General features: G+C 39.7%; 1 protein-coding gene, 1 long non-coding RNA gene and 1 pseudogene across 4 annotated transcripts; 1 reads left to right on the top strand and 2 right to left on the bottom strand.

The window, feature by feature from the left end:
- The first annotated feature begins 3,570 nt into the window (after window positions 1-3,570).
- Window positions 3,571-19,977, top strand: LOC116271903. 2 transcript variants are annotated; one of them, XR_004180644.1, is made up of 5 exons: window positions 3,571-4,703; window positions 4,837-7,065; window positions 7,437-8,635; window positions 14,453-14,631; window positions 18,989-19,977. It is a non-coding gene; the product is annotated as an uncharacterized LOC116271903 (long non-coding RNA). The 2 variants fall into 2 exon arrangements; XR_004180645.1 differs by having other exon boundaries at window positions 3,571-4,994; window positions 6,944-7,065.
- On the bottom strand, window positions 16,777-18,992 carry LOC116271900 (ras-related protein Rab-40A-like). The gene has a single exon (XM_031660654.1). The coding sequence runs from the start codon at window positions 17,880-17,882 to the stop codon at window positions 16,950-16,952; it is 933 nt and encodes a 310-aa protein (XP_031516514.1). The 5' UTR covers window positions 17,883-18,992; the 3' UTR covers window positions 16,777-16,949.
- A 24,698-nt stretch (window positions 19,978-44,675) lies between the features above and the next one.
- LOC110742096 lies at window positions 44,676-46,680 on the bottom strand (annotated as a pseudogene). Its single transcript, XR_002519427.2, has one exon. The product of XR_002519427.2 is annotated as a prohibitin-2 pseudogene (transcript).
- Window positions 46,681-62,079: the final 15,399 nt, after the last annotated feature.

The raw sequence follows: 62,079 nt of genomic DNA, 5'->3' as shown, positions 1-62,079 counted from the left end.
GGAGTGCAGTGGTGTGATCCTGGCTCACTGCAACCTCCGTCTCCCAGATTCAAGCAATTCTCCTGCCTCAGCCTCCCAAGTAGCTGGGACTACAGGCACCCGCCACTACGCCCGGCTAATTTTTTTTGTTTGTTTGTTTTTGTATTTTTAGTAGAGACGGGGTTTCACCGTGTTAGCCAGGATAGTCTCAATCTCCTGACTTTGTGGTCCGCCCGCCTCGGCCTCCCAAAGTGCTGGGATTACAGGCTTGAGCCACAGCGCCCGGCCTCCTTTTTTTTGTTGAGATACTTTCTTGCTCTGTCGCCCAGACTGGAGTGCAGTGGCCTGATCTTGGCTCACAACAGGCTCTACCCCCCAGGCTCAAGCGATCCTCCGGCCTCAGCCTCCTCAGTATCTGGAAATACAGGCATGCACCACCACACTCAGCTAGTTTGTTTGTTTGTTTGTGTACTTATGTATGTATGTATGTATGTATGTATGTATGTATGTAGAGACCAGGGCTCATTATATTGCCCAAGCTGGTCTCAAATTCCTGGGCTCAATGGATCCTCCCACCTCGGCCTGTTCTGGGATTACAGGCATGAGCGACCATGCCTGGCCATTTGCTTTCTTTATATCTTTATTCTATATACTTTTTGCTATTAATTTTTTAAAACTTTTTTTGTTAGAAACTAAGACACAAACACACACATGAACCTAGGCCTACACAGGGTCAGGATCATCAATATCACTATCTTCCATCTCCATATCTTGTCTCACCAGAAGGTCTTTGGGAGCAAAGTAACATGCATGGGGCTGTCATCTCCTATGATAGCAATGCCTTCTTCTTGAATACCTCCTGAAGGACCTGCCTAGGCTGTTTTACAGTTAACTTTTTTAATATGTAGAAGAGTATGCTCTAACATAATGATAAAATGTGTAGTATAATAAACACATAAACCAGCAACATAGTCATTTATTATCATTATCAAGTATTATGTATTGTACACAATTGTATGTGCTATACTTTTATAGAACTGGCAGCACAGTAGGTTTGTGTACATGGGCATCACCACAAACACGTGAGGAATGCATTGAACTACGACAGTTACAACAAGAATTTACATGCAACAAGAATTTTTCAGCTCCATTGTAATCTTGGACTGCTGTTGAATATGTGGTCCTTCATCATTTGAAATGTTGTTATGTGGTGCGTGACTATATATTTTTTTCATAAATTCTATTATGCAAATATAACAATGCATATTTAGGAATGCCGTGAGATGATATCCTACTTACAGCTGTGCAAATGGCTTTTTTTTTTTTTAGCAGACATCGTAATATGAATGGCAATCTATGCCAATCAATAAAAATTCACATAATAATATAAATGGCAATACGTTAACACTGATTTTTTAAAAGGTTAATATTTATTATTGACATCCTCAGTTCCTGACACTGTTGTAAGAGCTAAACCTATAGTTATTTAATCCTCAGCATCATCTGTAAGGAGAAGCTATTGTTGCCTGCCTTTAAACATAAGGGAACTGAGGCACTGTGAAGGCAGGGCTAGCAAGTGTCAAGACTTAGATTTGAACATTGGCTGTGTGGCTCTCAAGCCCCTACATCTAACCAGTATGAGCAGCTGCCTTTCATCCAATAAGATCAGGGCATAGCAGCACAACTAAACAAATTAAGGTTTCCTGTTTTTTCTCAGTTAAGTAGGCAGACCTTTAATTAATTAATTAATTAATTTATAGACCAAGTTTTACTCTTATTGCCCAGGCTGGAGTGCAATGGCGCAATCTTGGCTCACTGCAACCTCCGCCTCCTAGATTCAAGCAATTCTCCTGCCTCAGCCTGCCAAGTAGCTGGGATTACAGGCATGCACCACCACGCCCAGCTAATTTTGTATTTTTAGTGGACATGGGGTTTCACCATGTTGGTCAGGCTGGTCTCGAACTCCTGACCTTAGGTAATCCACTCACTTCTGCCTCCCAAAGTGCTGGGATTACAGGCGTGAGCCACCGTGCCCAGCCGACAATTAAATATTGATAGTATTCTGTGTAGTGTTGAATTTGGAAAAAATATGTTCAGTAATACTGTGGAAATACCTTGTCTCCCTTCCTGCCTTAGGGATATTCCTGTTCTGAAGTAAATAGTTTTCTTGTGGTTGGGAACACAGAATGGTTATGTTTTCCAGACATTTTAATATTTGTGTAATTGCAAGAGGAATAGTGCTTATTATAGGTAAAAATAGAAGATACAGAAAAGAAAAAATAGCTGGGCATGGTGGCTCACGCCTGTAATCCCAGCACTTTGGGAGGCCAACAACGGCAGATCACCTAAGATCAGAAGTTCGAGACCAGCCTGACCAACATGGTAAAACCCCGTCTCTACTAAAAATACAAAACAATTAGCTGGGTATGGTGGCAGGCACCTATAATCCCAGCTACTGAGGAGGCTGAGGCAGGAGAATTGCTTGAACCCGGGAGGGTGACGTTGCAGGGAGCCGAGATCGCACCACTGCACTTCAGCCTGGGTGACAAGAGCAAAACTCCATCTCAAAAAAGAAAAAAAAAGAAAAAAAATAATACCCCAAATCCTGCCACCCCAAGATAAGCCCTTGTAGTTATTTCACCTACATTATATTCTTCCAGAAGTTTTCTTTTGCAGGTAAATATATATGTACATATGTAAGTATGGGTGCATTTATATATTTACATACAAAAGATACTTCATCTTACATTTAGTTTTGTAACTTGCTTGCCTCACTGTAATGGGTTGAATTGTGTCTCCTCAAAAATATGTCCTAATTCTAACACCCACTATACCTTATTTGGAAATAGAATCTTTGCAAATCTAATCAAGCTAAAGACCTAAAGATATGATCATCCAATTGCCAGCATCATTATAAAAGAAAGGAGAGGCATATTTGACACAGACAGGGAGAAAGGCCATGTAAAGATGGAGGAAGAGATTGGAACTATAAAGCAGGAACCACCAAAAGATGGAAGAGGAAAGGAAGGATTCTCCCCTGAGTCTTCAGAAAGAGTTGGCCCTGTCTAGACTTTGGTTTTGTACTTTTGAACTCTGAAATAATAAATTTATGTAATTTGATATGGCAGTCCTAGAAAATTTATACACTCACTAACAAACCACAAATGGCATTCCTTGTGAATAAACTTTATATTCTATTTTTATGACTACAGTGATACTAATGCCAATAAAATATATAAAGAGAAATGACTACATTTCTTATATACCATATGCATTTATGTATTGAGTCATCAAATTTTCACAGCACCCTTACAAGGTAGAAACTGTGGCTAATCTCTGTTTTATAGATGAAAAACTGATGACAGAGAGAATATGGACTCTGTCTGAGACTGTACAGTTAGGGAGTGAGACAGCTTATATTTGTGTCCAGTACATCATGCTCCAGAGCCTGGGAAACTGTGAAAGCTCTGTTGATAGGTGGAAGAAGTAGTCTGTACAAGCATGCATGTTTTAGGAGATTACTTTTAAAAAGGAATACTAATTATGATAATATATTTTCACACACACACACACACACACACACACAAAAAAAAAAAAAACTGAACCTAGTGACCAAAAGGTGAATTTTAACCTTGGTGAGATCATGTTTGTTGCAATCCTGGAAACAGACATCACAGTGCGATGGGATAAGGACCATGGGAAGTGAAGAATGTTAACAGAGAATGCAGAAAATTCTTTCAGTACTTTGAATTTGAAAGAGAAGACAGAGACCTAGAGATACAGACAGATACATTTATAGAGAGAAAGATTCTGTGACTGGATAGGAATGAAGGGTTTAATGAGAGACTTTTAAAAATCTTCAATTCCATGAAACTTCAGCAAGTTTTCAAATTAATGTGAAGAAGCTGTCTTATCTCAGGTTTATCCCTCGAAGTTGTCCATATATTTATTTCCCTTCTTACATTCTTATTTCCACTTTGGAGAACACGAGACCCTTCCAATGAACTAATAGGGGTTTTGAGCTCAATATATATTTACTTGTTAGTAAATGAAAGAATGGACATTGTATGAAAGAAATGCTAGTAACTCTTGGATTTTTGTCCTTCAAGGGAGGCAGCAGGTGGCTGAAATCCTGGTGTGATATGGCTGGATCATGCATGATCTGAGGACTCCTGCACAGCTGACTGTAGGATGAGTACAGAATTTTTCTATAAATATACTAAAATACCAAGTAAGCCAGGAGCAGCCACTAGGCAAACACCAAACCTTGCATTCCTGGCCAGACCTATCACAGAGCTCATCAGGTAAGTTCAAAGACACACCTGTCTTCCCAGCATTGGGAACTGGATTGGGTTCTGCTCAGAGGCATGATGTTGACCAGATTTTATGAAACACCCAAGAATGTAGAGAACATTCTGTTTCTAAAACTTTGAATTCGAATCATATCAAAGAGATTTGCTTTCCTTATATGGATGTCTGTGTTCTCATTAGGAGAGAAACAATGAAAAATGACTTTTTACAATGCCTGCCTTAGCCCTGAGGCTCAGCCAGCCCCTACTTCTATGTCTCAGCATTTAAAGGGCCATTGAAGTCCCACTCCATGCTATATATTCTCAAGAGGTTTTCTCATTTACCCCTCAGGACAGCTCTGTAAAGATGGTATGGTCAGTCCCATTTCACAGATGACTAAGTTCAGGCTCACAGAGTCTAGGTCACCTCTCCAGGTAAGTGGCAAGGTTGGAATGAGATTCCATCCCTCACCCTCCCTAGAGAACCCTGAGCAACTTCCATTTTAGAAGATGGACTTCCAGGGCTTGAGAAATGGTCAGATTCCCCCCTGATATTGTGGCCCCACAGGTCCTCACTCCACAACTCCTCTGGGTGATAAGGAAGACAGAAGAGGTGAAATCCTGCACTTTGTGCCATGAGATCTGTGTGTAGGGCCACATGAGTTGGCTAATCCTTGAAGTGGTGAGTGGGCTCAGGCAGAAGCTCAGGTATTGGCCTTCGGACAGGTAAGCTGGAGAGAAGGAAAGTAACATGCACTGAACTACTGTAAGCAAATGCAATTTATAGCTCATCTCCTTTAATCCTAACAACCATTTAAAATACTCATCATTCTGACCATTATTCAGATCAGTGTGCTGTCTTTAGGGGAGTTTATGTAAGTCAGGGAAACAACCTAGTTGTCCTGTGATCATTAGCTAACTCTGGAATACTCCAAAGTTGTATCATTTTCTCTTGATATCTCCAGGGCTCTGAATATTGTAATCTCCCTGCAGGCTGATAGCGTCTTCTCCTCATGGTGTTGTTCAACATTTTTTCTTTTTAAATTATGACCTGTATGTTTTTTGTCACATTATTGACATTTAAAACACTTTCTCAATAAAAATAAAGCTAAGCATTTTTTAACATAAGAGAGAAAACATTTGCAAACTACACCTCAGATACTGGGTTAGTATCTATGATTTGTGAACCACATTCTGTAACAAAATGACTGGCAACTATTTTCAACAGAACATTCTCATTAAAATATACATGAACAATAAACATGTTAAAATTTGTCAAAACTGAAAGTACTAATAAGATGCAAATATAAATCTTCAAAAGAATATTATGTGGAAGAAACAAGTTGCAAAAAAAATTAGTACTGTGATTCACTTTTGGAACAGATTGTGTGTGAGTGAACATGTTTGTGTGTACCTCACCTACAGGGACACATCTGGAGAGTATGCACCATTCTGTTGACAACAGACCCTTTGGGTCAGAGGGTAGATGCAGAGTCATTTCAATTTATAAATATACTTTTATATATTGTTTGAAATTTTGTATTTAGGGAAAAAAGCATTTCAATAAATACTTTTGAATAGATTGGGAAAAGTAATTGTAATGTATTTCATTAATTTGAAAGTACATTCGTTGTATTCAATTTTATATTGAGACAAAGTAGATAAAAATGGAATTGATAATGTCTGTGTGTGTATGTGTGTGTGTGTGTGTGTGTGTGTGTGTCTTTTGCTCTATCACCCAAATAAACATAGGTGCAGATTTACCTTCAGTTCAGACAGGGGATGGAACCAGTATCAGTTTTAGATATCCCAGAAAATAGTGGATACAGAGAGACAGCTACCATGAGCTGAATAATTCCGGAAAACTCCAGCTTCTTGGAGCCAAGTTCCCAAACTCCATCATCCCTCTTTCCCTCTTACCGAGGCCCTTGTCTGACAGAGATGCAATCCTGTTTCTGGCCACCAGATGGCATCCATCTTTTTTTTAATAAAAAGGAGTACATTTTGTAAAGAGTAACGAAGGACTTAAAATGGTTTGTTTACCATGATCATAATTCTGTGTGCAAAAATTCATATATTTTTATTTATTTAATTTATATAAAATATATTTATGGATTTATACAAAATATATTTATGAATTTTTATTTTATTTACATTATATATATTATATATTGTGTATATATAATATATATTTTAAAGCAGTTGCATTATGGTGACCCAAGAATCTATATCGCATTCACTGATTTATCTTTTCCTTCCTCAGGGTAGGTTGAGGTTTCCACACTATAGAGGGGTCCCTCCCTCCCAGAGAGCAGGCAGTTCGCCCTCCATTACCCAACTCCTGTACAGGCTTCCCAGACCCTCTCCCACCCACTCTTAGTCATACCCTCTCTGGGACACTGTGGACACAGCCACCCAGACTCAGTTCCACCTCCCTCATCATTTCTCAGTCACCTTAGCCTGCCCCTGTGCTGTCCTATGCCGGCCGGTGGCTCCCAATGTGTGCTAGAGCTACCTGGTGTTTCATCGTATGGATGCCCCAGAGTATATTTATTTAGTCTTGTTTTGCATCTGTCAGTTTTTTCAGACAGACTAATTCTGAACATAGTTTCACAAGCTGTGTTTTAAGGGAGGTATCGTATTTCTTTTTGCTCATTGTATATATTGCTTTGCAGTCTGATAATGGTGCTACGTTAGTGCCCCCTCGTGACAGAAGCCTAAACTGCAGCTGGAACATCCGGGAGCAGGAAAGTGGGAGGAAGGGGCTGTGGCCCAAGCCCACCCCACAGAGCTTTCCGTAAGTCTGGGTGGAAAAGGAGGTATATCCAGTGTTCAGGGATACTGATGGCCAAACAGAAAGTCCAGCCTCTTACTATGCTAAAGAGAAAGCTATATTTGAGAGGAATTTTAAAAATCATTTTCATTTTTATGCTTTCAGACCTATAGATATATAGCAATAGACCTATACAAGCAAAAATAGATATAGAACTACTTATGACTTTTGTGGGGTTTTTCTCTTGTCACCCAGGCTGGAGTGCAGTGGTGCAATCGCAGCTCACTGCAACCTCTGCCTCCCAGGCTCAAGCAATCCACCAGCCACAGCCTCCCAAGTAGCTGGGACTATAGGTGTGAGCCACCACCCCTGACTAATTTTTGTATTTTTTGTAGAGATGGTATTTCACCATGTTACCCAAGCTGGTCTCGAACTCCTGAGCTCAAGGGAACTGCCCACCTCTGTCTTCCAAAGTGCTAGGATTACAGACGTAAGCCACTGCACTCGGCCGTACTACTTAGGACTTTTGTAACCTGTGTTTGCCCTTATTATAACCATCTTTCAAATTCAATTTCAATTTTTTGTATGGAGTTGGTGTTTCATCATATGATGCCCTAAACTTTATTTTCCCAGTACTCTAGTGGTAAAAATTTAATTCCTTTTAATATAGTTTCTATTACAGACAATAGTATACTTAACACCAGCTTTTATATATGCAAATATCTTTCAAAGCATTTCTTTATAAGCTCCTGAAGAGTCCTTTCAAAACTCTGGAAATTAGAACATTTTATTTTAACATAATGGTTCAAAATACTACTACTAATTTACATTCCTAATGTAACCACAGAACCGTTCAATATGCTTTGACTTTGTAACAAAGTGATGAGTTGTTTTTTAGATGCAGTGGATACCCAGGTTGCAAGTCATATAACCTGAGCATGCCCAAATGAACCACGTATGCCTGATTGGTGAACCTGGAGCTGGCCAGAACAGAAAATGTCAACCACATGTGGAACCTAAGTATTCAGATCGAGAAATGAGGACCAAAATGAGAAGTGAGAGGTTCCCTGGTTTTTTCCCAGTATAAACTTAAAAGCCAAGGACTCGGCACCACTTCTTTGCATGATCCAATCAGATCATGTGTCGTTGCATTTCCCTATGTCCCTCATAGTTACTCTCTGCCTCCAGACCCCAGCTCGAGGAAACAGATTTGAGTGTTGCAATAAAGCCTTTTCTTTCCTCAAGTGCTAGTGCCATAGTATTGGCTTCTGTGTGCATTGGTGAGCAAGCCCATTGCTCAGTAACACTAACATCACAGTATGAAAGTGCCTGTTTCTACACACATTGAAATAGTGGGCATGGTAGCTAATCTGATAGGCAGAAAATTATCTCTCATCATTGTCTTGATTATAACTCATTTTATTGCCTACCTAGAATTTCATCCTGTGGATATAACATAATTTTCAGAACTCCATGTTATTCAGAGTGTTCTGATACTCCCTATTGTCAACACTGTGTCGATGGCATCTTTTCAAAGTCTGTGCTCCGCTGAAGGGCACAGTTCCAGGCACAGTTCCTGTGGCTGTTTGGACTGGTGAGCCAAATGTGTCCCCTTGGAACCCACCAAACTGTCATAGAAGAATACTAGTATTGTGATAAAAAGAACCTGGTCCATGTATAAATGTGTGTGCGCGTGATTGTGTATGTGCTGGCGTGATTGTGTGTGCTGACAACCACATTTTCCTCTGCTTCCTTCTTTTCCTTCATGGCTTTGCATCTCATTTGGTCTCCCTTCCTAAATTCAGGTTGAGAACAAAAGTTCTCTGAAAAGGAATTTAGAGGGAAGAGACTTTATTCCAGTGAATAGTTTGCAAATTGGGGAGATGTAGCCTTCAGTATAAAATGAAGGTGTGTTCCAGAGAACAAAGGGAAGGTGTGTCTTTTTTTTTTTTGAGACGGAGTCTCACTCTGTCACCCAGGCTGGAGTGCAGTGGCTCGATCTCCGCTCACTGCGAGCTCTGCCTCCCGGGTTCACGCCATTCTCCTGCCTCAGCCTCCCAAGTAGCTGGGACTACAGGCGCCCGCCACCACGCCTGGCTAATTTTTTTGTATTTTTAGTAGAGACGGGGTTTCACCATGTTAGCCAGGATGGTCTCGAGCTCCTGACCTCGTGATCCGCCCGCCTTGGCCTCCCAAAGTGCTGGGATTACAGGCGTGAGCCACCGTGCCCGGCCAGGTTTGTCTTTTATGAAGAAAATTCCCACCCAGGGTCCCACTCAGATCAACTTATGCAAATGAAGGATTCCAACTTGCTTAGTTCCGATTGGTTGACATAGGTGAAAGCTTATGGGTTGGTTTAAGCACCATAAAAAGGAACAGGCAGCTATGAAAGTCCCAAAGTTAAGCAGACTTGCAGGTTTTCTGGAAACTCAAAGTAATGTGTGACCTTTAGTCAGCAAATGGCCACTTGGCTCTAATTTGAATTTAGGCCCGGTTAAACACCCAGGATTCATCTTGAAGGACTGGTTCCTTCAGGCTACACAAGGCCCAGAAGTAAAGGAAGGGAATTCTCAGAATGGCAGTTATTTTTACCATATCCTTATCCACATCCTTCCCTACGTTCTGAAGATAAACTTGTACATGGTTAATTGTTGGTGCAAACAGTGTGTACATATGTAGGTTTTTGATAAATATTGCCACACTGACACCCATAAAGGTAGTGCTATGTAGACTCCCTAAGTGAAGTCATGCAAGAAAACACACAGGGGAGTGAAGAAAGTAATAGTAATGACATCCTGTTAGACAGTAAATGCCCTACACTTTGTTGTGGATCCACTCTCAAGGCACTGCCACAGTTGGAACATGTGGAAGTGATCAGATGAAAATCAAATTTTACATGCAAGTAAAACCTGAAGTAACATGTGGGATGGTGTTAGGAGGGGAAAATCCTTGGAGGAACATATGACAAGCAGTCACCAGGGCTGGGATACAGCTACCGTTTTACATGCATTCACGTTTATATAAAACATGTGCATCATGGCCTTTGTATGAAAAAGTTTGGTCACTACTGTGGTACAACAGAAGACCAGGGCAATATCATATTTTTAAACAGCTTTCTTGTAGTATAGTTTATGGACAATAAAATGCATGTATTTGAAGATAGAATTTTGTGATTTTTAGTAAATGTATATAGAGTTGTGCAATGATCTTCATAATTGAGGGCTTAAAAATCTTTTATTTTTGATTTTTGTGGGTACATAATAGGCATATATATTTTGGAGGATACGTGAGATATTTTGGTACAGGTAGGGAATGTGTAATAACCACATCATTAAAAATTAGGTATCCATCCCCTCAAGCATTTATCCTTTGTGTTACAAACAATTCAATTATACTTTTTTGGTTATTTTGAAATGCACACTTAAATTATTATTGACTATTGTCCCCCTGTTGTGCTACCAAGTACTAGGTCTTACTCATTCTTTCCAATTTTTTTGTACTCGTTAACCATACCCACCTCCCCGCCAGCCTGCCACCACCCTTCCCAGCCTCTAGTAACCATCCTTCTATTCTCTATCTCCATGAGTTCAATTGCGTTCATTTTTATCTCCCAGAAATAAGTGAGAACATGCAATGTTTGTCTTTCTGTGCCTGGCTTATTTTACTTAATTAACATAATGGCTTCTGGCTTATTTTACTTAACATAATGGCTTCCAGTTCCATCCATATTTTTGCAAATGACTGAATCACTTTCTTCTTGATGGCTGACTAGTACTCCATTGTGTATATGTACCACATTTTCTTTATCCATTCACCTCTTGATGGACACTTAGGTTGCTTCCAAATGTTAGCTAAAGTGAATAGCGCGGCAGCAAACATGAGAGTGCAGATGTGTCTTCAATATACTGATTTCCTTTCTTTTGGGTATATACCCAGCAGTGGATTGCGGGTCATATGGAAGTTCAATTTTTAGTTTTTTTGAGGAACTTTCAAACTGTTCTACATAGTGGTTTTACTAACTTACTTTCCTACCAACAGTGTACAAGGGTTCCCTTTTCTCCACATCCTTGCCAGCATTTGTTATTGCCTGTCTTTTGCATATAAGCCATTTTAACTGGGGTGAGATGATATTTTGTTGTAGTTTGGATTGGCATTTCTCTGATGATCAATGAAGTTGAGCACCTTTTCATATGCCTGTTTGCCATTTGTATGTCTTCTTTTGAGAAATGTCTATTCAAATCTTTTGCCCACTTTTTAATCAGTTTAGTTATTTTTTGCTATAGAGTTGTTTGAGCTCCTTATACATTCTGGTTATTAATCCCTTGTCAAATGGGTAGTCTGCAAATATTTTCTCCCATTCTGTGGGTTGTCTCTTCACTTTGTTGATTGTTTCCTTAGCTGTGCAAAAGCTTTTTAACTTGATGTGATCCCATTTGTCCATTTTTGCTTTGGTTGCCTGTATTGGGGTATTACTCTAGAAATCCTTGCCCAGACCAATGTCCTGGAGAGTTTCCCCAAAGTCTTGTAGTTACATAGTTTGAGGTCTTAGATTTATGCCTTTAACCAATATTAATTTTTGTATATGGCAAGAAGTAGAAGGTCTATTTTCATTCTTCTGCATATGGATTTCCAGATTTCCCAGCACCACTTATTGAAGAGACTGTCTTTTCCTCAGTGTAGGTTCTTTGTTGAAAATGGGTTCACTGTAGGTGTGTGGATTTGTTTCTGGGTTCTTTATTCTATTCTACTGGTCTATGTGTCTGTTTTTATGCCAGTACCATGCTGTTTTGGTGATATAGCTCTGTGGCATAATTTGAAGTCAGGTATTGTGATTCTTCCAGTTTTGTTCATTTTGCTCAAGATAGCTTTGGGTATTCTGGGTCTTTTGTGATTTTATATGAATTTTAGGATTTTTTTTCTGTTTCTGTGGAGAATGTCATTGGTATTTTGATAGGGATTGTATTGAATCTGTAGATTGCTTTGAGTAGAATGGACATTTTAACAATATTGATTCTTCCAATCAATGAACATGAAATACTTTTCCATTTTTTGGTGTCATCTTTAATTTCTGTCATCAGTGTTTTATAGTTTTCATTACAGAGGTCTTTCACTTCTTTGGTTAATTCCTGTGTATTTAATTTTATTTATGGCTATTGTAAATGGGATTACTTTTAAATTTATTTTTTAGATTGTTCACTGTTAACTGGCCTATAGAAATGCTACTGATTTTTGTATGTTGATTTTGTATCCTGCAACTATACTGAATTTGTTTATGAGTTCTAATCATTTTTTGATAGAGTCTAGGTTTTTCCAAATATAAGATCATGTCATCTGCAAACAAGGATAATTTGACTTCTTTTCCAATTTGGATGTCCTTTGTTTCTTTCTCTTGTCTGATTGCTGTAGCTGGGACTTCATAGTTAAGTTTCAGATGTTTTAATCATCCTAAGATTACCCATCCTGCTTGAATGCAGTTAACCCTGTGCCCACCCCCAACCCTAGGCAATCACAGATATGCTTTGTTTCTCCGTGGATTTGCCTGTTTTTGACATTTTACATAAATGAAATCAAACAATATTGGGTCTTTTGCATCTGGCTTCTTTCACTTTACATAACGTTTTCAGAATCTGTGTTGCAGCATATATCAACACCTCATCCATATTTATTGCTGAATATACCCCATTTTATCCATGTATCAATTGATGAGCATTTGGGTTCTTTCCACTCTTTAGCTATTTTGAATGATGATCCTGCATACATTCAGGTACAAGTTTTTATGTAGACATATTTCTTTTGGCTATGTACCTAGGGGTGGAATTGCTGTGTCATATGGTAACTCCCTGTTAACCATTTGAGGTATGGCCAGAGTATTTTCATAAGCCTGATTTCATGAGAAGTACAGGCTTAACTTGTTTTTCTCATTATTAGACTGAGGTTGTGGGTTTTCAGAAGGAATACCACAGAGATGAATTACCCTTTTTATCACACCATATATGGGTTTACATGCTACCCATATGATATCAATGGTGATGTTAAACTTCATCACTTGGTTAAGGTACTGTTTGCCAAATTTCTCCAGTGTGTGGTAACTATTCACATTCCTATACTCTTTTCTGTAGAAGTAAGTCACTAAGTCAGCCCTGTTCTTAGGAGGTAGAGAACAGAATTAAACTTCACCTCATGAACTGTGGGGTAGCCATATATATATTATTTAGAATTATTTGATTGAGACAATTTGTCTTCTCTGATCCATTTCTTTTTCAATTGAAACACTTATTTATATCAGTATGGAATCATGTACACTTATCATATAGTTGGGATAGTTTACCAAATGGAAACATTCCAAAAGGAATTCCAGCATTATGATTTGTGTGGTGCAGTAGAATTCTGACCTAATCAGGAGATTGCAGAAGTTCCCTCTCTCTACTATTATATTTCACCACCATTATATTACCTAATTATGGCATATTAAACAATCAGACAATGCTTTTAGGCAATATATTTAACCATGACAAATTTTGAAACAACATTTTAATTTCAGGTGATTACATTGTATACTTAGTAATTCCTTCAGAAAGAAATAAAACAATAAACAGAATTTATTTAAGTGATCATAAAAATATTGCTAACATGCAGTAAATCTATTTGCAACATTCCTTTTATTGAAGTAATATTATGGGATATGTTGGGGAAATGTTGTACTTCAATTGATAGCACAGTTCCTGTAGCACAGCCTTCACATTATCTGACTGACTCTATGGAAGCTATTTTACAATGCTAGCTTTTAGGTAAATATAGCATTGCCATAAAATCTTTGTCTATACAAAAGCAACTGAATTTTGTCATTGCAGGTGAAGCTTTGTCTCCAGATAGATGTTCATTTCAACAGTCTTGATCTATAAATGGGACAAAGGCGTGGCTGTTGGTTTTGATGGGGTTCATTTCAGTGGAGGGATGCGGTAACAAAGCACCATTAGATGAGGAATGAGGACTGAGGTGGAGGGAGGTATAAAGGGATGAGTTGAGTATTGAGAATTCTTCATAGAACTTTGGTTGCAATGGGAGAATATATGTAAAGAGAACAGTAACTAGGGTTGTGGAGAGGGGTCCAGGGTTTTTAAATTATGTTTTGAAATTATCAATGATAAGAGGCTCTCTCAGGATGGAAATATTAATGAGAAGGAGCCATCTCTTCTTAGGTCTAGAAACTGAGTTCACCACAACCCCCTTACTTCCTTGTTTCTATTCTGGGGAAGTCTAAAGCTTCCCAGAAGGATGGTGTCATTTGACCTTAATGCCTGTTAACTATGGGGATGGATGGATGGATGGATGGACAGACGGATGAATGGATGGACAGATGAATGGATAGATGCACGATGTGTCAAACAGGTACTGGTATTTTATCTTCTAGCACCAAGCTCCTCACACAGGTGACTGAACCCATGGTTTTGGTGTCTGAGAAGATGCAGCTTCTCCAGTCTCTGTAACTGATGTCAGGAAGATGGGAGCACTCAGCTTCAGTGTTCAGAAGCAGATTTAGGCCGACTGCCATACCTTACATCCTGGAGGGATCCACCCTGACTTGAGCAGGTGAGATCACAGAAAGGCTTGCTTTCCATCACAGGGACAGTATTACAGCCTGCTCAGAAGCATGTTGTGGTCCAGCTCTTGTGTCATTTAAAAAGACTCCAGCTCTTCTCTAATACTGAATTCAACTAATATCACAGAGAGATGTTCTTAATCTTCTAGACAAACACACTGCCATCAGTATCCCCCAGAGGCCACAAACACACCCTGGAACCATAATGCCACCAGTAGCTCTAGGAGAACTTGCAGGCTAATGTGCCTGTTGCTCATTGTTTTTAGGCTACATATGAAAATGGACCAGTTTGCAATAAAAATATAATGCAATGATGATTATCAGAGCATTTTGTATACTGGGGAATTTTTTAAGTTATCTGAACACCAAATTAAATATAATGACAATGAAAGAATTTCCACCTGTCATATCATCAAAGTATAAAAAGAAACCATTCAGGATTCCAGTAAGGTGGGCATGCAGGGAAGTCTACCCTGTTTCATATTGGTGTTGGGGATGTCACTTAGTACAACCTCTTTCCAGGTTGATTTGGTAATTTCTATTAAAGACTGTATGTATCCCCCATCTGCATGTGTTTAGGGCCTGCTCCTTCAAGTATTCACCCTCAGCATGACCCCTGTCCCTCTGAGAGTGCATATTCTTCTTGACATCAGAACTGTCTGGAGACTCTAGTTTCTAAAGTACTGGCCCAGACACACTCCCTTGTCTACAGAGTAGGAAATTTAGGTCTGACAAGGTTCTCTATCTTTCAGAAGAGAGACAGAACTGGCAGACTGGCTTCAGAGCTGAAGATACAGATTTCAGTAGTGACCTGCGTCAGCAGGAAAGCAAGATTTACTTGGTTATGGTGTGATGTGCAGCTCAGCATCACAGTCTGCCTGGGGGTGTATAGGGTGCAGGTCTCTGCTTTTCCACTTAGTGGCAGGATGCTCCCCAGCCAGGCTGCTTAACCTGCAAACATCACTGTTTCTTCAGCTACAGGATGGTGTAGAGATTATATCCTCTACCTCCCAGGAATGTTGTGGGAAATTCATGAGACAGAAAAGTGCCAGCGTTCAGGAAGGGTGAGTCCCCAAGGCTTCCTGAGGCCAGAGATACTGCTCTTCTGCGGTACTTTATGTTATAATCACCCTATGACAATGCACAAATAAATAGTCATTCAGTTACAAGAGTGCAAGGACTTATATTTACTCAGTTCATCCAATATAGATTATTATAATATTCACAATGTAAATTGGAAAGTAACTACGTGGAAATCAGTTCTTCTTCCTTCCCATCTAAGGTCTCAGAAGTGCTTTCCCAGATGTGATCTCATTAACCTCTATATTGATCTGAGATTTGTTAACCAAAACTGGCCAGCACAGGGGAAATGACTCACCTAAAGTCTTATAATGGGCCTGCCCCGCCATGTTCTATTGCAATGTTTTTCTGCAAAGCCTCATCTTGCGGGGTTACATTATGTATATTTTTCTTTTTCTTTTCATTTTACCAAAAGAGAAAAATATATACCTTTTTATTGTTAAGAAACGTTTTCTCAAATAAGTACTTATTTCATTCCTTACTGAAATGATTTTTTCTTACTGATCCATTGAAACCATGTTGGCTATGTTCAACATAACTAGAGATATCTTTGGCGTTTTCCTCCCTTAGCTTCATATCTTGTAGAACATCTTGTACAAAAAAAGTAGATTTATAGAAAAACATACATATAAATCACGAATTAATCCTCAAATGTAGTAAAATAACATAGCAAAAACTTTATCAAATCCATTTCATGCACAAACTGGACAGATCTGTTATATACAATCTCTATATGCATCTGCAGTGTTTTATAAATTGGTGCTTTGACTTTAAATGGAGGTTTACAAAAAGGCCCCTCTTGTAATATCAATGACTAAATTATCTCACTATCATTGATTCTCAAATTTACTTGAATTTATACTCATCACTGCCATATCACCATTCTTACAAAGGCAGTAATTTTAAGGAAAAAGTTGCAGTGTGATTATGATATAAGTAACATTCAAAATTTCATGTTACCAAGAGTTGAGCAGAGTACTAATTTCCCGTTTATAAACACACGTCTAAAACGAGAGCTTCATGCACATCCACATAGAAATTCAAAGTCAAACTGCGTAATGTGTTTTTATTGACAGAAGGCATCACACCATTCCCAAGCAGCATGATTCCCTTGAGAAACTGAAAACTAATTTCTTGAATCTAGAATGCGACTTCCGACTTCCGTCTTCCAGGTGTAACCAGAGTTCTTCCTGGAGCGATTCCAGCTTGTTTCCTTTTGGTGCCTTCCTTAAGAAATTTTGCAGTTGTTTCTGGTGCAGTTTTTGGGTGGGCTCTGGGGTGGGCAGACGATCTCCACTTTGCAGAGGCTGCTCCTTTTGTGGGTGGAGCTGGTGGTGAGGGAGTAGGAGAGGCCTTGCATCATCCTGGCATTCAGGCCCTTAGCCATGGGGAAGGACTTGAGGTGGCTTCTTAAGGCATTGGGGAGCGGGAGCTTGTCCACCAGGTATACGGGTGTGCAGGACACGATGGTGCGGGAGCAGAGGTCTTGCAAGCTCAGTACCTTGCTCGGCCTCCCAAAACAATTCATCCTGTGCCGCAGCAGCACAATCCTGGCCAGCTCCGTGAAAGACTCTATGATGTTGAAATTGCACAGAGGGCTGACCTCAAAGAAGGTTATGCCCAGGCGCTCAGCGTAGGCCTGGGCCTGCTCCCTGGGCACCTGCCTCTTGAATGCCAGATGTAGGCGATTCCCCACCAGGATTTTAGGGACACCAGGGGCATGCTCATCGATCTTCTTAATCCATCGATCCATACCCTCGAAAGACCAGCGGTTTGCAATGTCGTAGACCAGAATCACTCCTTGTGCACCACGAGAGTAGGAGCGGAATATGGTACAAAATCTTCCCTGCCCCGACGTATCCCAGAGCTTCAGCTTCACCCGCTGACCGTCCAGCAGGATGGTGGTCGTCTTGTAGTCGATCCCCCTCAGGTGACTGTATGGGGACTCGGCCACGCCATCCTGCAGGCTCTCCAGGATCTCACTCTTGCCTACGTCGCTGTCGCCCACCAGCAGGAACTTGAGCAGGAAGTCATAGGCCTGGTCGGGGCTGTCCAGGGTGCTCATGTTGCTGGCCCCGCACTCCCGCCTGAGCCAGGCCCACAGGGTTGTGCGCAGAGGTAATGCCGGGCCTGTTTTTCTTGAGAAATTAACATAGAACATAAAAAATGAGATGGGGAAGTCTATGAAATAAAGCGAAATGAGGTGGTGGCTTTGATGGACTTCTTTTACAAACCCAGGAAATTGGTTCAGTGATTGTTTTCCTTTTCCTTACCCAGCACAGAGTAGTGACACAGCAGTTAATTAATCATGGAAACCTATACATTTCCCTTAAAATTTTCATATAATCATTATGGAACCATGCCTTTTGGATTATGTCAAAGGAATCTCCTTTAACGGAAGGATGGGTATGGGATAGGAAAGGGACTAAGATGTGTTGAGTACCGTATGTACCCTACACTGTGTATGACACTTAAAATATTTTGTTCTTTTGCTTTCAGAACAGCTGTCTTTGTTAGCTATGATTGTTTCCATTTTACAAATCAGAAAAGGCAAACTCAGAAATGTTATGTAATTTAAAAAAATATTGCCATTATTATAGAGATCACAGAAATCACAATCCTGAGCCAGGGCTCTCCTCATATAATGCACCACACATCCTTTTTACTCTGTGGCCATGCAGGGTTTAGGAGTAAGTGTGAATTGTCTGTGCATGTGATCCTTGACAAGCCACGCATGTTTGCATGGGCACTAATACTTTTCTTGCTGCAGGTGGACATCTCCCATAAATATAAGAGCCAAGATCTCAGAAGAGACATCTAGGACATAGATTTTGCTAGAGTGTCTCATAAATAATATTCACCCAACAAAGATGTGTTGAAATAATGCATGCATCCATCAGTGAAGGGTTTTAGGTTTAACACATGTACAGCTCCTATAACAAAACAGCAAAACTGACAAAATATGTAAATGGTTCACAGGCAAAGAAACGCAAATGGCCAGTAATCACAAGAAAAAGCATTCTAGCTCACTAATACATTAAGGAATGCAAATGAAACCATCTAAATATCCTTTTATCACCTATCATCTGACAAAATTTAAATGTGGAAAAAAAAGCAAAAAAGAATTTTTTAAAAATTTGAAAAACGAAAAGGTAAAAAGTGGTTCTGTGTGTGTCTGGGTATGGGGGCGGCATGAGGGACCAAATACATCACGGAAATGGAAACACACTTATCAGTTATAAATACATTTAAATATTGTAACAACAGGTACAAAGATGGTTAAAGAAATGAGAATGCTCAGACACATATAAGGAAGTTTAAATTATTGAAATCAAGCCCCAAGGGATGGATGTTTACACATGTAATGGAGGAAAAAATGTTCACATGTCCAAAATAGCCAGGTAAGTGGTTATTTGAAATAGCATTGCTGAAATCTTTTTAAAAAGGAAAAAATGAGAAACATTCTAAATACTCATCAATACAGGACAAACATGTGAATAAAGGATAAGAAAAACATTTCTATTTCTCTGTGGGCTTCAGGGCAAATAGAGAAAAAAAAAAAGCCTTTAGATTAATTCCAGAGTTAGCTGACAATAAGGAGATAATAAAGTTGTCTCCCTGATTTACATAAACTTCCTTAAAGACAGCACCCTGATTGGAATAATGATCATAATCATTGGTACCTTGAACAGCCGTTAGGGTAAAGGAGATGAAATATAGAGTGTATTTGCTTAAAGTAGTTCAGTGCAGGTTACTTTCCTTCTCTTCAGCTCACCCGTCGCAAGGCCAACACCTAAGCTTCTGCTTGAGCCCACTCACCACTTAAGGGATCAGCCAACTCATGCGGTCCTATACCCAGTCTCTTGGCATAAAGTGCAGGATTTCACCTCCTCTGTCTTCCTCATCACCCAGAGGGGTTGTGGAGTGGGGGACCCTTGGGGCCGCAATAGCAGGGTAGTGGAATCTGACCATTTCTCAAGCCCTGGAAGCCCATCTTCTAAAAGGGGGTGCTTGGGGTCGTTTAGGGAGGGTGAGGGATGAAACCTCATTCCAATCCTGCCACTTACCTGGGAAGGTGACTTAGGCTGTGAAAGCCTGAGCTTGATTATCTGTGAGATAGAACTGACTGTATCATCCTTACAGAGCTGTCCCAAGGAGCAAATGAGAAAACCTGTTGAGAGTATATGGCATGAAGTGGGACTTCAATGGCCCTTTAAATGCTGAGACACAGAAGTGGGGGCTGACCGAGCCTCTGGGCTAAGGCATTGTGAAAAGTCATTTTTCACTGTTTCTACTAATGAGAACACAGACATCCATATAAAGAAAGCAAATCTCTCTCTGATATGCCTTGAGTTCAAAGTTTTAGAGACAGAATGTTCTCTACATTCTTGGATGTTTCATAATCTAATAAAAGCTGTTCAACATCATGCCTCTGAGCAGACCCAAATCCACTTCCCATGTTAGAAAGAAAAAAATGATAGATGTAAAACAAGACTATAAAAACATATGCTCCAGGACATGAAACACCAAGTAGCACTTACAGGGCTGAAGAAAGGTGACAGAGAGGATAGAGGTCACAGGAGCAGGGTCTGGGCAACTGTGTCCATAGGATCCTAGAGAAGGGAGGACTGAAAGGGAATGGGAGGAGGTCTGGGAAGCCTATACAGGGGCAATGGAGGCTAAATGCCCCACTCTCTGTGAGGGACCTCTCTATAGTGTGCACGGGACAACGTATACTGAGGAGGGAAGAGATAAATCAGTGAATGCCATGTAGATTTGGAGTCCACAGCCAATGGACCAGCTTTAATACACATATATTTTTCAAACAGAACTGGCATCATAGTTTGTCACTCTTTGCAAAATGTCCTCATTAAAAAAAAAAAAAAAAAAAAAAATGGAGATAGCTGTGATGCCTCCTGATGGCCAGAACCCGGATCACAGCTTTGAAAGTCTCAGACAAGGGGCCCAGGGAAAGGGAGAGGGATGTTGGAGGTGAGCTACAAAGATATCAGCCAGAGTTTTCTGGAATTATTCACCTAACGATAGCAATCTCCGTGTATCAGTCATGTTCTGGCATATATGAAACTGAGATTGGTTCCAGCCCCTGTATGAATTAAAGATAAAACTGCATCTGTGAGTGTGTATTTGAAGTGATACAGCTAGACCTAGACACGCACACAAATGTGCACACACACACACACGCAAATACCCTGTCGATTAAATTCTTTTATTTTCTGTTTTCACCATAAAATAGAATACAATGAATGTTTTTTCAAATTAATAAACATATACACAGTACCTTTGACAATCTGTTCAAAAGTATTTTATCATAGCCATAAAAAAAAAAAAAATCATGTCCCTTGTAGCAACATAGATGCATCTGGAGGCCATTGTCCTAAGTGAATTAACACAGGAACAGAAAACCAAATACCACATGTTCTCACTTATAAATGGAAACTAAACATTGGGGACTCATGGACATAAAGATAGCAACAACAAGCCCTGGGGACTACTGGGGGAGGGGGGAGAGGTGGGGCAAAGGTTGAAAAACTATTGGGTACTATGCTCACTACCTAGGTGATGAGATCATTCATATCCCAAACCTTAGCATCCCACAATATACCTATGTAACAAACCTGCACGTGTACCCCCTGGATCTAAAACAAAAACTGAAATTTAAAAGAGAAGAACATTCTGCCTCCTATAATGAAGAAACATCTCAACTAACTTATTTTTTGGAAAACAGCAACATTTTTTCAAAGTTTGGGTACATTTTTAAAATTCACTATGGCTCTTTCTTTCAGGTCCATTTCATTGACTACAGAAAGGCATCAGAATTTTTTTCTTTTTCTTTTTCTTTTTTTTGGACAGAGTCTCGCTGTGACGTCCAGGCTAGAGTGCAGTGGTGCAATCTCAGCTCACTGCAACCTCCACCTCCCAGGTTCAAGCGATTCTCGTGCCTCAGCGTACTGAGTACCTGGGATTATAGGCATGCGCCACCACACCCGGCTAATTACTGTATTTTTAGTAGAGATGGGGTTTCACCATGTTGGCCAGGCTGGTCTTGAACTCCTGGCCTCATGTGATCCACCCACCTCAGCCTCCCAAAGTGCTGGGATTCCAGGTGTGAGCCACTGCACCCAGCCAGGCATTAGAATTTAACTTTATTGCCTTGAATATTTTAATTAATGTTTTATATTTAATCTTAAAGAAGGGGAAATTTTATATCATTGAAGAGACACTTATGCTTACAAGAACTCCTTTTAATAATAAAAGCAGAATTTATTAGTAAAAAAGGGAAAGAAATAGAACATTATCTTCACTTCAGGAGCTTCCTTTATGACCTTACAAGTCATTATTCCCCCAAAAGTAAACTACACTAACTTCTAACACTAGAGATTTGCCTGTTTATGAACTTTTCATATTTTATATACCTGAAATTATACTTTTTTGTTTCTGCTTTCTTTTGCTTAATATTATCCTTGTGAGATATATCCATGATTTTGCATATGGCAACATTAAAATGAGCATTCTAATTGTGGTAGAGTATTTCATTTTATGAATACTACAAGTTATCTGTTGGATGATATTTGGGTTATGCCCACAGTTTGACTAATATTATAGTACTACTACATACAGATTTGTGGCTGTCTTTAGTGGATATATGTACATGATTCTGTTGAGTATATCAAAGATTGGAACTGCTGGCTCATAGGTATGCATGTAGTTAGCTTTAGTAGATATTGCCAAATGATTTCCCAAAGTGTTTTCACCAATTTACTTTCAGTAATAGTACATAATGGTTCTACTTGCCCTTTATTCTTTTTTTTTCAGTTCATGGGGTTACTGTAGTATCTCATGACAAGTTTAATTTGCATTGTCCTAAAAACTAAAAACGTTAAGCACCTTTTTATTTTTTTTTATTTATTTTTATTTTTATTTTTTTTTTTTTGAGACGGAGTCTCGCTCTGTAGCCCGGGCTGGAGTGCAGTGGCCGGATCTCAGCTCACTGCAAGCTCCGCCTCCCGGGTTCACGCCATTCTCCTGCCTCAGCCTCCCGAGTAGCTGGGACTACAGGCGCCCGCCACCTCGCCCGGCTAGTTTTTTGTATTTTTTAGTAGAGATGGGGTTTCACGGTGTTCGCCAGGATGGTCTCGATCTCCTGACCTCGTGATCCGCCCATCTCGGCCTCCCAAAGTGCTGGGATTACAGGCTTGAGCCACCGCGCCCGGCTAAGCACCTTTTTATACATGCAGTTGTTGTATGGGATTCTTATATTGTAAAGTGCCTGTTTACTTCTTTTGCTCATTTTCTACTTTTCTCCTTGTTTCCAAAAAATCAAATCACTGTATATATAAAATCTTTCACTCTGTATTTCAATATTTTCTTTCTTAAGAGTATGTTTTGAAAGACAGAGTCTTTAATTATAATGTAGCTCAATTTATTATTTTTTTTCCTTTGGGATTAACAGTTTTTTTGTCTAGTGATTAAGAAATATTTGCCACCCCAACTACATAAAAATATTTTCCTACATTGTTATAGGTTATTCTTTTACTTTTGCATTTAGACTGACAATCTACCTGAAATCAATTTTTGTACGTATCTAATTCAGCTAGCATACTTAAAATATCATCCTTCTCCTTTCACTGCACTGTCACCTGTGTCATAAGTGAAAATGACCACATATGGATTGGGTCTATTTCTTGACTCTATTAAGTCCATTGGCCTGTTTTTTTCTATCCTTACACCAATTCTACATTCTCTTAAGTACAATAGCTTGTTTTTTTAGATCTCAATTTTTAATTTTTTTTCTTTGAATAGCTTCAGGAGTACAAGTGGTTTTGGTTATAAGGATCAATTGTACAGTGGTGAAGTCTGGACTTTCAGTGTACCCTTCACCCAAAATAGTTTACATTGTACCCAGTAGGTGATTTTTCATCCCTTACTCCCTTCCCTCCCTTACTCCCACCTCCACTTTCTGAGTTTCCAGTGTTCATTATTAATTATAATAGCTTTATATTTTAATCTTAGTTTGTGATAAAATGTTTGAACTTTGTCCTTTTCAACAAAGGTTTTAAAAAACTGACATGCTTTTAAAATATATATATATATGTTTTAAGTCCTTGGGGCATAAAATTCAAATCCAAACAGATCTAATTAAAACATAATCCAGGCCGGGCGCGGTGGCTCAAGCCTGTAATCCCAGCACTTTGGGAGGCCGAGGCGGGTGGATCACGAGGTCAGGAGATCGAGACCATCCTGGCTAACATGGTGAAACCCCGTCTCTACCAAAAAAACAAAAAACTAGCCGGGCGTGGTGGCGGGCGCCTGTAGTCCCAGCTACTCGGAGGCTGAGGCAGGAGAATGGCGTGAACCCGGGAGGCGGAGCTTGCAGTGAGCCGAGATCGCGCCACTGCACTCCAGCCTGGGTGACAGAGCGAGACTCCGTCTCAAAAAAAAAAAAAAAAAAAAAAAAAAAACATAATCCAACATATTTTACGACAAATGAATAGATCATTGCCAATTCTTTACTTGCCAGTTAAATTTTTAAAAACTGTGCATTCAAATATTCACTAAAATACTTTTATTCTCAAATATGAAACTTCAAAAACTATATAAGAGTATATTCACAAATCCAATTTAAACTGCACCTCTCACTGGCCCAACTCCCACCCCTTGACCCCAAGGGGTCTGTTGTCCCTAGAATAGTGCACATTCTCCAGAAGTGCCCCTGTAGGTGAGGTGCACATCAACACATTCACCTTCACACACAGTCTTCTCCAAAAGTACAATCATAGTCCTCATTTTTTGCATCTTGCATTATAAATTCTCAGGATTTAAAATCATTTGCGTCTTGTTAGTTCTTGTGGTTTTTGTATTTATTTTATTTCTTCTAAAAAAATGGGATACATGTGCAGAACGTGCAGGTTTGTTACATAGATATACGTGTGCCACGGTGGTTTGCTGCACCTATTGACCTGTCCTCTAAGTTCCCTCCCCTTACCCCCACCCCCAACAAGCCCTGGTGTGTGATGTTCCTCTCTCTGTCCATGTGTTCTCAGTGTTCAGCTCCCACTTATGAGTGAGAACATGTGGTGTTTGGTTTCCTGTTCCTGTGTTAGTTTGCTGAGGATGATGGCTTCCAGCTTCATCCATGTTCCTGCAAAGGACATAATCTCATTCCTTTTTATGGCTGCAGGTTTTTGTATTTTTAAATGTTTATTATTCATGTATATACTTATTTAAATTTTCTGTTGAAATCATTGCCAATTGTTTTGTTACCAAGTATGTTTCACAAATCATGGCTACTAACCCAGTGTCTGAGATGTAGTTTACAAATGTTTTCTCCTTTGTTTTAATACAGTCTTTAGTGTTTTTTTTCTTCCTTTGGAAAGTGTTTTAAATTTTATTAATGGGACCTAAACATTATAGAGGTCATATTTAAAAAGAAAAAAACATTAAAAACCACCTGTGGAGCAGATACTGCCAGCGTTGAAGGAGATTAGAGCACTCAGAGTTCTGGAGGCATCAAGACAAAATGAAAATAACAACCGAAAAAAAAACCTTAAGTAATTCCAAAGTTAGCTGCTGATCAGGAGATTAAAAAGTTTTCTCTCTGAATTACATAAATTCTCCTTAAGCTTAGTTTCCTGATTTGAATAATTATCAGAATGACTGGTTAAATGTTGTTAGGGTAAAAGCAGATGAAATACAAAGTGCATTTGCTTACAGTAGTTCAGGGCATGTTACTTTCCTTCTCTCCAGCTTGCCTGTCCCAAGGCCAACACCTGAGCTTCTGCCTGAGCCCACTCACCAAAAATCAAATTTAAAGTGCACCTCTCACTGGCCCAACTCCCACCCCTTGACCCCAAGGGGTCTGTTGTCTGTAGAATAGTGCACACTCAGGTCTACAGGTTTTTGTATTTTTTAAATGTTTATTGTTTATGTATATACTTATTTGAATTTTCTGTTGAAATCATTGCCAATTGTTTTGTTACCAAGTATGTTTCACAAATCAGGGATACTAACCCAATATCTGAGATGTAGTTTACAAATGTTTTCTCCCTTGTTTTTAATACAGCCCTTAGTGGGGTTTTTACACACTAGGTCTACACCCAGGTCTCTTGGCACAAAGCGCAGGATTTCACCTCCTCTGTCTTCCTCATCACCCAGAGGAGTTATGGAGTAAGGACCTGTGGGGCCACAATAGCAGGGGAGTGGAATCTGACCATTTCTCAAGCCCTGGAAGCCCATCTTCTAAAAGGGAGGCTACTCAGGGTCCCCTAGGGAGGGTGAAGGATGGAACCTCATTCCAATCCTGCCACTTACCTGGGGAGGTGACTCAGGCTCTGAAAGCCTGAGGTTGGTCATCTGTGAAATGGGACTGACCATACCATCCTTACAGAGCTGTATGAGGGGTTAATAAGACAACCCTCCCAGAGAATATGACATGAAGTGGGACTTCAATGTCCTTTAAATGTTGGAACACAGCAGTAGGGGCTGGCTGAGCCTCAGGGCTTAGGTAGTCATTATGAAAAATCATTTCTCATTGCTTCTCCAGACGAGAACACAGACATCCAGATAAAAGAAGCGAATCTCTCGGATATGCCTTCAGTTCAAAGTTTTAGAAACAGAATGCTCTCCACATTCTTTAGTGTTTCATAATTCATAAATACTGTTCAATATCATGCCTGTAAGGAGACCCAAATCCACTTCCCCATGGTGGTAAGACAGGCGTGTGTGAACTCACCTGGTGAGCTCCATGACAGATCTCATCAGGGACACAAGGGGCAGTGATTGTCTAATGAGTGCTCCAGCACTGCTTAGTGTGTGTGTGTGTGTGTGTGTGTGTGTGTGTGTGTAGATATATAGATATAGATATGAGTATTCTGAACATATCCTGCAGTCACCTGTGCAGGGTTCTCAGATCATGCATAATTCAGCCACATCACATCAAAATTTCAGCGGCTTGCTGCCTTCCTGAGAGACAAAAATCCAGGAATTACTAGCATTTCTGTAACACACAATTGTCCATTCTGTTATTGGGTAATAACTAAATATGTATTGAGCTTGAAAAACATACTAGTTCATTGGAGGTATCTCATTAACTCAAAACTGGAAATAAGAGAGCAAGAAGGGAAATGAATATATGGGCAACTTCATAGGTTAAATCTGAGATGAGACGGCTTCTTCACATCAACTTTTAAACTTGCTCAAAATTTCAAGGAATTGAAGTTTTTAAAAAATCTCTTTGGATCCCTCATCACCCAATCAGTCACAGGATCTCTCTCTCTCTCTCTCTCTCTCTCTCTCTCTCTCTCTCTCTATCTCTTCTTTCCCCTCCCCTCTCCCCTATCCCCTCCATTCTTTCTCCTCTCCCCTTTCCTTCCCTCCCCTCTCCTCCCCTCTCCCTCTCCCTGTCCATCCCCCTCTTCCTCTCCCTCCCTCCTTCCCTTCCCTCCTTCCTTCCCTTCTTCTCTCTTTTCCCCTTCAAAGTCAAGAACCAAAAAGAGTTTTCCGCATTTTCTGTTAACATTCTTCACTTCCCACTGACTCCTTATCCCACTGCACTATGGTTTCTGTCCCCAGAATTGCAATGAAGATGCTCTCCAAGGTCACATTCCACCTGTTTTCATTATGACCAGTTTTTTTCATCATGAGCAGTTTTTTTGTATAAATGTATTAACATACAAAATATTTCTTTTTTTTTTTTTTTTTTTAGATGGAGTCTTGCTCTGTCGCCCAGGCTGGAATGCAGTGGCACAATCTCAGCTCACTGCCTTCCTGGGTTCAAGCGATTCTCCTGCCTCAGCCTCCTGAGTAGCTGGGATTACAGGCATGCGCCACCACGCCTGGCTAATTTTTGTATTTTTAGCAGAGACAGGGTTTCACCATGTTGGTCAGGCTGGTCTCAAACTCCTGACCTCCTTATCCGCCCACCTCAACCTCCCAAAATGCTGGGATGCCTGGCCGAAATACTCCTTTTAATGAGCTCCTAAAATATCCTTGCTTGTGCAGTTGCATCTTTCACCTAACAACAGAGATTTCACTGTTTCTCAGACTCCGGAGCATGATGTACTGGACATAAATCCAATTGTCCCACTCCCTAACTGTGTGGTCTCAGGCAAAGTCCTTATTCTCTCTGTCCCTCAGTTTTTCATCTATGAAATGGAGATTAGCCACAGTATCTACTTTGTGAGGGAACTATAAGCACCAAATGACTCAATACCTAAAAATCACTCGGATCATAACATATTTTAGCCATTTTTATTTCTTTTTCTCTATCTTTATGGGCCATTAGTATCTCTGTTATCCCTATGGTGCAGTCTGATATTTACTCACAACCTTTCATGTATATTGTTTGTTAGACAAGCAGGTTACAAAAGTAAATAGGATGAAAGTAAGTAGAATGAAACTTTATCTTTCATGAATAAATATATAAATGCATGTAGTTCTGCTTAAATATATAAATACCTGAATAAGGAAACTTCTAAAAGAATTTATACAGATAAACTCATTACCAGGGCTTGTCTTTGAGTGTTCTGTTTGGGATTAATGTTATTTATTTCCTCTCCTATGCTATCTATTTTTAACTATAATAAATAGCTACTGCTTTTACAATTTTACAAAATAATAAAATGGTGGTGAAACGTAAGCATTCTCAGCCCTAAGCACAGGAAAGACACTGATATTTAGAATGAGGAATGTTCCTGAGACTCAGAAAGGGAGAGAAGATTTTGTGGGAACCTCATCTACATTATAACAGGGTATATTTTCCCCAAATTCCCAGTCACACTGATAATTATCAATACTTTAATTTTTGCCTAGTTCACTGGGAAAAATCAAGGTATTATTGTTTGGTTGCATTTTGTTCCCCCAAAAGATACATTGATGTACTAACCCCAGATACCTGTGAATGTGACCTTATTTTAAAAATAGAGTCTTTGACATGCACACATATGTTTACTGCGGCACTATCCACAATAGCAAAGACTTGGAACCAACCCAAATGCCCATCAGTGATAGTCTGGATAAAGAAAATGTGGCACATATACACCATGGAATACTATGCAGCCATAAAAAAGGATGAGTTTGGCCAGGAACGGTGGCTCATGCCTGTAATCCCAGCACTTTGGGAGGCTGAGGTGGGTGGATCACAAGGTCAGGAGATCGAGACTATCCTGGCTAACACAGTGAAACTCCATCTCTACTAAAAAAAATACAAAAAAAAAATTAGCCGGGTGTGATGGTGGGCGCCTGTAGTCTCAGCTACTTGGGAGGCTGAGGCAGGAGAATGGCATGAACCCAGGAGGCGGAGCTTGCAGTGAGCTGAGATTGCACCACTGCACTCCAGCCTGGGTGACAGAGCGAGACTCCGTCTCAAAAATAAATAAATAAATAAATAAATAAATAAATAAATAAATAAATGATGAGTTCATGTCATTTGCAGGGACATGGATAAAGCTGGAAACCATCATTCTCAGCAAACTAACACAAGAACAGAAAACCAAACACTGCATGTTCTCATTCATAAGTGGGAGCTGAACAATGGGAACACATGGACACAGGGAGGGGAACATCACACACCAGGGCCTATCGGGGGCGGGGGGGGGGGGGCTAGGGGAGGGATATCATTGGGAGAAATACCTAATGTAAATGATGGGTTGATGGGTGCAGCAAACCACCATGGCACGTGTATATGTAACAAATCTGCATGTTCTGTACATGTACCCAAGAACTTAAAGTATAGTAATAATATAAAAAAAGAGTCTTTGCAGATGTAATCAAGTTAAGATAAGACTATTAGGGTGAGCTCTAATCCAATATGACTTGTGGTCATATAAGATAATGAAAATGCCACTAAAGACAGAGACACACAGGGAGAGCAACATGTGGTGACAGAGGAAGAGACTGGAGTGATGTCCCTGCAAGCAAGCAATATCAAGGATCTATGGCCATCACCAGATACTAGGAACAGGAAAGGAAAGATTCTTCTCATAGATTCAAAAGGAGCAAGGCCCCATCGACACCTGGACTTCAGACTGATATTCCTTGAGTTCCATGTTTTGTAGACAGAAGGTTATTGACATTCTTGGGTGTTTCAAAAGTGTTGCATCCAGAACTGTGAGAGACTAAATTTCTGTTGTTTTAAGCCACAAGTGTTTGGTACTATGTACAGCAGTCATAGGAAACTAATACAAAGCCTTAGTTTTGGTTAGCTTTTCTTTTGTTTGTTTGTTTTTTTGTTTTGTTTTGTTTTGTTTTGCTGTGCCCTGATCAACAGTAAGGCTGGAGATCTAATGAGCAGGAGTAGCACATGCTGGTTAGATAAATTTACTCAGGAACCACAGAGCCTGTGTTCAAATCTCAGCCTCACAACTTGCTAGCCCTGCCCTTGTTGTACCCCAGTTCTCTGATGTTTAAAGTTGGAAACAACTGCTCCTCTTTATAAATGGTGGTGAGGATTAAATGAAGTATGGGTTTAGAATTACAGCAGTGTCAGGAACTGAGAAAAATCACAATAAATATTAACCATTTCTATCATTATTTCATACCCGGATTGACTAGTACTGTTTCTACTGCCATTTTTTATTATAATGTGGATTTTGTTAGTGTGGGTTGACCTTCACAATATATGTCATTAAAAAGCAGTTTACAAAGCTAAAAGTAGGATACTATTTTATTTCTATTCTTAAATATATAGTTACATTTGCATAATATAATTTCTGAAAAAACATTCAAATGTTGACAGTGCTTATCCTTGCATAACAAAATTTTAAGGTTTTTTAAAGATTGTATTCCTTTCAGGTATTTTCCGTTTTTATCCATAAGAAAGGTGTCTTGGTTTTGGAAGCAAGAAAAACAATAAAAACAAAATAGCCCTGCCCTTTTCATAGGAAAGTTGCTCAACGTTAGGAATGATAACATGTCTAAGCCAAGACAATTAGGTACTAGGGTGGTCCTAGAATTAAAGTATGAATCTATCTACATGACATCCTCAGTTGGGCAGGTTTAGAGAAATTATAGACACCCGGGGGAAGGGCAAGCACGTCTCTCAGATGAACCTTACATTCAACAGCCAGATGACATTTCTACTTTTCAAGATTTTAGGGAAGGTCATGAGATGAAAGTGGTTTCATAACATGCTTCTTTCTGCAGTAGCACAAATAAAGTCCCTTGAATTGACAGCAGACTCCTCTTTTTACCCACCTAGTTGGCCAAGCAGTGACTGCCACAGGGGAGGGAAAGGGGAGGGACTGCATGAAACCACTAGGGCTCAGCACCACAGCTTCCAGAGGAGAGAATCCTAACACAGCAGGATTCAGGGTAAAAGTAGAGTCACAGTCTCACTCGGCCCTGGGCCCCAGGAGTAATCAACACACGTATGAAGTACCTTGCTCATACAATTAAAAATATTAAGCAGAAAGGAAAATATACACATGCCAATCACATGTAATACCAAATCATATCAAGTTCTAAATGGGATGCATACCTAAACTAACCAAGGGATTTGGATAGTAGATTGGACACATAAAAACCAACTCCTGGAAATCACTGACTTTTTTTCACCAAGATTGCCCAGATTAGTTCCAGATTTACAGACATAGATGTGTAATCACGTGAATAAAAGTGGGAAATTATGCCTGGACAATGGGAAGATATTTCACATTCAAGATAAACTGTAAATCCCAGCTACTTGGGAGGCTGAAGTGAGAGGAACAATTGAGCCCAGGAGTTCTAGGTTGTAGTGTGCTGTGATTGTGCCTGTTAATAACCACTGCACTCCAGCCTGAACAACATAAGGAGGCTGAAGAGATCCTGTCTCAAGGGAAAAAAAAAAAAAAAAAAAAAACCACAAAGATACACTGTAACATTGTTTTGGGCTGGCTGTCACCTGGGAAACTCTTAAGACTTTAAACACATCACATTTTTTTAAATCACTGAAAAGTGATATGTACCAATTCTGTTAGTGCTCTCTATAGCACGTAAACTGGAAAAGTGGGTGTGTCTGGTTTAGTAGCTCTGAAAGACAGTACACATGTAAAGAGGCATATATGGCAGGTCACAGTGTTGAGATATGAATGGGTATTTGTTCTTCTCATGTTTCTTCCTTTCTCCTTTCCGTCAGATAGCCAGACAACTACAGATAAAACACAAAATCACACTATATTTCGTGCAGAAATATATACATATGTAATGAAGAATAAATAATGAAAAGTCTAAATGCTTGTTACTGATTACTCCTTTGTAAGAAGGAGGCTAATGCAAGCAGAAGAAACTTTGATTTTCTTTCTTTTCTTTTTTTTTAAAGACAGGGTCTTACTCTGTCACCCAGGCTGGAGTGTAGTGGTACAATTATGGCTCAGCACAGCCTTGACCTCCCTGGCTCAGGTGATCCTCCCATCTCAGCCTCCCAAGTAACTGGGACTACAGTCCTGCGCCACCATGCTCAACTAATTTTTGTATTTTTTTATAGAGATGTGGTTTCACCATGTTGCCCAGGCTGGTCTCAAACTCCTGGTCTCAAGCAATCCGCCCGTCTCAACCTCCCAGAGTACAAGGATTATAGGTGTGAGCCACTGCACCCAGCCCAGACTTTGAGTGAATTTCGATTGTACATATAATGGTTTATTTCTTTTTTTTTTTTTTTTTCTCAATCTTCTTGTTTTCTCTTTAATTCTCTTTAAAGGAATGAAAAAAAATCTGTATGTCCTATTCAAATGCCATACATTGGTCTTAGGGACTGGAACTGAAAAATTTTTTTTTCTATTATTATACTTTAAGTTCTAGGGTACATGTGAACAACATGCAGGTTTGTTACATATATATACATGTGCCATGTTGGTGTGCTGCACCCATTGACTCATCATTTACATTAGGTATATCTCCTAATGCTATCCCTCCCCCCTACCCCCTCCCCACAATAGGACCCAGTGTGTGATGCTCCCCTTCCTGTGTCCAAGTGATCTCATTGTTCAATTCCCATCTATGAGTGAGAACATGAGGTATTTGGTTTTCTGTTCTTGTGATAGTTTGCTGAGAACGATGGTTTCCAGCTGCATCCATGTCCCTACAAAGGACACGAACTCATCCTTTCTGATGGCTCCATAGTATTCCATGGTGTATATGTGCCACATTTTCTTAATCCAGTCTGTCACTGATGGACATTTGGGTTGATTCCAAGTCTTTGCTATTGTGAATAGTGCCGCAATAAACATACGTGTGCATGTGTCTTTATAGCAGCATGACTTATAATCCTTTGGGTATATCCCCAGTAATGGGATGGCTGGGTCAAATGGTATTTCTAGTTCTAGATCCTTGAGGAATTGCCACACTCTTTTCCACAATGGTTGAACTAGTTTACAGTCCCATCAACAGTGTAAAAGTGTTCCTATTTCTCCACATCCTCTCCAGCACCTGTTGTTTCCTGATTTTTTAATGATTGCCATTCTAACTGGTGTGAGATGGTATCTCATTGTGGTTTTGATTTGCATTTCTCTGATGGTGAGTGATGATGAGCATTTTTTCATGTGTCTGTTGGCTGCACAAATGTCTTCTTTTGAAAAGTGTCTATTCATATCCTTTGCCCACATTTTGATGGGGTTGTTTGTTTTTTTCTTGTAAATTTGATTGAGTTCTTTATAGGTTCTGGATATTAGCCCTTTGTCAGATGAGTAGATTGTAAAAACTTTCTCCCATTCTGTAGGTTGCCTGTTCACTCTGATGGTAGTTTCTTTTGCTGTGCAGAAGCTCTTTAGTTTAATTAGATCCCATTTGTCAATTTTGGCTTTTATTGCCATTGCTTTTGGTGTTTTAGACATGAAGTCCTTGCCCATGCCTATGTCCTGAATGGTATTACCTAGGTTTTCTTCTAGGGTTTTTATGGTTTTAGGTCTAACATTTAAGTCTCTAATCCATCTTGCATTAATTTTCGTATAAGGAGTAAGGAAAGGATCCAGTTTCAGCTTTCTACTTATGGCTAGCCAATTTTCCCAGCACCCTGTATTAAATAGGAAATCCTTTCCCCATTTCTTGTTTTTGTCAGGTTTGTCAAAGATAGGATGGCTGTAGATGTATGGTATTATTTCTGAGGGCTCTGTTCTGTTCCATTGGTCTATATCTCTGTTTTGGTACCAGTACCATGCTGTTTTGGTTACTGTAGCCTTGTAGTATAGTTTGAAGTCAGGTAGCGTGATGCCTCCAGCTTTGTTCTTTTGGCTTAGGATTGTCTTGGCAATGCGGGGTCTTTTTGGTTTATTTCTTAATGTGAGTATATACAGTATATTCTTTTTGTAAGTTTCTTTATGTCTAAAATATTTCAGAACCATAAATGTTTCTATGACTAGTTCTGATTATAAAAATGATTTGTATCAATTAAGAGGTTGTGAAAAATATAGTTATGTCCAGAAATAAATATATAATTAATCAAGTAATCCTACTACTCATTAACTTAAAAAAAGGTATTGTGTTTGTATATTACCCCCATTATTCTCTGTATGCATGCATCATAATGTACATTCATTGCATGTGTATATTACCCCCATTATTCTCTGTATGCATGCATCATAATGTACATTCATTGCATGTGAGTCTAATATATTGAGACATTCAAGATTTGCCAGACAGCATGAATTGAGTTATTAAATGATTCCAAGTTCAAACTAAACTCTGACTCTCAAGTCACCATCCCTAACCATTGGGATATACAATCTTTTTCTCAATAAGTGCTGTGTTCAGCTCAGGGAAAGTATCTTCTAGACAAGGTCAAATCTGGCATTCAGTCCCCAGGTCTCCTGATTTCAGTCTGTTGTACAGAATACTCATCTTTATGCTTTTTTATTCTGTACTGTCTCCTTTCTGGGGTTCAAACAAAGGTTCCTATTCTAGTGTCACAATGGAAGGTAAAAAGGAAGAGAAGAACACATCAAATAAAAAGTAACAAAGTGATTATTTGATCCCAAACTTCCACCATTCTCAGGTATCTCATCCACAAAAAAATGTCACCAAAGGTGTTCTATAACATATAAGTATGTATGTTTCCTTTCCCAATGTTTCAAATTTAAATGATCTCTGTAGGAGGTTCATGTTTAAGTCTTTTGAGGAAGGTAAAACCAAGGGGAGACCAAATATATATTTATTGAAGTATTATGTATCAGATGGTTTCTTTAGTTTTGCTCATTTCTCCTTATAACACTCCTGTGAGGTAAATATCAATATGCTAGTTTTATTGATGAGCAAGGTAAGGTTCACTAAGTGTAACTCACTACCATAGCATCATACAATAGAAAAGAGTGAGTATTCTTCCCTCATCCCAACTTCATCACATTGCATAGCACAGAGATGGCATCTAACTTCCTACATAATATAGATGAGTGTGTGTGGTTCCCTCACATTCCCAAATACTCACTAAAATATAGTGATGCTATCCAGATTATGAAACAACATCCCTGTTAAAGATCAGAAGAGTTAAGATGGGAAGGAAGCAAACACTGGCACTGTCCATGACGTACCAAATACCGTGCCAGCATCTTGACAAAGATCTCCCCTTGAACACGTCATAATGCCATCTTGAGTGTAAGGATCAGGTATATGTGTGTTTGTGGTGAAACATGCAAAACAATACTATGTTTTGTTTAGGGAAGCTTTCATATGGAATAAAAGGATAAAGTCACATTTGCGAATTATAATCATTGCTTTCTGGATGCTGATCATCTATAGCAGAGAAGGAAGGAGATACAATTAGGGAGGAGTAAAGTTTTTCCTAAGCTGGACTGATTTCATAGTTCTCTCTGTTTTCTTATTGAAACATTTCACAAGTAGCAGATGTTTTAGGGGATATAGTTTTTATTATAAATACAGATATTCCCTGTTGATGTTTTGACTTATAATTTTTCAATTTTATGATAGTGTGAAAGTGGTACACATTCAATAGAAACTATACTTCAAGTTTTAAATTTTGATCTTTTCCTGGGCTAGAAAAATGCAGTATTATACTCTCTTGTGATGCTGGTTAGGGAGCAGCAGTGAGCTACAGCTCCCAGTCAGCCATGCAATCATGAGGATAAACAACTGAGACTCTACAGTGTACAGTGTTGCCAGCATTTTTTAATATTGTTTTGTGTTTTCACATCCCATCTTGTCTACAAATGCCCATTTTTGACCTACAATTATTTTCAACTTACAATGAGTTTATCAGGATGTAACTCCCATAGTAAGTCAAGCATGGGGTATGGAATATGTATAATCCATACTCTCACCTTAGCAAATGTTTAATATTGAGCCAAATGCAGAGGTTAAAAATATCAAGAGCCAGCAATCCCATCATAATAAAAATTAACATGGTACTAGATCTTTCTAATGATTTTTTTATACATGGATATATGCACATGTACTGTACATGCATTACAAATGCAATCATAAAGCTATTATAATTACATTACAGTACAGTATCCTGAGTTTTTTGTTGTTATTTTCAGTTTTGCTTTTATCTTAAGTACTAACATGTGGATGAAACATTCTGTGTACATGACAAAGTTAGATATAATCTAACTTTGCTTTTTAATGAACACTTTACAGCTGGCCCAGACCCAATTCCTTAACAATGCATTTGATTAGAAATGCCATACTTGTAGCATCTTAAATGATGTTATATGCCTGGGTCTACTCCAGAGCTTTCTTTAAACTTCTTTAACCTGCATGTCAACCACTCTGTCCAAAACTTATGAAATGATACGCTCAGAGAACATTGTACTACCTGGCAAAGTAATCCCCACTTTTTCATTCAGTCTTTGTATGCGTGACAGGAATAATAATAAAAGACATAAATGGTTACAGGGCACACAGTAGATGAATTGGTTGATATAGATCATGCAACCAGCAAGTAATGGTTCCCAGGGTCAAATCCCAGTCCTTCTCACTAATCACTGTTTCTATACTGAATGTCCTTCTGTGTTAGAACAGAGGCCAGCAGAGGGAAGAGACTCACCCCAAAAAACACAGTCAATTGATGGGTCAAGTAACTGGGGTACAAATCTGATGACTACTGTCTTCTGTCTAGCTGACTCATTATTATTCTTTGCTCTTCTGTACTATTTCTTCCTCCCATGGCTCAATAAGAACTCCTTCACCCACGTCACACTAGAAAGAAAATAAGAGAGCAGAAAGTACATGGAATCAAAGGAATGATAAGATAAAACCAGCATTCATTTATTGCTACTATATTTCTAAATGCTCTCTGTTTCAAATCTTCTATTTCATAGGGCACAATTATTTTCTCTTGGAACCAACAATCTTTCTTTGGAGAATGTACCCCAAAGATACAATTCGAAAAGACAAAAAGGCAGAAGCACAAGGTCATTCTTGGCAGAACAAACTGTAACAGAAGAAGACGAGAAATAAGACAGACGTCCACCAATAAAAGATTGATTGAATAATCTAAGGTGCATCTACATCCTAGGTTTCGATGCCAGTATAAACAAGCAAGGAAGATTCCCTCTCTCTACTGCTATGTAGTTATTTCCAGGATATACCATTAAGTGAACAAAGCAAAGTGCAGAAAAATGTGTAGAGCTGCTGTTGTCCCATACCATAGCCACTGGCCACTCATGGCTATTTAACTAAATTTAAATGGAATTTTAAATTCACTTCCACAGTCACACTTACCACATTTTAGGTGTTTAATAGTCACAAGTATCTAGTGGCTACTATGTTGGACAGTTTAGACATAGAATATTTTCACCTTTGTGAAATTCTATTGGACTCCACCAGTGTAGAATATGCCACCTTATATGTATGAAATAGGAGAAAACTAATAGAAACATTCTATTTGCTTATATTTTAAAAATTGGAAAATTTTAATGAAAATTGATTTAAAAAATCATTACCTATAAAGAGAAGGAAAAACAGCCCAGGATGGAAGCCAATAATGTCTTTTCTCTTAAAAATATAATATATATACACTGGCTCCATGCACTGGAAAGGTGAGAAACATGATAGACCCAGTAGCAATGAGCAACTCTAGTACCCGTATTGAATCCACTTAAAACATATCACACTGAAAGGAACTAGGTTATCTTAGACAAATGGCTGAGTCTAGGTCTGTGTAGCCATTCTACTAGATGAATCTGGACCAAACTATCATACCAGAGTACGTCAAAAAAGGCTCAGAAGCCAAGCTTAAGGGGCTCTCGCTGGACAAAGATGAAGCTATTTGAACATTAAATAAAATAATGACTACTATAGATTAAAACACGTTAAATATAAAAACTTCTACAGCTCATGATGACACTCTAAAAGAAAAATAAAATAAAACAAACAATATCAACTCATTGCTTGCCTTTGGAGAACCCTAGGGAAACAACTCATTGTTTTGAAAAGTGGAAATATTGCAAAAGAATTAGGCACTCATCCAACCCTTTCTATACATACTACCCCTCAGTGTAACCTAATGGTTTATGAAAGGAAGTTTAGTTAATAGAATAATTCCAGCTAATAAAGTAGAAAAAATTATAGAATTAGAATATCATCCTTTTATGACGTTTAATGATACAGAACCAAGCAACAATCCTTAGAAGCTGCAGAAAAATCGAGGTGAAAAAGGGATGGGAAATTTTATAATGGATGGATCAGCTTAACGATACTTGAACATAGTAATTAAAGTAATTAATCTTAACATCACAAGAGGAGAGACACTTAGACACAATGAGCCCCTTGTGTAACACTATAGGAATAAACACCACCACATATGAAGTACTTCTGACCAAAACAAATCTAAATTGAATCAAGCCTCTGAATCTAACACCAATTTTTTTACAATTTTTTAATTATACTTTTAAGTTCTGGGATACATGTGCAGAATGTACAGGTTTGTTACATAGGTATACACGTGCCATGGTGGTTTGCTGCACCCATTAAGCTGTCATCTACATTAGGTATTTCTCCTACTGGTAATATAAAAAGAAAAAAATACTTGGAATTTGATTTGGCAAACCTTTCTTCTGTAGCCAGTCCACCTCCATGTGGTTGATGCAGTTGACACTTCTTACCCTACAGAAGATTATTCAGCCTATCAGCCAATCTAGAAAATAAAATCATCAGGATCCATGTTTGGTGGTATAGGAACTATTAAGTTTATATTGGAACATTTTGCAAAACATGTTAAAATTAAGTTAAAATGAATGTGGCTTGAAATTAGGATTGTAAGATTTTGGATTTCAACTCAGTTTCCACAGAGAAGTTTGGTTGACCTAAATTTTAAATATGTTAGGAACAAGCCTCTGATGAACATCATTATATTCAAAGTTCTCTGTAGCTTCAGTTGTGAAAACAAATGGATGAATGGGTATATATTTTTAAAACATGTCTTTGGGATAAAAAGGCATTTTGAGTTCTTGGTTTTCAGGATGTTCTTTCTGGTATTCTCCAAATACATGCTTCTATAATATTATAAAGATAATGTCATTAACCTGTTAAAATGGGAATGTATTTGTCTATAGCTACAAGGTGAAAAGTGTTATGAATAATAATTTTAAGATGACAGATATTAAATAGTTCAATTATTATTGATAATAAGATTTTTTAAAAAAGAAAATATATGTCCATCCGAAAGAATGAACATGAACATTCATAACACCATTATTCATGTCAGAAACTGGAAAATGCACAAATCTCCATAACAGATAAATATAGTGTGAAATATCCAAATAATATAATACTTTACACCAATGAGAATAAGCAATCTATAATACAGACCACAATAAATATTAATTTCACATACATTATGTTGACTGAAAGAAGCGAGACATAAAAGAGCACATGCTGTATGATTCCAAGAATTTCTCTTCTAACCTCCCAATAGAGATTGGGGCAGGAGAGGAATATCAACAACTCATTTCCTTTTATTTCAAGGTACTTAGTGTCTTTTTATGTTATCTGTAGCTTAACCTCAGATAAGTGAAGCAACTTGCTTCTGAGCCCTTGAAAAGCGATTAACTACACATAAGATGAAAAGCGATTAACTACATATAAGATGAAAAGCGAATACTATATCTGATGGACAGGCAATGTGGTATGAGAGATTTGGGCAAGAATCCTAAATGGATGCTCAGTCTGCACCAAATCACACAGCAGTCACTGAGTCACCATGGTAACCATTCTGGTCAAGGAAAGCTGAGAAAAACAACCACTACCCCGAGCTTGTTCCTAATATGTACCAGGAACTAAATAGGATTGACATGATGCACAGTAATTAACCTCAAGTAGTCCTTACAATAAAAATTCCTGACAGCTTCAGTGACATACAAATGTATACATACTCACATACATACATGCTTGCTCACCCTCTCACCACTCCAAATCCCAGGAATTTATTGAGGTTGATTTACTGGTGGGTAAAGAAGTAAATCTAGCCAGGCATGGTGGCTTGTGCCTATAATCCAGCTACTCAGATGGCTGAGGTAAGAGGATTGCTTGAGGTCAGGAGTGTGAGAGAAGTCTGAACAACATAGCAAAATGTTGCCTCTGAAAAATGTTTTTAAGTTTAGCTGAGCATGGTGGCACACACCTGTAGTGAGTTACTCAGGAGGCTGAGGTGGGAGAATTGCTTGAGCCCGGGAGTTCAAGGCTGCACTGAGCTATGATTGCACCACTGCACTCCAGCCTGAGCCACACATTGCAACAAAATCATTTCTGACCACACATATAAAATTGAAAGCTACTAAACTATGTTCTTTTGGTGTGATTTCTGAAGATGACCTGTAGAATTATCTCTGGAACATTTTCTTCCATAGTTTCAATATATCGCCAATGACTTGTAAAAGCAGATACGGAAATACAGGTAAACACAGATTAAGGATCAAATACATTTTCCATCCTAGAGTAAGCTGTACTTTCAACCAAAAAAATCCCTCACTGATGTTAAACACTTGGTTGCTGATAGTACTGTGAAAATATAGTAATTAGCAATTGTGTTTAACAAATAAATCCATGTATGGCATCATCAAAAGTATGAAATATTTATGAATAATCTGTCCACAGATGTGCAGTGCCTGTACACTGAACACCACACATCATTGCTGAGAGAATTAAAGAAGACCTAAATAAGTGGAGGAGATACCATGTTCATGGGTCACAAACAATACTGAGAAGATTCAGTATTGTTAAGATATCAATTCTTCCAAAACTGATCTATAGATTCAGAGCAATTCAAGTAGAAATCCTATAAAAAATATTTTAAAGAAACCGACAGGCTGATTCTAACATTCATATGGACACATAAAAGACCTAGACTACTGTATTAGTCTGTTCCCATATTGCTAAAAACAAACACATGAAACTGGGTCATTTATTTTTTTAAAAAGGGGTTTTCGTGGCTCATAGTTCTGCAGGCTGTATAGGAACCATAGTGGCATCTGCTTCTGGAGAGGTCTCAGGGAGCTTAACTCATGGCGAAAGGTAAAGCAGGAGCAGATGTTTTACATGGCAGGGAAGGTGCTACACACTTTTAAACAACCAGATTTTATGAGAATTCTATTATGAGAACACCACCAAAGGGGGAAATCCACCCCCACGACCCAATCGCCTCCCACCAGGCCTCATAGCCAACATTGGGGATTACAATGTGACATGAAATTTTGGTGGGGACACAGTTCCAAACCGTATCAACTACGAAGTACAACTGTGATAAAGAACAAAATTAGAAGACAAACACTACGTGATTTCAACACTCCTTAGTAATCCAGACAGTGTGTTATTGGCATCAAGATGGATTAGTAGGTAAAAGGAACAGAATAAAGAGTCCAGATATAGACCCACAAGTATATGGACAACTGAGTTTTGACAAAGATGCAATGGTGATTCAGTGGAGAAAGGATCGTCGTTTCAACAAATGGTGCTGGGACAAGTGAATATTGACATGTACAAATATAAACTGTGACCCAGATATCACACTGTATACAAAAATGTATTCAAAATGGACCTGAGATCTAGATATAAAACTTGAAGCTATAAAACTTCTAGCAGGAAAAAAAAAAAAAAAAAAAACCAGGAGAAAATCTTTGTGACAATGGGTCAGGTGAAGATTTCATAGATGAGACACCAAAACTACAATCTATAAGCAAAGAAATTGAAAAATTGGACTTTCTCAAAGTTAAAAACTTTAGCTTTCCAACTACATGGTTGAAAAAAAATGACAAGTAAGTTGCTGACTGGGATAAAATGTTTGAAAATTATATATCTAACAAGGGACTTGTATCCAGAATATGTTGAAAATCTTAGTAAGAAGAAAACAGGCACACCAGTAAAGAAACAGGCAAAAGATTTGAATAGACATCCCACTAAAGAAGACATACAAATGTCATGTAAGCACATGAAATGATGTTCAACATCACTCACTGTAAGGGAAATGTAAATGAAAACTACAATGAAAAATGGTATAAACACTTGGAAACAGGCAGTTTCTTACAATGTTAATCTTACATCTACCATATGATCCAGCCATTGCACTCCTAAGTGTTTATTAATGAGAAAGAAAGCCTATTTCCATGGAAAGACTTATTCACAAATATTCATAACAGCTTTGTTTACAAGAGATCCAAATTGGAAATAATTCAAATATCCAACAACAGGTGAATGGATAAAAAATTACGATATAGCCATATACTGGAATACTATTCAGTAGGAAAATGAATGAACTATTGATATGTGCAACAAAATGGATACATCTAAAAATAAATTGGTGAATGAAAGAAGCCAAACCAAAAATCAAACACAAACAGAAAATCATTTCTATGATTCCATTTAAATAAATGTCTAGGATGTAAAACTTAATCTATAGTGACAAAGTATTGTGTTTGTCTGAGGGCAGGGCAATAGGAGGGATAGAGAGTCCTAGTAGTACAGAACTGAAAATCTTATGTCCTGGGAAACAATGATAATAATATTTAGGCCTAGCTGGTTATTTTAGGGGACATGGCTGGGTATCATTGTAATACAGCAAATTATATGGAAATTATTATTTTTCAAAATATGGAACTTTTGTATCTGACATTTTGACAGTTTTAATTAATACTTTGTACATTTCTGCCTTCTTAAAAAATTTATTATAGAATGGATAATAATGTGGTTACCACTGAAAAATGCATATTACAATCTCCAGTTGCTTGGAAGACCTTCTGACCTACTGTGTATTTCAACGCCCATCTGAGAGATACATGGGAATCACCGATGATTATTTATACAGGCAGAAAACATGTAAATTTATTTCAAATACATGTTAAACATCAAGTTGCTTCCCCAAATGAATTATTCATTGCTTTGTGACAACGAAAGGTATTTTTAACATTGGCCTCAAGGGCCGCTACAAAGCACATAGCTGCTGATGGAAGGAAATTCCACCTGCTAAACCTCTTCTCCAAAGATGGGATCAAAGGAGTTTCTCTACTTTTAGACTATTTTATAATCCTCACAGAGCTATTCCACAACATGCTTTTGTTAGGATCTATTAACTCACTTGTGCCAGGCATCATATCCCACCAGGGATGGAAGTCTTGGGGGTGTCCTTAGGACTGCTGCCCTTCAAATCTGAAGCAGAAGCTTCAGCAGCCATCAAGACCCAGATCCTCAAAGCCCATCTCCTTCATACACCTGTTATGAGTTCAATAACCTGATGAAGATCTGCACAGGGACAGAGAGAACCCAGCAATCCCTGTGCTTTCTTAGAGTAACAGTGTGCCAGGAACCATGCTAGGCACTGGGTCAGTGACCAGGGACACTGATACAATTGGGTAGTGATCATTACAACCAGAAGATACAATGGGTTTCTCACCAGGGCCTTTTCTTCTCCTTTCCTCATCTATCTCCTAACAACAAATCTGTAAAGGACTAAGAAGAGGCCTGAATTCACACAGGCATTCCTAATCGTGCAGTAACCACAGGGCTATGGGCTTGCACCTGTGTTATCACTGCAGCTTGCAGCAATCCTGTGGGTGAGCATAATTAGCCCCATTTTACAGAGGGGATGCTAGGCTCAGAGAGTCCTTACCTGTCTCATCCTCCCACGTCCCACCTTTACATAGAAAGTAGCTCCAGAACACCAGGAGCAGGACACCCCACTCACTGGGGCCAGAAGGGTCCCAGCTCTCTCCCTCATAAAACAGTGAGAGCAACTTGTTTCAAAGTGGGAGTAAGGGGACTTAGATCTGGGATTCCTTCATCTCCCCACATCCCAAGGCACTTCAGCTCCCACTGTGGGACACTCACACCCTCAACTGAGTTCCAAACACCTGAAGGCGGGACCCTGCTATTCTCTCCAGCCCACAGGGGTTTCTATTAAAAAGTCATCAAGGTCACAGTAATGACTTCTGGTTTCTGTGGCAACCGTGGTGCTCAGGCTTGTCCTCCACATCAGAAATGCTTCTGCACAGCCCTCTGTCCCCTTGCCTTCCTCAAAAACAAAACAAAACAAAACAAAACAAAAAAACTTCACTCTTCCACTCTTCAGGCCACCTCCTGAGAAAGCTTACTAATTAGAGGAACTAGCCTCAGTCAAGGGCGATTTGTGGAATTCTGCCCAACTTGGTGAAACAAAGCATCTCCCCATCGGCAGGAATATTGCCTGCTTTAAAAGTGACAGTAGTTGAGTACCATCACTACACAGAGACGCAGGGAGGTATCCTAGGGCTCCTCCTGGTGATGAGCTAACCCTCTGAGGATGATGTGTAAAACTTACACAACATGCTAAGCAGTTAGCTATCTGTGGCAGAAGACTAAGAGACTGTCTATAATCATGTGTGTAAATGATGTAGGAACACCAAGAAATGTCATTTAAGATATCTCAGTTATTTCAAGGTGGCAGGCGTATAATAATGTAATCATTTAGTAGGCAGAAATCTAGTCAACTGAAACATACATTGGCTCATTTTGGGGAATTCTTATCCACCATTCTTTTTTTTTTTTTTTTAGTAATAAAAATTTATTGAGAATTCCTGGGTTGGTGGTTATCTCCTCCTAGCCTTGAGGGAGGGAACAACACTGTAGGGAATCACTGAGAAATCACACACTGTCCCAACAGCCCCAGTTAACACAGGAAGGAGGAAAGTAATTCCCCAGAAAACGGGCTGGTCTTCAGTCTTCCTTAATCCAAGAGGGGTTCAGGGGACCGGTGTGGGGGACCATCGCATGATACTGGGGTGGGGTAGGGCTGTGCTGGACCCCTGGCTGGCTCCTCAAAAACTGGAGAAGCAGATCCACTTCCTCTGGGGGTGGAGTTCTTGGTGACAAGGCTCATTTCTTACCCTTGATGAGGCTGTCACTTCCTCTGGTGAAACTTTCATCCTGTAGGTTCAGCACGAGGTTGTCAGCCGTGAGATAAATATGATTCTGTGATGTGGCGATCGTCTTGGAGATGTTCTGGGCTGCTCGGATCTTACGAAGTTTGATGTAGCCAGGGTTCTTGCTCAGTGCTTCTCCAAGCATCTTGGCAGCCTCGGCCTCACCCTCGGCCTGCACAATTTTCTGCCGCTGTTCCTGCTTCGCTTTTTCTACCAAGAATTGGGCCTGATGGACCTCCTGCTGGGCCACTTGTTTGGCTTCTACAGCAGCTGTGTACTCTCTGCTACAGCTCAGCTCTGTGATGGCCACATCATCCAGGATAAGGCTGAAGTCCTTGGCCCTCTCTGTCAGCTCCCGGCGGATCAACAGGGATACCCGGGCCCGCTGGGTGATCAGCTGTGAGGCATTGAACTTGGCCACCACACTCTTGAGCATCTCGTTGACAATGGACGGCAACACTCATTCCTCATAGTTCAGCTCTAGGCGCTGGTACATGCTAGGAAGCTCCTGAGCATTGGGTCGAGACAGCACTTGCAGGGAGATATTCACCATCTGTAGGTCTTTGGAGCCTATAGGGAAGGAGATTTTTCGAGATCTGGCCTGAATGTCATAGATAATGGGATACTGGAACCAGGGGATCCTGAAGTGAAGGCCCTCGACCAGGATAGTGTCCTGCTGCACTCCACTGATCCAATTGAAGAAGATGGCTCTGTGCCCACCTTCCACAGTGAACACGGATTCACGGACACCGTAGGCCATGGCGCTGGTCCCCAGCAACAGCTTCAGTGCTGTGCCCATGCCCCGGGGCCCGGCGGACAGCCGTCCCGCCAAGTCCTTCAAGTTCTGGGCCATGTCTGATCTTGAGGCTGGCAGCACTGGAGGTCAGAAGTGGGTGCTGGCCCGCCTCTATCCCGCTCCAGCTTAGGTACTGCTTGTCCACCATTCTTAATATTTTCTTCTATGTGGAGAGACATCGATACCCAAAACACTTCTGGCCTCTTGATACACTCACTCCTCTATCACAGGAATGTCCCATCTAATTGGTGAGTTTGGAAGGAGAAACAGGTTGCACAGCCCAGGTCCTCTCCCTTTAAAACTCTTGGTTGTAACTTTCACTTAACCAAGTATATGTTCTGCTCTGCCCTCAGGGGTGGGGCTTACAATAGGTCCACAGCTCTACTCTCCTGTGTCTCGCTTGCTCCCCAACTATTCCTACAGTCTTGCTTCGCAATGCTTGGATCTTTAAGGGGCCCCCAAAATGCCCTCCAGCTCCAAGTCTGAGTTGTACACCAACTGAGAAATACGACAAAAGAATAAGAAGAACAATACATTGACTTTATTCCTTATAAAGGAGATACTGGAGAATGTGACATAGATTTGCTGGCACATAGGTTTCCTATGAACAAACCCCAGAATTGGACAGACTTATCCAGTGATACATTGGGACCATCACAGAAAACAAGGTCTGCATTGCATATCTATCTGCTGTCTGCTGAAGGAGCCCTGTCTGTGTACCTAAGGAAAGTGACTTCCTTTTTAAGGGCTATCCCTGTAGCAGGAGAAAATCTTTCAGTACACCTTCTTAGAGAAACACTTCTCAAAGTCAATAAATATACCTTGTACTCCTTGTATACTCACCAAGCAACCTGCAGAAGATACAGCTTTCCATATGGCTCAGGGAACAGTTTATATCAACATTCTCTCAATTTCTTAACACAAGTGATTGCATCGGAGGCTTATCCTATAGAGAGAGAGATTGGAATTATGTTCTAAATTGCAAGAATAGGTAGAAAAGCATATTTTATGAAAACCTCCCTTGAAAATCCCATCAAAAAGGAATTAATGGTATGTTCAGAAATATATACCCACACATAAACTAACACATAGACTATAGTCAAAATTATAACAAAGCCCCCCCGAGCCTTCACGATCTGTGATCTGAGAGCAGATTACAGAAAATGAAGAAAAGGTCACCAAAACCATAAGGTTTTAGATAACCACTTGTGCTTAACAAAATGTCCCCAAACAATAGCTATTTATTATCTCTCAGGATTCTATGAATTGACTGGGCTTTGCTGGGTGTTTTCTATTCTATGTGGTGTCTGTCACCTGGGGCTATAGTCATCAGCACGCTACACTTGCCTGGGACATCCAAGAGAGCTCACTCACATGGATGGCGAATGGTGCTGGCATCTGCTGGGAGCTCAGCTGGGGCTGTTGCATGAAGCACAGAGTCCTCCGTGAGTAGGACTGTCAGAAAAAACAGAATATACTCAGTCAAATTTGAATTCCAGATAAACAATGAATAATTTTTTAGTGTAAATGTGATGGTGACTTTATGTGTCAACTTGGCTGGGCCACATTGTTCAAGTATCTCAACATTATTCTGCATGTTCCTGCAAGGGTGTTTTTGGATGGGATCAACATTTAAATTGGTGGACTTTGAGAAAAGCAGATTGCCCTCTATGATGTGGGTGGGCTTCATCCCATCAGATGGAGGCCTGAATAGAGCAAAAATCTTACCTCTTCTAAGCAAGAAAAAATTCTACTAGCAGATAGCCTTCAGACTTGAACTGCAACATTGGATATTCTCTAGTCTCCAGTCTGCCAACCGGCTCTGCAGATTTTGGACTTTCATCCTCCATAGTCATGTGAGCCAATTCTTGAAAATTAGTCTCTCTCTCTTACCATATACGTGTGTGTGTGTGTGTATGTGTGTGTGTGTTTGTGTGTGTATACACACATTACATTGGTTCTGTTTTTGTGAATGTGACATGCAATTTTTATTTGAATACAACTGGGCATTTTGTATTTTTATTTGCTAAATCTGGAAACCTTAGGAGAAGAGCCTCTGAATATGTAAGTTTAATGACCATCTGAGATGACCTTCCCAATAAGTCAGGGCAGGTCATGCGACAATGAGCAGATCAGATTTTTTTTTAAAAAAGACAAAAGCTGGTAATACCTACGTTGGTGAAATAAAGGAGAAACAGACTTTCATATACACTATTGGTGCCACATCGAGGTATCCATTTTCTGAGGCCCATATTATTACAGCTGAATGACTTGAATGGCCTTTGTACAGAAGTCCTATTTCTACCAACAAGGGGGTTTCAACTGAGGGTTTAGAAAAGGCTCATCAAGGCGACTCTGATGTGCATGCTGGTTAAGGGGCCCATGCTGTCGCAGGGGCAGGTGAAATTCACATATGAATTTCTGCTCCAAAGAGGAAAGATAACTTCTACTTATGGAGCAGAGTGTTTAGAGGGGCCCAGCTCCAGGTTCTTTATGTTAGTGTCTGGATTCGATCTCAGTATTAGTATCCTTTCTTCTTCACAGACGTCTGTGACTACAAAGCACATGCTCCTAACCACAGAGCTGGATGGAAAAGAGGTTGCTCAGCAGGTCCACTGCCAGAACGTGCCAGTCTAGGCACCTTGAGTTGCTGGTGGCAGATCTTTAGCATCAGGACATATATTGTTAAGGAGTTTAATATCTGTTCTCCTTGTGTTTACCCTCTGTATTAGTCCGTTTTCACACTGCTGTGAAGAACTTCCCTAAGACTAGGTAATTTAAAGGAAAAAGGTTTAATTAACTCACAGTTACACATGGCTGGGCGGATGTGCGGGGGGCCGTAGGAAACTTACAATCATGGAGATATGTTAAGGAGAAGCAAGTACCTTCTTCACAAGGCGGCAAGAAAAGAGAGTGTGTGAAGAGGAAAGTGCCAAACACTTATAAAACCATCAGATCACATGAGAACTCACTCACTATCATCAGAACAGCATGGGGGGAACCACCCCCATGATCCAATCACCTCCCACCACATTCCTCCCTCAACACCTGGGGATTACAATTCAAGATGAGACTTGGATGGGGACACAAAGCCAAACCATATCACCCTCCCTGCATTTCCAGGAAAAAAAAAAAAAAAAGGCTTGGGCCTGTTTCCTCCTGTCTCAAGGAAGGTTTATAGCAGGGCTGGAAGCAGAAGCTGTCTGAAGCCAGTGTTTGCTTCATCCTGTGTGAAAACTTAAACTTAAGGAAAGGATTGGACTGCTTGTACTTGGCAGGGAGGGGAAGGGTCCTGAGGACACAGAGAAGGGAGAAGAGAGGTTTTTCCTGGACAGGGATGAGGTCAGAGGTCTACAGGTCCCTCCGGGAGTAGGGACCTGAGCATTGCTCCATGTCAATTTGGAAAAGCTCTGTATATGGTTCATCAAGGCTGGGCATTCAGCCATGAGACAGATTCTCCTGTTTGGTTGGAAGGATAGATCGCTCAGGGTTGGGAATAGGGCTGGGGCTGAAGGTAACAAATCAGCTAGGGAAATGGTCAGCTCAGCCCTCAGCAATAGGGACACATGAGCCTGGGAGGCTGTATCTGGAGAATATGTTTCCACAAATGATTATTTTTTTGTCAAAGAGCATGACTATTTTTAGTATATACTGTCTAGTTGAAAGTTAAAATCTCTTTACTAATGAATATCCCAACCAACTACAAGATGAGAGCACCTGTTTCTCTAGATTTGTGCAATAATGGATTTCCCAACTTTATTAATATTTGCTACTTTTATATCCTATCACTATAATGTTAAAATACTTTTCATTTTTTTCCATCGATATCCACATAAATGGCATATTTCACATGTGCATTTCTAAACACAAACATAACAGTCCTACTTTATGCCTCAGAATATGTCCTGGAATAATTCTAGAATTTGATAAGAAAACCTGATAAGTGAGTTTGTATCTATGCTGTGTCCTGTTTAAATTGAAATTGTGGAGTCATAAAAATCCTATACACTGCTGCAGGAGGACAAAACGGTACAGAGTATCTTTGCAAATACACTCGGCAACATGTATGAGAGAAGCAAGCGTGGCCCCATCAACTGCTGTCCTCTCAAGTCTGCACTGCAGAGTCTCTGGCATGTGTGCAAGAATGGTCATGGCAGCATGGCCAAAATATCAAAACAGCCCCAAAGTCACCTTATTAGAGACATCTCAGAAACAACATTTTTAGAAGAAAAAATTCAGTAAGTGTTTGCTGCGGTTTGGATGTTTGTCTCCTCCAAACCTCATGTTGAAATTTGATCCCCAATGTTGGAGGTGGAGCCTAACAGGAGGTGTTTGGGTCTTGGGGGTAGATCCTTCATGAAAGGTAAATCCTTGCTGTGATGAGTGAGTGCTTGCTCTATTAGTTCCCACAAGAGCTGGTTGTTGAAAAAAGCCCAGCACCTCTCATCTCTTTTCCCTCTCCCGCCATATGATCTCTGCACAAGCCAGCTCCCCTTGGCCTTCCATTGTGAGTGGAAGCTTCCTGAGACCCTCATCAGAAGCAGATGCCCAATCTTGAACTTTCCAACCATCAAAATTGTTAGCCACATAACGATTTTATTATGTTTTGTTTTGTTTTTTTCTTTATAAGGTATGCAGCCTCAGATATTCCTTTATAACAATACTAAACAGACTAAGATAGTGGTATAAAAATATATAGTTTATTTCATTTACCCATCAGGAGAGTGGTGTGAAGAAAGTATGGTGAATCCCATCTCACAGATGATCAAGCTCTGGCTCACAGAGACTAAGACCCTCTCCAGATAAGTGGCAGAATGGCAATGAGGTTCCATCTCTTGCCCCCCACCCCCAACAATGGAACCAGCAGCTTCCCATTTGGAAGATGATAATTTTACACTTCCCTAGTATTGTGCCCTAAGGGTACTCACTCAACAGCCCTTCACGTTGAGGAAGACGACTGTGGAGATGAAATCTGACCCTTTGGGCCATGAGGCATAGCTGTGGGGTCATATGGATTACCAGGTTTCTGAGGTTAACTGTGGGGTAAAATAAAGAAACATGTGAAACAAGAAAGAACAGGGAAGAGAACGGAAAACAGCAGGCCCTCCAGGGATCACTTCTACCTCTCTCTGTATTTGCTCCCTTCCCCACCCCATTTGTCCCCTGCTCTTTGTGACAGTATGGGATGTAACAGGAATCCAAGCTACTCAGAGAGAGGACCGAAAGATGGGAAGACCTAGACCATGAGAAGGGTGGATCAAGCAGCACAAGTCCTGGAGCCCGTGCCCTGGGTGTTGGCTCACCCACCAGGTGCTCTACCTGCTTCTGTGTGCCTCAGCATCACTCTACCACACAGCAGTGAAGCTCCCACATAACAGAAATATGCACTCTCCAAGAGAGGCAAGCAGGAGAAGTGACTTACCCCTGAGTCAAGAACGTCCCGGAGTTACTGGTTTGGATTTTGTGCCAGGATGCAGAGAGCTCTCCAGTATCCTTGCTCCAGTGTCCTGTCCAGCAGACATAGTATGAGGTTTCCATTAAGCCCCTCTGGAGTGCAAAGGAAACACATTTCTGTCATACACAACAGGGTAGGGGGAAACAGGAGGTAGGAAAAACTATGAAACAGTAAGAAATGGGGTGAGTGATGACTTCATCCCTGTACCCCAAACTCCATTCATGGGGTCCATGACTCAGTTGGATGGAGATGGTAAAACCACTTTCTTCCCTTCCCCCCAGGCCCATCAGGGTGCTCATTCCACCACATAGAAATGAACTGACTCACAGTGAAATTAGAAATGTGTGTTTTCCTTCTTCTCTCCATATGCTCTCTAGGTACATGAAAAATAGTTACTGTACACTGGGGAAACATCACAAACACCATCCTTAACCAAACGATGAAGATTAACATCACCAGTGACATCATGCAGGCATTGTATACTCCCGGATACGATGTGACAAGAAGGACACCGGAACTAGTGGTATTCCTTCTAAAAATGTGTAACCACAGTCAAATCACAAGAGAAGCAACAGACTGAGCCTGTACTTCTCAAGACTGTTAGGGTTATGAAAGTTGTCTGGCAGTTCCTCAGATGAATAAACAGAGAGTTACCATATGACCCAGAAATCCTACTCCTGAGTACATAGCCAAGAAAAAATGAAAACCTATGTCTACATAAAAACTTGTACATAAATGTATATAACATCATCACTCATAACAGGCAAAAAGCAGAAATCATCGAAATGACCATCAATAGACAGATGGATAAACAAAATGTGGTATATCCTTAGAATAGAATATTATTCAGCCTTTAAAAAAATGAATGAATTCTGCTACATGCTACAATATGCATGAACCCTAAAAACATCATGCTAAGTGAAAGATGCAAAATACCAAATATTACATGATTCCATTTATATGAATGTCCAGGATGAACAAATCCACAGACACACAAAGCATAACTGTGGTTCCAAGAGCTGAGGATAGGTGCAGGTTTAACTGCATTAAAGCACAATGGGAGTTTTGGGGGCAATTGCAATTTCTAAAACTCAATTATGGTGACGGTTGTACAACTCTATACATTTAATAAAAATTGCCAACCTTAAAATGAATTGATTCTATTGTCTATAAATAATATTGCAAGAAATTTGTTTAACAAATATTGGCCAAGGCTTCTATTGTACCACAGGAATGACCAAAATTTTTCATAAAAAGGCCTTGATGCACATGTCTTACATAAACACGAATGTACATAAAGTTGTAGTTGTATCCCAGCCCTGACTCTATGTCCTGTGTTCCTCCAATGACCTTTTCCCCACCCTACATGCTACCTGAAGTCTAATTCAGGTCTGATCATTTTCATGTCTTCCAAATGTTGTGATGGCTTGAGAGTGGGACCACAACAGGGTCCCGGGCCTTCCCTCTGTGACAGGATGCCAGCATTATTACTTTCCTCACCCCTCTCCAAACTTTTTCACGTTGTTGCACTTTGGGGAGCCTAAACGGCACTAACATTCTGGGTGTCAGCATGACAATACTTATCAAAGGGTTACATAGGTGCATACACTAAGCACCAACAATTTCCTTTTTAGAAGTTTAACTTCAGGATGTAGTGAAGGATGTTGATAAAGGTCTGGTTATAAGGACGGCCATCCTAACAATACCCTCTCTTCACTGCTAGACCTCAATTTAGAAAGGGAGACCAAACAGGATGCAAAGCCATAAAGAGGCAGAAGGAAGCAGAGGCAAGTGTGGTTGTCAGCACACACACACTTACACACATTCACACACACTCCCCCACACTCATGTGCTAATCAGGTTCTATTATCACAATACTAGAATTTTTCTAAGACAGCTTGCTGTGTTCCAAGAGGACGTATTCAGCTCAGTGCAAACAGCCACAGGAACTGTGCCCTTCAGCAGAGCACAGACCTTGAAAACATGCCAGAGTAGATAAAAGGAAATATCAGGACACTCTGAATAACACAGGGTTGTGAAAATTGATTATGTCACATCCATAGGATGGAATTCTAGGAGGCAGTAAAAATAAGTTATAATGAAAACAATGATGAGAGATGATTTCTTGCCTAACCAGTTAGCAATAATCAACATTATTTCCAGTGTGTGAGCAGACACTTACATACCGTATTAGTAGGAATACATATGAGTAATAATGTTATCATGTATTGTGTTAATATAATAACTTTATAGATTTCATAATGAAATAGTATTTTGAGAATCTCATAAAGAAACTCTTACAAATATATTTGCACATATGTGAGCAAGGATGTTATGTTTGCTACTGTTTATAATAAAACATGGTAAAGGAACTACATTTTTATCTCAAAGTGAAATAAATGTGGTACCATCCATATGATGAAACATCCAGTTGATGGCAAAAATCAAAACTAAAATTATGTTGTAAAGTAATTTAAAATGTTATGGTAGACATGTATTTTCATGGGAAAATTGTCATAATAAAGTCAAAGGCAGGTTACAAAGATCATCAGTAGCCAGGATCCATTTTTGCTCATATCCATCTACAGCTATTTTTTCAGAGGACTCAAAGCATACAAATAAAAATAATCTTTTCCTTGCTCCCACATAAAGCCTTCTCTTCAGCATAGTGAGAGGCTGCACTTTGTTTGGAGGCCATCAATATTCCTTTAGCCTGGAATTGCTCCATTTTCCATCCAGACTTCCAGAAAACTCCATAGAGTGGGCTTGAGCTAAACCGCTCCTTCCCACCTTCCTGCTCAGATGTAAAAGCTGCAGTTCAGGCTCCTGTCACGAGGGGGCACCAACGTACCTCCATCGTCAAACCTCTACAAAGACGTTTACGCAATGAGCAAAAAAATAAAATACCCTCCACTAAAACCCAGTCTATGAACCTATGGACAGAATGATTCTAATTCTTCCAGAAAAAAATTGATAGGTGTAAAAGAACACTGCAAAAACATATACTCCATGGCATCTATACAATGAAACACCATGCATGACAAGCGAGCCTTGGCAGTCCTTAGCAGGCTGGTGTAGCGCAAACCAGGGCAGCGGGAGGTGAGTGGAAGAGAATGGGGGCACTGGAATGGGGTCTGGACGGCTGTGTCCATAGCGTCCCGGAGAGGGGATGCCTAAGAGGAGGTCTGGGAAGCCTGTACAGGTGTGGGGTAATGGAGAGTGAACACCCTACACCCTGGGAGGGACCCCTCTACAGTATGGACGCCTCAACCTGCACTAACAAAGGAAGAAATAAATCAATGAATGACATGTGGATTTAGGGTCAACAGCAAATGGACCTGCTTTTAATATACATGTGAATTTTCCAAAGAAAACTTACAGTAAACAAACCATCCCAAGACATTTGACACTCTTTGAAAAATGTACTCTTTTTCATTAGAAAAAGGAAAATAATAATGGAGTTAGATATCACTTCGGGCCAGAGTCAGGATTGCAGCTCTGAGAGTTTCAGACTAGGGGGTTCATCAACTGGGAAGGAAAGATGGAGGTTGGGACCTTGACTTCAGTATCACCCAAAGTTTTCTGGAATTATTCACCTAATGGTAGCAATCTCTCTGTGTCTTTCATTTTCCTGTATATCTAAAAGCAAGATTAGTGCTAGACCACCAACCTCTACATTGAAGGTAAAACTGTACCTGTGAGCGTGTATTTGGAGTAATTTAGCTGGAGGAGAAACAGACACAAACACACACACACACGTAGAAATACAGTCAATTCAATTTTTATCTATTTTGTTTCACCATAAAATCAAATACATTGTTTTCATAAATTAGTGAATACATATATACAATTCTTTTGTTGATCTCTTCATAAAGATTTTTTGTGCTCAAGTTTTTATCAAAATACTCTTCTCTTTAATATAAAGTTTTTAAAAATATGCAAAATTACACTCAAAAATAAGAATTTTATCCTGCATCTCTCACAGACCTGACTCCTGCCCCCTGACCCCAAAGGGTCTGCTGTCCCTAGGATGGCACATATTCTTCAGACATGTCCCTGTGAGATGCACATAAACATGTTCACCCCCCCATACACACACACATTGTCTTCTCCAAAAGTGCAATCACAGTCCTCATCTTGTCATTTCCACTTATTATCATTTATCAGGATTTAAAAATATTTGCATCTTATTAGTTATTGTGGTTTTTGCATATTTAATATGTTTATTGTCCATGTATATACTTATTTGAATTTTCTGTTGAAATCATTGCCAATTGTTTTGTTAATGAGTACATTTCACAAATCACAGACACCAACCCAACATCTGAGATGTAGTTTGAAAATGTTTTCCCCCCTGTTTTAATTCAATTGTTACTGGGTTTTTATCTTTCATTTGGAAAATGTTTTAAATTTCCATAATGGGACTTAATAATTATACATGTCATAACTGAAAAAGAAAAAACATTGCAAAACACTTGGGGAGCACGTACTATCAGCCTGGAGGGAGATTAGAGCATTCAGAGACCTGGAGGCATCAAGAGAAAATGATAAATCTTTAGAGTATTCCAGAGTTAGCTGCTGGTCAGGAGATAACAAAGTTTTCTCCTGGATTCACAAAAACTCCCCTAAAGGCAGCACCCTGATCTGAATAATGGTCATAATAATGGGTACCTCAGATAGCAGTTAAGATTAACGGAGGCCAGGTGAGGTGGTTCATGCCTGTAATCCCGGTGCTTTGGGATGCCATGGAGGGAGGATCTCTTGAGGCCAGGAATTCAAGACAAGCCTGGACAACATAGCAGGACCTTGTCTCTACCAAAAAAAGAAGAAAGAAAAAAGATTAAAGGAGATAAAATATAAAGTGTATTGGCTTACAGTAGTTTAGTGCATATTACTTTCCTTCCCTCCAGCTCTCCTGTCCCGAGGCCAACACCTGAGCTTCTGCCTGAGCCCACTCTCCACCTCAGCCAACTCGTGTGACCCTACACCCAGGTCTCTTGGTACAAAGGACAAGATTTCACGTCCTCTGTCATCTTCATCACCCAGAGGGGCTGTGGAGTGGAGAACCCGTGGGGCCACAATAGCAGGGGAGTGGAATTTGGCCATTTGTCAAGTCCTGGAAGCCCATCTTCTAGAAGGGAAGCTGCCCAGGGTCCTCTAGGGAGGGTGAAGGATGGAACCTCATTCCAATCCTGCCACTTACCTGGGGAGGTGACTTAGACTCTGTGAGCCTCTGTGAAATGGGACTGACCATACCATCCTTACAGAGCTGTCCTGAGGGGTTAATGAGAAAACCTGTGGAGAATATATAGCATGGAGTGGGACTTCAATGGCCCTTTAAATGCTGAGACACAGAAGTGGGGGCTGGCTGAGCCTCAGGGCTAAGGCAGGCATTGTGAAAAGTCATTTTTCATTGTTTCTCTCCTAATGAGAACACAGACATCCATATAAGGAAAGCAAATCTCTCTCTGATATGCCTCGAGTTCAAAGTTTTAGAGACAGAATGTTCTCTACATTCTTGGGTGTTTTCTAATCTCATAAAAGCTGTTCAACGTCATGCCTCTGAGCAGACCCAAATCCACTTCCCCATACTGGGAAGAAAAAAAAAATGATAGAGGTAAAAAAGAAGACTGTAAAAACATATGCTCCAGGAAATCCATGCCATGAAACACCAGGTAGCTCTAGTGCATCTTGGCAGTCACCAGTCGTCATTGGTCAGTGCAGGGCAGGCAGGAGGTGGCTGAGAGTGGATGGGTCACTGATATAGGACCTGGGCAGCTGTGTTCATAGTGTCCAGGAGAGAGGATGACTGAGAGGGGCTGGGAGAAGGACTAGGAAGCCTGTACAGGGGTGCAGTAATGAAGAGTGAACGCCCTGCTCTCTGGGAGGAACCTATCCACCTTATGGACACCTCAACCTATATCGTGGAGAGAAGAGATAAATGAATGAACATGATGTAGATTTGGAGTCAACAGCAAATGGACCTGCTTTAATATGTGAATTTTCCAAATAGAACTGGTGTCATAGTAAACAAATCACTTCATAACATTTGTTACTCTTAGCAAAATGTACTCCTTTTCTAAAATAAAAGAACAAAAGACATGGAGATAGCTGTGATGCCTCCTGGTAGCCAAAGACAGGATCGCAGCATTGAGAGTCAGACCAGAGGCTCAGCAGGGGAGAGAAAGGGATTGAGGTTGGAAGTTAGCTTCACTATATCAGCCAGAGGTTTTTTTGAATTATTGACCTAATGATAGCAGTCTCCTTGTATTCATCACGTTTTAGGATATATAAAACTCAGATTGGTTACAGTGCCCACCCGAATGAACGATAATGCTACATCTGTGAGTGTGTATATGGGGTGATAGAGCTAGAGGACACACACACACAGTCAATTAGATGTTTTATTTCTTTCACCATATAACACAATGAATTCTTTTTCAAATTAATGAAAATATGTGCATATTACCTTTGACAATCAGTTCAAAAGTTTCTTGTGTGTTCAAATCTTTATCAAAATACTTTATTCCCAAATACTGAATTTCAAACAATATATGAATACATTCATAAATTGAAATTAATCTGCACTCTCACTGGTCCAACTCCCACCCCTTGATTCCAAGGGGTCTGCTGTCCCCAGGATTCTGCATACTCTCTAGATGTGTCCCTGTGAGGTGCACATGAACACGTTCACCCCTCCCCCCAACACACACACACATTGTCTGTTCCAAATGTGCAATCACAGTCCTCATCTTTTGTATCTTGTTGTTTCCACTTATTATAAATTCTCAGGATTTTAAAATATTTGCATCTCATTAGTTCTTGTGGTGTCTCTGTTTTTTAATATTTATTGTTCACATATATACTTATTTGAATTATCTGTTGAAATTGTTGCCAGTTTGTTAACAACTATGTTTCACAAATCACAGACACCAACCCAATATCTGAGAAGTAGTTTTAAAAGTGTTTCCTTCCTCGTTTTAATACAATTGTTACTGGGTTTTTATTTTTCATTTGGAAAGCATTTTAAATTTCCATAATGAGACTTAAAAATTATACATGTCATAATTTAAAAAGAAAAAACTTTGGAAAATACCTGAGGAGCCCGTACTGTCAGCCAGGAGGGAGATTAGAGCATTCAGAGACCTGGAGGCATCAAGAGAAAATGATAAAACTTTAGAGTATTCCAGAGTTAGCGGCTGGTCAGGAGATAAAGTTTTCTCCTCGAAAAAACTCCCCTAACGGCAGCACCCTCATCTGAATACTGGGTACCTTGGATAGCAATTAAGATTAAAGGAGGCCAGGTGAGGTGGTACATGACTGTAATCCCAGCACTTTGGAAGGCTGACATGGGAGGATCACTTGAGGTCAGGAATTCAAGGCAAGCCTGGGCAACATAGCGAGACACTGTCTCTACCGAAACAGACAAAAACAAAAAGATTAAAGGAGATGAAATATAGAGTGCATTTGCTTTCAGTAGTTCAGGGCATGTTACTTCCCTTCTGTCCAGCTCACCTGTCCCAAAGCCAACACCTGAGCTTCTGACTGAGCCCACTCACCACTTCAGGAATCAGCCAATTCATGCAGCCCAACAACCAGCTCTCTCAGCACAAGGGGCAGGATATCATCTCTCTGTCTTCTTCATCACCCAGAGGGGCTGTGGAGTGAGGATGCATGGGTCCATAATAGCAGGGCAATGGATGCTGACCATTTCTCAAGTCCCGGAAGCCCATCTTCTAAAAGGGAGGCTGCTCAGGGTCCTCTAGGGAGGGTGAGAGATGGAACCTCATTCCAATCCTGCCACTTCAGGTGATTTAGACTCTGTGAGTCTGAGCCTGATTATCTGTGAAATGGGACTGACCATACCATCCTTACAGAGCTGTCCTGAGGAGTTAATGAGAAAACCTGTGGAGAATATATAGCATGGAGTGGGACTTCAATAGCCCTTTAAATGCTGAGACACAGAAATGGGGGCTGGTTGAGCCTCAAGGCTAAGGCAGGCATTGTGAAAAGTCATTTTTCATTGTTTCTCTCCTAATGAGAACACAGACATCCATATAAGGAAGGCAAATCTCTCTCTGATGTGCCTTGAGTTCAAAGTTTTAGAAACAGAACGTTCTCTACATTCTTGGGTGCTTCATAATCTCATAAAAGCTGGCCAACATCAGGCCTTTCAGCAGACCCAGTTCCCAATGCTGGGAACATGGGCATGTTTTTGAACTCACCTGGTGAGCTCAGATATCAATCACACCAGAGAAGCAAGGTGTGGTATTTGCCTAAGGGCTGCTCCTGACTGCTCAGTATATGAATATATTTGTAGAAAAAAATGTGGCCCCATCCACAGTCATCAGTATAGGGGTCCTCAGATCATGCATTATCCAGTCACAGCACGCCAGAATTTCAGCCACCTGCTGCCTCCCTGAGAGGTAAAAGTCCAAGAGTTATGAGCAGTTCTTTCACACAGTTTTCCCACTTTTAATCACTAATAACTAAATCTGTATTTCACTCAAAGCCCATAGTATTCCAATGGAGGTGTCTCATTAACTCCATAATAGAAATGAGATGGTAGTAGGGAAATAAATATATGGACAACTTCAAGGTTACATCTGAGATTAGAGAGCTCCTTTACATTAACTTTTGAATGTACTTAAGTTTAAAGGAATTGAAGATTCTAAAATATCCCTCCTTAACCCCTTATTACCCATTCAGCAATAGGATATTTAATTCATTCTCTCTCTGTCTCTCCCTACCTCCTTCAAATTCAAAGTACCAAAAACAGTTCTCTACAGTCTCTGTTAACATTGTTCACTTTGTTGACTCCTTATCCCCCTACTATGGCTTCTGTCCCTTGATTGCAATGAACAGGCTCTCCAAGATCACAAACCACCTTTTGTCACTAGGTCCAATGTTTGCGTAAATGTGTAACTGTATTAAAACACTTAGTATTACTTTTAATGACCTCCTAAAATACGCTCACTTGTGCAGACTGCTTTCACTTAACAAATTTGTGACAGCTTCTAGGCTCTGGAGCAACATGTACTGGGCACAAATCCAAGCTGACCCACTCCCTAACTGTGTAGTCTTGGGCAAAGTCACTCTCTCTGTCCCTCAGTTTTTCATCTATAAAACAGAGATTAGCCACAATATCTATCTCGTAAGGGAGCTATGAGCAGTGAATGACTCAATACATATAAAAATCACTTGTTACAAGAAATTTTAGTCAATTTAAAATTTCTTTAATGTGTCACTGATATTACTATCCTTACAGCCACATCAATATAAGACATAGACTGGTGTTTATTTACAATTAATGACATTTTAGATATGTTGTTAGTGAGTATACTAGTTTCGTAGGGTTACCACAACAAATTACCACAAAATTTGTGTCTTTAAACAGCAGAAATTTATTTTCTTACAGTTTTGGAGACCAGAAGCCTGATATCAAGGTTTTGACAGGGTCACACTCCCCATGAAGGCTTGGGAAGACAATTTTTTTCTTGCCTCTTCCAGCTTCTGGTGACTCATAGCTTTCCCTGGCTTATGGCAGCATAACTCCAATCTCTGCCTCCTTCTTCACATGACCTTCTTTCCTGTGTATGTCAAATCTCCCCATCCTCTCTGTTACAAGGACACCAGTCATTAGATTTAGGGCCCACACTAAATCCAGAATCATCTCATCTTGAGATCCTAAATTATATTTGCAATGACTCTATTTCCAAATAATATTACATTCACAGGTACTAAGGGCTAAGGCTTGGACATATATTATTGGAGGATATTATCCAACCCACTATATTGACATAGGCAGGTTAAAAAACTAAAATGAGATCTTGTCTTTTTCATATAAATATATAAATACGTCCATACATGCATAAGTGTATAAATTCCTACATGAGAAAACTTCTAAGAAAATAATGCGGATGAAAACATTAGCAGGTCTTATTTTTAGGTGTTATGTTTGAGGAATGGTTATTTTATTTTATGTCCTATGTTTTCACTTTTTAAACTGTAATAAACACCTATTGGTCTTATAAATATGCAAAAGAATAAAATCACCGGGAAACATAACCATTCTCTGCTCCACCTACAGCAAAGCCCCTCGCTTCAGAATAGGAACGTCTTTGAGAAACAGGAAGGGAGACAAGATGCTGGTCAGCCCCTTCCACAGTATTCCAGGACACATTTCCCCAAATTCCAAATCACATTCATTTTTTTCAATATTTTAAATCTCTGCTTAGTCAAATGGGGAAAAATGTAGTATCTTAATTTCATATATTTTGCTTTATTCTGATAAATAATACGGTTGGTGTTCTCATATGAGAGGCAGTGGCATATACTGATTAGATGTAAGGGCTTGGGAGCCACACAGCCTGTGTTCAAATTGAAGTCTCAGCACTTGCTAGCCCTATCCTCACTATGCCTCAGTTCCCTTATGTTTAAAGTCAGACAACAACAGTGCCTCATCATATAATATGGTGAGGATTAAATGATTAAGTATATGTTTAGCACTTGCAACAGTATCAGGCATTGAGGAAATCACAATAAACATTAGCTATTATTATTATTATTATTATACCTGAATAGACCATTACTGCTTCTATGGCCATTTTTGTTATTATGTGGATTTATATTGATTGATATAGATTGACCTTCGAAATATGATGTTTTTCATAAAAAGGCAGTTTATAAAGCTATAAGTAGGATATTATCTGATTTTTGTTTTAAGTATAGTTACATTTGCATAGTAAAACTTCTGGAAAAATGTTTATTTCTCTTAGTC

The sequence above is a fragment of the Papio anubis genome, chromosome X (genome assembly GCF_008728515.1).
Source record: "Papio anubis isolate 15944 chromosome X, Panubis1.0, whole genome shotgun sequence".
Classification (NCBI taxonomy): Eukaryota; Metazoa; Chordata; class Mammalia; order Primates; family Cercopithecidae; genus Papio; species Papio anubis.
The sequence above is the reverse complement of the archived record's forward strand: the minus strand, read 5'-3'. Positions and strand labels throughout refer to the sequence as shown.

Bases quoted from the DNA above. Each gene is read 5' to 3' on its own strand.
- LOC116271900 (XM_031660654.1), bottom strand. From the start codon at position 17,882: ATGTTCTATGTTAATTTCTCAAGAAAAACAGGCCCGGCATTACCTCTG.